At 45.2% G+C, this 60,948-nt stretch overlaps 3 protein-coding genes and 1 non-coding gene across 4 annotated transcripts; 3 read left to right on the forward strand and 1 right to left on the reverse strand.

Annotated features, from left to right (window-relative positions):
- The first annotated feature begins 5,818 nt into the window (after window positions 1–5,818).
- Window positions 5,819–31,665, forward strand: LOC144723259 (cytoplasmic dynein 1 light intermediate chain 1-like). Its single transcript, XM_078601850.1, has 12 exons — window positions 5,819–5,973; window positions 6,385–6,458; window positions 11,718–11,834; window positions 12,804–13,034; window positions 18,908–19,155; window positions 20,720–20,813; window positions 21,609–21,744; window positions 23,687–23,798; window positions 24,539–24,643; window positions 25,485–25,608; window positions 25,990–26,121; window positions 29,294–31,665. Exons 1-12 carry the CDS (start codon window positions 5,864–5,866, stop codon window positions 29,401–29,403), a joined length of 1,593 nt encoding a protein of 530 aa, XP_078457976.1. The 5' UTR covers window positions 5,819–5,863; the 3' UTR covers window positions 29,404–31,665.
- Window positions 31,666–33,340: 1,675 nt separating this feature from the next.
- LOC144723260 (microtubule-associated protein 1 light chain 3 alpha-like) lies at window positions 33,341–43,267 on the reverse strand. The gene is made up of 4 exons (XM_078601851.1): window positions 43,049–43,267; window positions 39,280–39,335; window positions 37,289–37,395; window positions 33,341–34,472 (listed from the first exon to the last, which is right to left on the reverse strand). The coding sequence occupies exons 1-4, from the start codon at window positions 43,086–43,088 to the stop codon at window positions 34,313–34,315; spliced, it is 363 nt and encodes a 120-aa protein (XP_078457977.1). The 5' UTR covers window positions 43,089–43,267; the 3' UTR covers window positions 33,341–34,312.
- Window positions 43,268–44,655: 1,388 nt separating this feature from the next.
- TRNAM-CAU (transfer RNA methionine (anticodon CAU)) lies at window positions 44,656–44,728 on the forward strand. Its single transcript has one exon. It is a non-coding gene; the product is annotated as a tRNA-Met (tRNA).
- Window positions 44,729–48,261: 3,533 nt separating this feature from the next.
- On the forward strand, window positions 48,262–60,069 carry DERL1 (derlin 1). Its single transcript, XM_078601852.1, has 8 exons — window positions 48,262–48,574; window positions 52,891–53,002; window positions 53,988–54,052; window positions 54,589–54,615; window positions 55,892–55,987; window positions 56,571–56,623; window positions 56,993–57,103; window positions 57,906–60,069. Exons 1-8 carry the CDS (start codon window positions 48,413–48,415, stop codon window positions 58,063–58,065), a joined length of 786 nt encoding a protein of 261 aa, XP_078457978.1. The 5' UTR covers window positions 48,262–48,412; the 3' UTR covers window positions 58,066–60,069.
- Window positions 60,070–60,948: the final 879 nt, after the last annotated feature.

Raw genomic sequence — 60,948 nt, forward strand, 5'->3', positions numbered from 1 at the left:
AACAACGGTTTCCCGCGAGATCGAACGCATTTGGCAGATTAAACAACAGCCCAGCGAGTCTGAGAGGCCTCTCGCGCAGACCCGAAATTAAAACTGCAAAATTAAAACAGCAAAAATTACTGACGACCGTAGGCTCGCTATCTCTATCTCGGCAAATAAGAAAATCCCTACAAAAAAAAACTCAGCACACATTCGTCGATAAGACTGCCCGAAAGCGAAAAACAATCATATAATGGGCGACGTTTCGGGCAATGGCTCTCATTCACGGCGTTTTGATATATCAGCTACTTATGGCCCATCCCATTGATATCTCTGCTATGCATAAAGGTCATTGGCCAGAAACATGTCCTATTACGTATGTCCTCTTTTGGCCGGATTTATAAACGAATGTGTTCATTTTTGTTGTTTGCCTTATGTGCCTGCGCACCACTGTCAGTGCGGTATCACAAAAAAATACATTGCATATTAATTGAGCGCGTACACAGCGCAAATAAATAATCAAGGCCCGTTTTATTATTATTATTATACGCTCAGGACCTTTCCGCTCCTCACGGGGATTCGATTTCTCCCCACGTGCTGACCGGGTCAGATAATCGACGGGACGCACTCCCGTGTGAATGAGGGAGCCCTTTATCCTCCCGTGAAGCCGTTGGCCATGGCACTAGTGGTGGGATTTCCCCCGTAGGCTGCTGCTGACTGCCATGTTAAGTTAACAGTGTAACAACAAAAATACACCAGTAGATCCTCGCTCGTCGTCGTAGCAGTCGTGGTAATGCGAACGCAGATGCACTTTCCCCCGTGCTGCTGTGCTGAGCATTGCCAGATGGAATTAGGTCACCTAGGGGAGTCGTGAAGCCCCCTTGCGATAATCACCGCGGCAGAGAATTTCCTGGAATTCGTGAGTTTTGCCCAACGACGCCACATCGCCCCCTAATGAGCTCGCTCGGAACTTTCGAGCTGAAAATTTGTATTTGTCACTTTTATATTTGTGCGCGCGCGCGGTTTTATTTGACCGTTGACAATGTGACCTTTATGCTCAACGGGCTAGAGTGGTTCAGTTTTGCTGAAACGTTAATATTGTGTCCGTTATTGTCGGGAACGACGGTTTCCTGATTCGTTCCTGATTGTTGTCCATTGCTCTTCCTTCCTAGGCACCTGACTAATGAAGTAGTTTATGGTAATTACACTCAGGGTGGCCTCGTTACGATACGTACACGAGGCTTGATTAAGCAATCTAAGTGTTTCTTAACAAACTTCGGAAACGACAACAGTCGCAGTACCTTTCAGTAGCCAATCCACTGCTGGATGATTGCTTCCCCATACCTTTCCGGTAGCGGGGGTCGATTTACCATACATCATAACCACGCTAGCGAGCTATCGATCCATCTATTAGGGGGTAAGGGTAACGCAGTGGTTAGCGCGCTGCTCTGTACGAACTTCGTAGTCACTGAGTTGGATCCCAGGCCATGGCTAGCATCGTTGGCAAGTGATATATTATCACGTCGCCTAAATGTGACGATATAAAGTCAGAAAATAGTCTGACAATCGCGTATGATTGAACCCAAATGAGTAACACAATTTCATCAAATATCAATCGGCCTGTGTGTCTCGAGAGACAATTATTTTGCTGCTTACGAGGTTAGCTGTGGGTTTTGCAGCACCTAAAATTACTTTAGTAGGCCAATCCTTGAGTGGAAATCCTTGCCACGGCAATTGTAAGCGAATGCTCCACAATTGAGGACGATCGGTGGTGTTTTACGTTGACTCTTACACTTCAATGTACAGGTAGTCCTCTACTTACGACGGAGATGCGTTACGACGACCCCCAACATCATAAGTGAAAAATATCGTAAGTCGAAGATGGCCTCGCCTACCCAGGAGTCTTAAAGAATGGTGATAATTTAGCAAAACAGAGAAATTTACAGTACCGTACTGTATAAACTATTTACCGTGTGTATTTATGAATTACAATACTGAATTGCACAGTAAAATGTAAAGTACAAAAAAAACAAGGTAAATGATTTGCCTACCTATATGAACTGCAATTTAAGAGAAAAAAATTTCAGGGAACATGTTTTCCATACCTTCATACAGAGCTCACAGCAACCCAATGGCTCCCTCTCCTCTCCAAGTGTAACTCCACCCCAACTGCCCTTCAACCAACTCACTTCGTTCCCTTAACCGACAGTCTCGTGGCTGACCGCCGATTTAACTCCGCACGTGAGAGGCGCGAGCCGTATCGGGCTGGGGGGGGGGGGAGTCCACGTACAAATTTCAGCACCACGAGTTCCCGGAGAGCTTCATCTCCGCAGTTGCGGTGCCACTCCCTTCAACGTACAGCCTCTCAACTCCATTATACACGAGGCAATAGCTTCGTAAGGATCGTGTTTCATACTCTTAGGTTTTTCGGTAAAGTCACGTAGGTAAAAAATAAATAATACATTTTTATAGAAATAATAATAGAAATAAAATAGTAAATCACATGTGCTATCGATTGTAAACTTGGTAGTTTGCAGTCGATAGCACATGTTGTTTATTTCAATTATTATTTCTATCATGTTTAATTTTTTACCTACGTGACTTTACCGAAAAACCTAAGAGTATGAATCCTTGCAGTCACGAAAGCTTCAAATCTAGAATAGTGTTTCATGTTGCGGTGAAGGGCGGGGAAACACCCCCCCCCCAAACACACACACGATTCAATCTAAATAAAAGCCATTGTTTCCTTTCTATGGCACTGCCTCGTCAGCCCACACGGAGTGGCCATGCTCTCTCTAACACCGCGAATTAATTCCTCGAATACACAATCTTGATACGTCTGGGGAGAGAGGGGGGGGCGAAACGCAATACCGTAGGATTATCTGATGTGTATAATCGCTGTCAGCAATTTTTTTTTGTTCAGGGGAATGTAACCACTGTATTGACACCATTACGATCCTGAGTATGAATTTGGCTTTCATCTGCCAGCCGTTAAATCGGTGGGGGGGGGGGGGGGGAAATGATGATGATTTTTGTTTTATGTTATTTTGTTTTATTTTATTTCTAACTACGTGACTTTACCGTCACGAAAGCTTCAAATCAAGATGATGATTTGTTTCCGATAGAACCGCCCTCGTCGGCACAAAATGACTCGACACCTGCACTGAAAACCCGCATTAGTCTGCCAGTATGGGGTGATGATTGCTGCTATGTAGAATAATGATAATACTAATCCCAATTGAGTAATACGAGGATAAATTTCAAAGCTCTCTGGTGCCCGCACACAAATATCCCGCTCTTGCGAAGAATGATCGCCACTGTGAAGCAGATAACGGTTCACAAAACCCGCAGTATTAATCAGGGGCGGGCTATATGTTTAGAACCGTGAACCTTTGCAACGAGGGGCGAACCCGATTCCACCCCGGTGCAGTGTTAGCGAGTTATACATGTGTGTGTGTACGCCGAACTTCTTTCGCACCGTACGTAGCCAACCGTGCTAATCGGAGGTGCGGGGAAGCACAAGTTCAAGTTCATTTATTAGGTGTAGCCCTGTGAGCCATTCGGCTCTTGAATCGGGTGCAACCGCAACAAACAAAAAACTAAAACATGAATAAAAAACATCTTAAAGTGACTATGTGACTAAGTGCAAACAGAAAATCCAAGAAAAGACAGCAAAATATTGCAGGAAAAAACACCGTACACCAACGCTCTGTGCAAAAATCCCAGTGGGATGCAAATCAAACAACAATAACCACAAGACAACTTAGATTAGAAAACTAAACAACAAGCCCGGTCAATGCACAGTAACGGAGACATGCAACGTTGGGCCAAGACGTTTGGACCGAGTGAGCTGTTCTGCCAGCAGTGGCGTGAGCAAGCACTTGCAGGGCTGCGCTTTTACCTCTTTTACACCCCACGCCCAAACCAGGCTCCCGTAAATTCTCCAACCGGTTCATCATTTGAGGTGGAACGGCACATCATTCAAAAGGGTGTCAGATGACAACATGCATAGCAAGCACGACTCATATACAACACGGTCAGTTTACGTTTATACGACGTTAATACCGTACATGCTAAAGGTCTATTATCAAGAGCAGAAACGTCAAGTCAGTATTACGTCACACCCCCATCCGTGAACATGAATTACGTCAGCTGATGTGCGTGTGACGTCAAGGACGTGGCACCGTTACATTCACTTCCAGATGACGTCACAAGGTCCATCATCGAACGTGATGTCACGGTAGCCGATACAGACGTGACGTTGCATATGGCGTTACTCCTATCGTGAGGCAGAAACGTTGACACAAACGCTATGTTATATGTTTAAAGTCTTACATCATCGTCGTTAATGTAGATCCACGGCTTTATGTGAAAACATCTGGTAACATGACGTCATAATAACTCTACTTCCCCCTCTATTGTTCAAGCTGTGGGTGGTGTGACGTCACCTCACTTATTGCGCCGGTGACGAACATGACATCATACCTATCAACCCCTTATCAGTGCCCTATCTTATTACAGACCAATTCAGACCGTATTGGGTCACCCCGTGCCCTGATAAATCTCAACGTTCATCCTACAATGACGCAAGGTAATGCGAGCTCCAAGCGGTCACCCTTGGCTGTAGATGACCCATGACAACAGTGCTATTGTCAACACTGTTACGCACAATACTATCAAGTCACTGCAAAACTGCTTCATTGCTATAAAGACTTCAATGAACATCCTTTATTTTATCATGTGGGAGCACAGCGAGATTCATTGTCATAATGGAGACCTGGGAAACTATCGAAAGAAAACCATATTTTATCTTCATTTCACTTTCAAATGAGCTCAGCATCCGACTTTGTTCTCACCAGATTATAGAGTAATGCAAATACATAATCATTTTATATGGCACCACACCCAAACAAGCAGTGATGAACATCCGTGAACACAACATGTTATTAAGACAAACATGCATAGAATTATGCAATTTTCTCCCTGTTTTCATATTATTTGCATGACAGTAAAAGCTCAATGTAACATTTTTTTATGGGAAGTAGTGATATTTTAAATTAAAGATGTGGGACAGTGTTAGTCAGGAAACAATGGGTGTAATAAAGTCAATAAGGGACGTTAGATATGGGGAAATGCACAGAGGGGGAACAATGACATGAGTGTATAGTAGTGTATAGTGTAGTGTATAGTAGTGTATAGTGTAGTGTATAGTGTAGTGTATAGTAGTGTATAGTGTAGTGTATAGTGTAGTGTATAGTGTAGTGTATAGTTTAGTGTATAGTGTAGTATTCTCAGGTTTTTTCGGTAAAGTCACGTAGGTAAAACATTAAAAGTAATGAATGTTTTACCTACGTGACTTTACCGAAAAAACCTGAGAATATGAATCATTGCAGTCACGAAAGCTTCAAATCTAGAATATAGTGTAGTATACTACTTCAGCCCACCGGTGTGTCGGAGAGTAAATCCACGACATTTACAATTTTAATAATTGGCTGTGCCGGGTGGTGGCTGGTCTAACGACACATTTATATTTACGCAATCTAACACCCCCCCCCCCCCCCCGTGTTAAAATGACGTGAATGGGGGGGGGGTTAATCTTAACTTAAATCTTTCGTGACTGCAATAATAAATACTCTTTAATTATTTCGGTAAAGTCACTTAGGTAGAAAAAATAATCGATCACGACGTTTCGATCGCCACACAAGCAATCGGAGGACGATTGCAATCTGGGGGGGGGGGCGGCTTGCGTGACGTCACGCCGGCAACAGATAACATGACGTCACGCCGGCAACAGATAACATGACGTCATCGCACCGCACCACCTCCCTCAACCATTCTTCGACTCCCCCCCCCGCCGCCGCCCCGCCCGCTCCTCCCATCCAAGATGTCGGCGCCAGGCGAGGCGTTGCCCCGGGCTGGGCCGGCGTCTCTGTGCGAGATGAACGGAGGCGGTCGAGACGAGGATGAGGAGGAGGAGGGCGGACACAATCTGTGGTGAGACAAAGAAGAGCGGTGGTTGTTGTTGTTGATGATGATTATGTTGGCGGCGGTGTGAGAAAATGGTTGTGTGTGCTACTGTGCAGTGGTGGGTGGGTGGGTGAGGTTGTTGTTATTAGTGGTGAGGGTGGTGATGGTCGTGGTCGTGGTGATGCTGGCCTGCATCTGTGCAGTCTACCCCAGCAAGCATCTTGACAAAAAATGGTAATGGTGAAGGTGATGAGGGTGATGATGATGATGGTGCTGGCATTCTATGGTGTTCACTTAAACAGCATCATACCCTACATGACTGTCATGGGTAATTATTTGGTGGTGTGAGGGTGAATGCGGTGATGATGATGGGATGTGTTGATGGTGAGGGCCTGTGGCTGACTTGGGCTGGGTGGTATGGCTCTCGTTTGCCCGCAGGCTCTCCATCCTCAGCGAGGTGTCCAGCCGCTCCCGATCCAAGCTGCCCACGGGCAGAAACGTGGTGGTGCTGGGTGAGGAATAATTCCCTAGTGATTTTATCTTCGTACGATGTTCTCCGTGATTACAATTGCTGTGAAATGGCCAGATAACGGAACATTTGGTTACACGCACAAGCCGTGCGAACAGCGATCTCGGACTGCGCGCATGTTCTGCAGCGGTGGGCGTTTTGACGATTAATGTTTCATGTCACATTTACATTATTATTATTGAATGACTTAAGTTATACAGTGAACGATGAAACTCTTAACTCGTCATTAAGCGGCTTTAGCTTGAGGGATTGTTGGACCTCACGATAACAAATCGATTGTTTAATATCAGAATTATCGAGGATTTTTTTTTATTAAGCGTTAAAGGAACAATTTTTGCGTTCGATGGTATCGGCGATTTTTTTGTTACATTTTCAGTGAGCATCATGGTGTAGCGTGATGCCATTGACACTTTACGACTAATGTTATGCTCCTTTAATGCTGCATATTATATTCGACAAAAGTTTTGCTGGCTGGCTGGCTGACTGGCGCGCAGGTGACGTAACCAGGCACATTTGCGTGATAAAGTCATCCACGCCGATGAGCCTCCAACAACACCGGCCGTTTAGCTCCCGCAAATGCTGGACAGTTCTGGTTGCACTTGTTAAAAGAGAAGTAATATAAAACTCTCCATCATCCCACACAACCAACCAATACATCATTCAGTGTTGGATATGTATACGTACTCCGTTTGTCAATCCACTGCTGGATTAAGTGCCGTGCAGGTCGTGGGGGAGTCCTTTGACTATACTTCACACTGGTAAGTGTGGGTTGGTGATGGCGGTGATCATAGATGTGGGACCGGATATTACAAGAATAGTTTTACAGCACTGCTCTCAGCTGCTCAACATCAGACACTGCACCGAAAATCGACATTAAAATTTGTATTAAATCATTCAACATACAGTTAAACGAAAATGCCATATAAATAATTTACATATTAAACTACTTATTTATCTTAGTTTGTCCAGCAAAGGCTCAATGAGTCTGAATACTCTTTCAGGGTGTTCCTGCATTAGGATGTTTGTTTAGTTCAGGGATTGGAAAATAGAATAACAAGAAGAGCCAATTTTTTTTCGTCGAATTCCGTAAAAAAAAACACCCTCAATATTTTAAGAGCAGCAATGCGTGGTAAATACGAGAGACGGTGATCCTTGATTAATAACGAGTCACGAAGCAGTCCTTAAAGAGCCGCATGCGGCTCCAGGCCTGCAGATTGCTGACCTGGTCTAGTTGATTTAATGAGGACTGTGCAATTGATGGGATATTGCCATGATTACGTGTGGATAACATTCAAAGCTCCTCGCAGAATCCATAGCCATGCTGCCATCTCCTGGCAACCTCGCAGCTCCCCATAGACAAGAGCATGATGGTGCTTGGCGAGATGACTTTGTGATTCACCAACATTAGCGTTGCACTAATTAACCCATTTTGTAACATTATTCATACCACCAGAAAATAGTGTAAAAGACAAGCAATTAACATCACAACACAAATCATTAAACTTTCAAGTAACGAGCTGCCTGAAGGCAAGCGTGGTAGCATTAAGTTAGAGCATTAACGTATTTACATTGCAATTGTTAAGCCATTAAATAAGCCATTAAACCAACTTTGTATCATTACACTTAAATGGAATAGCATACCATCAAGCTGCAGACTGACTAAAGAGTGGTGTGCGGGTTAGAGCATTTCCTGCATCACCAACAGTACTAGAATATCAAACTTATTAAACAAACAATATAACAAATAAATTAAGCTCATAAATAACAGCAAACAAACCATTTAACCATGACAGAATAATATAACGCATAAAACAATTAATACTTAGCAATGAACCCAGTTACAACTAGCTTCATCAGGCGACAGTCTGATGGCTGGAAGCAAATCTTGCTGTCGCCTGATGAAGCTAGTTGTAATTACTGGCGAAACGTCGTACTCAGATTGTAAATGTTGTGGCTTGGCTCTCCAACACACCGGTGTGCTGTACTAGTGACGAATTGGCCACGTTCTGTTTACGTGACAACCCTCACTAGTTGGCTGTGTCGGGTGGTGGCGGGTTTTAACGACACATTTATATATTTGCGTGATCTAACCCAAAAAAACCTCTTATGGATGTTGAAAATTGTCTTCATTTTAGTTGTTTCCACTGGAGCACTGTCATGTTTTCATTTGAAATATTTATGTCGGGAGCCGATTGATTCACAGTCAGTCTCTTCCAAGGGAGACCTGAGTTATAGGCTGTGTGAATTATACTCGCAGTACGCTGATATCATGTGCCATGCAAGGCATGATGGGAGGGGCCTTAGTTATGGTCAGAATCGTTTTGCGCATATCATTGCTCATTTGCTTCCAGCCATCGGACTCTTTTCTGTCCTTGTTTCTCACCATTTACTGAATGTGTTGTTAGACTTGGTACAGTGAAACCTCATGTCATTGTTCCCCCTCTGTGCATTTCCCCATATCTAACGTCCCTTATTGACTTTATTACACCCTTGTTTCCTGACTAACACTGTCCCACATCTTTAATTTAAAATGTCACTACTTCCCATAAAAAATGTTACATTGAGCTTTTACTGTCATGCAAATAATAGGAAAACATGGAGAAAATTGCATAATTCTATGCATATTTGTCTTAATAACATGTTGTGTTCACGGATGTTCATCACTGCTTGTTTGGGTGTGGTGCCATATAAAATGATTATGTATTTGCATTACTCTATAATCTGGTGAGAACAAAGTCGGATGCTGAGCTCATTTGAAAGTGAAATGAAGATAAAATATGGTTTTCTTTCGATAGTTTCCCAGGTCTCCATTATGACAATGAATCTCGCTGTGCTCCCACATGATAAAATAAAGGATGTTCATTGAAGTATTTATAGCAATGAAGCAGTTTTGCAGTGACTTGATAGTATTGTGCGTAACAGTGTTGACAATAGCACTGTTGTCATGGGACATCTACAGCCAAGGGTGACCGCTTGGAGCTCGCATTACCTTGCGTCATTGTAATTATAATTTAGTTTGATGGCTGTTTTGTGGAATTCAGCAGTTTTCTGCGGTTGTGTTTGACAGGCAGCCCCTCTCGACGCACGTGCCAATTATTGCACAAGCAGCTGTCGTATTTAACATAGGTTGACCCGTTTGCTGTCAGGTCCCTTGAAAGACAGTGTTTTATGAAAACGACTTGACCCCAGTGCGCCGTGTCAGGGCTACGAATGCAAGTGTGTGCGGTGTGCTGTGGACACACGTCAGCCAGCCCATTTGTTTCTGGAATATCAGGCGTGGCCCCTGGTCTGCGGGAAAAAAAAAACTGTTCCCGGCATGCAAAGTGATCAATCAGTTCATATGCCGCACGGTCGCGCACAGTGGGAGAGTACGTTTATTATAAGCTGGTTTCGTTGCCTTCCCGAAAGTGCAGCTTTATAAACACTCACACACGTAGTATACCAGCCTGACCATATTACCTGGAATACGCCTGATCCCATCAGACCTCGAAAGCTAGGTCTAATTGAGGCTGAATAGTGCCTGGATAGTGCTTGTAGTCATAGGTGACTGCGGGGCTGTGCTAACGTGGTCGTCGGCACTGCAGCAAAATCCGTTGTGCTCTACTTCTATGCTGCCCACCTCTACCGGCTCGCTCTGACCAGCGCAGTGAAACATATTCTAATAATCCCCAGAAATCCACTTCTGGATGAGGAGGAGGCCCTCATCCAGAAGTGGATTAACAATGTGCTGTATCTTGCAATGTACTGTACTGTATATATCTGCACTGCTCTAAGATTGGTCAACGTAATTCAATGATAGCCTTGAGCTCAGACGGCCGCAGATTTAGTAATCGCTCTTCTCGCATTGATCCTGATCACATTCTTCGTCATGAGTGCGGCGCGCACTCCCTACTCTCTTAACCTGGTTTCCAGGCAAGGGCTTTTGTTATCACCGGGTGTCTTAATGTAAGATACGGGTTTCCATTATAATGTTTGTTACATGTTACAAAAGCAGAGGTGTGCCAAGTCATTACATTTCTTAGACAGCTGGTGAGGGGCTTTCCTTGATTGCATTTGACATTTTTGCCAGGCAGGTTCCTTTCATAACCCCATCATCTGCTTATGTATTTGGCCAAGTTTTAATCTTGGACGGCTGCCTGTGAATCCGATGAAAACAATCGTAATGTGCGTGAACTAATGTAAAGGATGCGTTCTGCAATTATAGACGATTTATGTCCTGACAATACCAGATATTCTTTAATGTGGACAAAAATACAATAAAAACTGCTATAGTGGAAATTATTATCATGCTTTGCCTTGTTACAGTTTTGTTGAGAGATGTTATCAGCATGATTGTAATCGACCCATTGTGTTCATGGGAGGTCTCTGCTAATAGTCCTGTAATGTAAAAACAATTCTGACCTGCATGTCACCAAGTGGGTTAGGCCATAGCCAATTTAGGTTAGCCTGAAATGAACTTTTAGTGTATAGCTGCCATTCCCTCTGGCCATTTGCTATAAATCAGAAATAATTGTCATTGACCACAAAACGTTAAGCGTTGCCATATAATAGCAGATATCAACAGTGATGTGCCTTGTGTGTGCTATGCTTACCTTCGAGGACGTAGCCGACATGATTATATGACTGGGCAAGTAATGATGCATCGATTGATTTATTAAATCGATTATTATGCTCGCAGTACGTGCAGTGAATCGTGCATTTCAGAGTCGATTATTTAGCGTGTGTGGAAATGTATGCTGAAGTAGCAAACACAACTGTGCAATCAAGAACAGGAAACATCGTGAGACAAATGAGCTAGAAAAAAATGTGACCTTGTCGACCGGAGTCACACCGCTCCCATTACAGTCTTCTGTAGTTTCTCCCCTGCTGCCATTCTGGTTCATTGTTCACTCTTGTCAACCTAACATTAGCACGTCATTTATATGTATAATATTACCAGAATAATTGACAATCGAAGTATATATTTTTTCTGATTCTATTGTCCATGCCCCCCCTACCTTGTCTCGGTTCCCCCATGTACCCTCGTCTTTTTGTCCCCGTATTTCTTGTACCTCTCCCATGTCCCTTTGTCCCCGTGTCCGTACCCCATTGCCTCATGTCCCTGTGAGTCCGTGTGCCCATTTCCCCTTGTCCAACATCTCCGTGTTCTCGTGCCTCCGCATCTCACTTGTTCCCCGTGTCCCTGCGATTGCACATCCACGAATCCCCCCGTCCTCCCTGCCCGTGTCTCCTGTGTCTGCAGGAGAGGATGGCTCTGGGAAGACGTCTCTGGTGGCCAAGCTGCAGGGCGTGGAGGAGGCTCGCAAGGGCCGTGGCCTCGAGTACCTTTACCTGAGCGTGCACGACGAGGACCGTGATGGTAGCGCATCCCCCACCACCGATCCACGCACCGCTACTTTGCCTGCTGATGAAAACTAAATAAAGGAAAAAATATTTTTTTTCAGCAGGTAAGGCCCCACTGAGCTATTTCGCTCTTTTTCAAAAGAGACCTGGCTATCACAAATGATAGCTCAACGAAGTGGCTTATCATGTGGAAATTTATAGCAGCGCCAAATAATCTGAAAGCACGTTGATTCTAAATGTGAAGGCAAAAGCCGGAGGACCCGGAGGAAAGTCCACACGACCACGGGCAGAGAGACATGCAAACTCCAGATATACAGACGTCAGGGTTTGGATCGAACCCACGACCTCCTGTATATCAGGCGAAGTAATTAACATCCCGCCGCCGTGGCACGAAAGATGGACGGAACCCCGAGTCTAAAGGACCTGGCGAATGGCTGGCCGGCACAAACACGGGCCAGGCTTTTAATTCTGTTGTCCCTGTGCGGGTGGAACGGTTGCACTGGTAAGCGCACTGCTCCACTAATCTGGTGATATGGGTTTGATTTTCATCCACGGCTAACATCAGGGGCGAGTCGTATCTGATCCGGTCCTGGGTGCTCTTCACCAACCCATACTGGCCAGTATGATGAAATATGGTCAAAACATCCCCCATGGCTGAGATGGTGTTGGGAGGCCTTCATCCAGCAGTGTACATTGTTATTGTTACACCAGCAATAATCCAAATCATTTCACGATCGGCTCTTGCCCCAACAGTATGTACGCTATAGAACTACACGCTCAAAACAGAAATACCTCCTGAATTTACCTTCAAGACAAGGTGTTTGGCTATTGGTGTTGGCAAGCACCGGCTATGATCTGCACATGAAGAATTGGTTGGGCCAGCACCACAACCGCCCCAGGTTTGATTACACAGCCACGCCGTTTACTGGCGCAGGGCCCAAACGAGCGTCGCTTCCTCATGGCCGTTGTCGTGGCCTCCCTGTAGACCACGCGCGCTGCAACGTGTGGGTGTTGGACGGCGATGAGTACCACAGCGGCCTGCTGCGTTTCGCGATGACGCGGGAGAGCGCGCGCGACTCGCTCACGCTGCTCGTGGCCGACCTGGCGCGGCCGTGGCTCATCGTGGACGCGCTGCACAAGTGGAGCGGCGTGCTGAGGCGGCACCTCGACAGCCTCAAGATCCCGGTGGATGAGCGCAGGGACATGGACAATAAGCGTGAGTGTCCCGCGCATGTGCCTACGTGCGAGTTCAGCGTCTGCATGTGTGTCTTTGTGTAGCCTTAAATGAGTACCTGGTGCGATATGTAAACATCGGTACTAGGGGACAAAGGTGGCCGGGTGCGGTGCTGGCCACCCACCGCCTCGTGTGCAGTGCCGGCCTTCACAGATGCTCTCTAACAGCACTTGCTCCAAAAGTCTGTTGAGGCTATACAGGAGATCTGTGTCTTTGTCATTGTCGGGGAAGCAATGGCGTAGTGGTTAACATGCCGCGCTACGAACCTGGTGACCTGAATTTGATTCCTGGCCATGCCGAACTTCAGTGATGTATATCTCAATGAGTCCTCAACCTCTCCTAGGTCGACTAAGCTTTGATGAATAGTCACGATTATGGAGTAACAACCTAATCGAAGAATCGATGCATTTTTGTTGAGCACTGTTTTGTTTGTATTGTCCGCCTTTTACGTTGTCTTCTACGCTATTGAGTATGCCAATTAAAAACTTACCATTATTACGATTTATTCTTATTATACATGCTATGATGATGGAAAATGTGGTATATAATCATTTGAAAGACTCGTGATTCGATGCTTGCATCTTGAGTGTAAAGAACGATTCATTTATCGTAGCTTAATGAATCGTTTAATTGTTATGTGCCCATGCCTGCTGTGATGTGTTGGGCAATCTGATGTGTGGGGGTGCTGTGGGGTTGGCAGCATTATCTCCCCACAGTGTTTGCGTCTGCAGTCTAAAGGTGGTGGACTTTTGCCAATATTGGACAAAGGGCTTTTTTTGCAAAAATGGGAGTAAGATGCCAAGGCAGTCATGAGCCATCACGAGTGATTAAATACCCTTGGTGTATTCTTTACAGATTTGGGCTGCAAATTCAAAGCCGTTGGCCACATTATCACATGGGCGCTCAGAGCTAAATTTGCAATTGACATTGAGAATACGAAGCACTGGAATATGGTTTTGTCAACCGGGAGCTGCTCATGGAAATTAGGAAAATGTATTGCTATTTTTTTATAAATTCAATCTACACATCTTAAAATATCGGCATTCACCATAATAAATGTCTTGGTGCCCTGAGCACGAACGAGTGTGAGTTGCTTTTCTTCATGCATCAGCAATTCTAGTTTTAAGTCTTCTGTTGTCTTCCCAAATTCATTGCTGGCATGTCGTCCCTTTAGGGTGCTGTTGTTTGGCAGCTTTTCATTTCCGCCAAATTATTAAAATGCGTAGAGGGTTGTGCCCACGATGGTACTTGCTTTTCTAGTTTGAAAGCCAAAGTAATTATATCAGCGAGGTTTTTTTTTGCATTAAACTTTTAGTTCAGGTATGTATGTTGAACTTCTTTCACACCGTACTTAGCCAACCGTGATAATCGGACGTTTATAACTATGCATGCAGTGCTGCATTAGTTGATAAAAAAAAAATTATACTCATGCTACACACGGAATCAGGCATGTGAGAATTGAATGTTATCTTTTTGAAAATTACCCACAAGTCATATGCTCTTGTTACATTTATGCTCATGTCAGGGAACAAATCTACCAGCGAGTGCGAGAAGGAGAATGCAAATAAGACGATAAACACGAGATAAAAAAAAAGTATTGAATCTTGAATCAAAGCACCCACCACTCCAAATCACGAAAAGTAAATTCCATCGCTTGGCCAGTGAATTGTTGGTTTCCAACTCTTGCCAACAGTACCATGTTGCTTTCGGGGAGTGGTTAGCTTATTGTTCAATGAATCCGGCCACTCAGAGTTTCAATTCACAGCCATGACTTACATCACCAACGAGTTTATATCTGAAAATGGTTCTGCCATCTCCCCCCTCCCCCTCCTTCACCAACTTTCATTTCCTGGCATGGTAAAGTATGGTCAAGTAACCCCCTGACCATCACGGTCTGATTAGACATTGATCCAGAAGTTGATTGACGAAAGGCTATAAAAGAAGTTGGTGACATTGTAGCAGATTTTCACATCCAAGTCGCTCTATTTTAAGAATGTGTGCTATGCAGGATGTACTGGTGTGTGTGTGTGTGCGTGCTTGTGGAGAGATGTTGGGGTTTGTCACGCTGATGTAAAGGTTGTTGTGTGATAAGCATTGTTGTCGCCTTGACTTGTCCTCGTCTTATTCAGGTGCTATTTGAGTCTCGTTTTGTATAGCACACATTGGAAATTTACCACGGTGTTACAGGAGTCCCATATGGAATCCCATATATGGTTTCAAAGTGTGCCTCTGCGAACCGTATGTGGTATCCCATATATGGTTCCCAGAGGCAGGCTTAGAAGCAGTCAGAATTGGTGACTTAACTGTTCTAAAGGGTCCTAATTGTGATATAAAAAATAGTCACTGCATCACTGCTGCTGTTGTCTGGTCACGTTTAATCCAGTTTAATTTGATGTTGATCTAAGACAAGAGGACCACTATACACCTCTTTGAGGGATGCCGACTGGTTTTGTTGTTGTTGCATACGCGCAAAGGGCTGTGCGGTTTTACACACTTCTGCATCTTGTGTGAAAAGTATGCTTTCCTGGCCTGCCTTTCTTTTCTGGTTATGATAGGTGATTGTTAAATTACAGACTCGAGATTCTCTCACAGCCTCGACATTTTTCGTTTGGCACCCTTGTTACATGCGTACGTCACAAATATATATGCGACGTAGGTGGATATACGGCGTCCCGCACATAACGTGCAATTTGGGGGTGGGAGGGTCCTCTATAATTGTAAGAAGTGGGGGTATATTTTCAGAATCGTAGATAACAAAGCCGGTTGTTATCTGCATCTCTACGAGGAGGAGAAACGTCACGCTTGAGAGCAATCCCAGCTTAATACTGTACTGTGCAATAACTGCTGGAGTTTGTGCGTTCTAGAATCAATGTGTGATTTTCTGTGGGTTTCAGTGGAAATTTATTTTCTTTTTGTAGATTATAAAAACATAAAAAGTATGTGTTCGGCATGTCATAGTTCGTGAATTTAAATTGAGTCTTAAACTCATGGTGCATATATTGAACCATGTGTGTGAGAATCCGTTGTTTATATTGTATGCAAAATGCAGGAAAATGTTAGTTCTTAACATTCCAAGTTGTTGGACGAAAGTTGGTTTCAATAGAAATCACGGGGTTTTGTTTGGATAACTAATATATTGGGGGCACTCCCAGCCATGAATTAGCCCAGTTATTTCGAGGTTCCACTGTTTTGCATTCAACTACAGTCATCAGGTAAACATCATTGAGTCAGGGCGTAGTACAACAGCAGCTCTGTGTTTAGGATCCCAAGTCCCCCAACGGGTGCGCATTCCTGGATGCCAAGTCCGCAAGCAAGGACAATGGACTGATGGGAATGTGTGCTTTCTATTCATACTCTTAGGTTTTTTCCGGTAAAGTCACGTAGGTAAAAAAAAAAGAAATAAAATAATAATAAATCAATTAAATCACGACGTTTCGGAGGCAACGCAAGTCTCCGTCTTCAGGTGGGACCGTCACAGCTAAATTTACTGTATCAAGTGAGGAAAAATCCAAGAGACAAGCTCTTAAATACAAGTTAAGGGGGGGGGGGGGGGGCTTATCTGAACGTGGTAGCCAGGGAATGGAACGGTGGGGGGACGGGGCTAAAAGGGAACAATTGGTGCACCTCAGCCCGGGGTCACGGCCAATGTTGGCTGCTTTCTATTCCATGCATTTTTATTTGTTTAAAACGAAAACCGTTGGCTTAACAAAACCAAACTGGAGCTGTCGCCAAGAACGGGCTCCTTTCTCCGGTTCCTTTCAGAATGCACGCTGCACGCTGCTGCTGTGGGTCCATTTCTTGTTTTTTTTTTCTCGTATTGTGCTTTCTATCGGCATCATGCCACGAGACGAACGCATTTCTTTGCGAAACGGCCGCATCTTAGCAGTGCTCCACCTTCATGGAAGAGAAATGGTCTCGGAAGAAGAATACATTTTTTTTTATATCTTTATCCGGGAATGCATGTCTCGGTTGAAAGACGCGCAGACAGACAGACGTGACATACAGAGAGGGAGAAGTGGAATTATTATTTTAAGGAGATATCAGGAATGGAAACGGTCATGCCCTGATAGCCAAAATGACCGAGATAATATAAGAGTGAAGCCTCCCTGAGCCTCTAGAATATTTTTCAGGAGGGTTCCAGCACTGTAATGTTTTGGCCTGTAACCGTTAATGCTCTTTTTGCATATGGGAGGAAACCAGAGTCTGGAAAAAGCCTGCTAAGGATATGAAGGGGGCTGACACACAAATCTCTGCATGGATGGATTTAAGAATCCATTGACACGCAAGCCTACAACACCTTGTGTTCTCGTGTCACACTCGTGGCACACCTTTTATACGACCTGCAAAGAATGCTCATCACATGTGAATAAAACTGACATTTTTATCCATGGAACCAGCATTTTCTGAAATAGAAAACTAAATTTCATTTCGTGTGCCGATATTGCTGCCTGCTTATTTACCTCCCTGCGTGCGCCAGTGCAAATGCATTTGGTCTCGCTCTCACACGGGTACACCTAATCTCAATGCCTAGGTCCAGGAGCTGCACAGTTAACAATCAAATATTGGCATAGTTTTTTATTATTAAAGTGTTATGGGTGCCGGAGGTGTAGTGCCCACTATTTACACAAAGCATCACCTGCCTGGTGTGCTGTGTTGTGTCATTAAAACTGTTGTTAGCGTAAGCCGCGAGTTCGTCACAAACTGAAAATGAGCAGGCCCTGCTGTTGTACTGTATGAAACAGCGTTTTAGGGGAAGCCGAGTGAAAAGTACGTGTTTGGCATGTCATAGTTCGTGAATTTAAATTGAGCCTTAAACTCATGGTGCATAAATTGAACCGGATGTGTGTGTGAGAATCCGTTGTTTACATTGTATGCAAAATGCAGGAAAATGTTAGTTCTTGGCTTGTGCAGCATTAACCAAAACTCTCCAATGGACTATATGAGTTTTTTTTATAAAACTAAATGGTAAAAAATGGAATCGATTCTTGGGTCGAATCTTGACCTGAATAAGGACAATTAATTTAATATTCACGGTTGGGGGAGTGACTGAATTGATAACATTCCTATCACCTGTGAATGTACAGGTGCAGACATTTAATTTACATGTGCATTTACCTGTGCATTCATGTGTATTTTGTGGGGCAGAAATTAGCACACTGCCCTATGAACCCAGCCACCTGAGTTCCATTCCTGACCATGGCTCACATTCTCATATCAACAGCGAGTGATATGAAAGGCATTTTGTGCCTTTCCGAGACCAACTTGGCTTTAAGTGAGTACCTGTTTCGATGTGTTAACATCAGTAACTGGAAAAGCAAATGTGGCTTGGCGTGGTTACGCGTCTGCATTGTGGTGGATTTAATAGGTGCTCGCTAACAACACTTGTCACGGGAGCCTATGTATGCTCTGTCTGGGATATTTACGTTTGTTATTCGAGTGCTTGTGTGGATGTGAGTTATATTGTGTGTGAGTGTATACTCCCCAATGGAGAGGACAGCTGGTGGATCTACAAGTTAGCTCAGTCAGTCAAGCCATAACACCTGGGTCTGTCCCTTGACCTCCTTGCCAGTGAGCCATCGCCACTTGACCGGAAAGTCTCAGAGTGCATCTAGCCTGGTGGCATGCACTATGGTGTTGTCACCGGCACTTAGCGGCCAATAGCGGCCGTTGTTGTTGTGTGTGTTTGGTGGTAGTGTGCGCGCGTGCCTTTGCTCTGTATGATTTATGGGTGCAATGGCACAGCGCTTAGCCCTGTCGCACTGTGCGACAGTTTATCAGGCTTAAACTGGGGATCTTTGTTTGTGCGTGCGTTGGACCGTGTCTCGCGTGTGCGCGCGCGCGCGAAACTCGCGCAGTCGTCCGAGAATTCCAGAGTTACGTCGAGCCGGAGACGGAGGAGAGCTCGCCGCTCCGGAAATCCGGTTCGGGGGCACTGCAGGCGTCAACACCGCCCAGCGCAGCAACGCTGCTAAGCCAAGGCTCCGGGACGAGCCCCGCGGGACTGTCGGGCGACGAGGAGGCGGACGAGTGCGTGGTGCTGCCCCTCGGGGAGAACACCTTCACGCACAACCTCGGCGTGCCCGTGATCGTCGTCTGCACCAAGGTGAGGCCCTGCGCGGCTGAGTAATTAAAACATGAAAGAAAAAAACAGCTGTTTTATATTTTTGGCAGGTAAAGCTACGTAGCTCTTTTTTTCAGAAGCGATCTGGCCACAAATGATCGCTCAACGAAGTGGCTTATCGCCGTGTGGAGATGTATAGTAACGAAATTAATGCACGTAAGATTCTAAATGTGGAGGCAAAAACCGGAGGTCCTGGAGAAAAATCCACACGACCACGGAGAGAGAGACGTGCACGCTCCAAATTTACAACAGGCAGCTGGGTCGGGATTGAACGCACGACCTCCTGCATACCAAGCAAGGGAGTTAACATCTCGTCACCGTAGCGCGCCTGATTGCACGAAGGCTCAACATCAGCTTTTCGATGTAATGCGAATTGATACAGAGAATTGCCTTTACTGTAAAATTGTAGATAAAAACTCTTCACTCTTCACTTATTTCATGCATTTGTATTCTTATGCGATTCATTGCCCTCGGTCGCACTTTTATTTAGCGCGCGGTTGCAAATTAACTCTACTCGGTCGGTGGTAGCCACTGAGGGCTTGACGCGGTTCTTTTTGTCCATCCTGTTGGGTGTATGCCCCCTGGAACCGTTGCCATTCCGTGGTAACGTGCACTGATGTCTACTTTATTGAGGGCGATATTGGCTTCTAAAATAAAGATTGAGTGCTGCCTGGGTTGGAATGGTTATCGTCCTGGATATTGCAATGCAGAGGTCACCGGTTTGATTCCATTTCCCGGCGTGGCTTGGGCAAGTTTTTCCAGGGCAAAATCGCCCGATGATGCTGGATATAATTACCAGCGAAACGTCACGGTACTACTCAAATTGTAAATGTTGTGTATTTACTCTCCAACACACCGGTGGGCTGAAGTAGTAACTAATTGGCACGTTTTGTTTACGTGATAAACCTTACTGGTTGGCGGTGTCAGGTGCTGACGGGTTAACGACACATTGAAACTTATGTGGTCTAACTCAATAAACCTTTATTATGAAGTTTTTTCCAATCCCTCCTGCATCTGTCCACTCGGCAGTGTTAATGGGTACAGCATAGGTAATCGTTTGGCAGGTCGTGTGTGGTGGGGTAAAGTGTGGGTATTCTTCCCACCTCTTCCAAGACCTCTGGAGAGCTGTATGTATGTATGTTGAACATCTTTCTCACCGTACGTAGCCAACAGTACGAATCGGAGGTGCGGGAAAGACTAAGCCAAATACCCTGTAGAGGAGCTCTCTTAAATTTCCTCTGTCGCTGGCCCTTCCGCCAGCAGTAGCGTGAGCAAACAATTGCAGGGCTGCACCTTTACCTCTATATACACGATGTCTTTGTTGTGCACAGTACGGGCTTTTCCATGACAAAACATGTTTCATCTTATTCCACGAAGGGGTTAAAAAGTGATCTTGTGTGAGCAACTAATCATTATTGCTTGTCCAGATCCCACCACTGGAACAATGTAGAATATCTTGAGGATTGCATTCCCAGGGTTGGATTGCAGCGATCCCACAGGGGATTCTGTCTCGTTGCTAAATGAATTGTCTTGTGTGCTGTGGCAGAGCGACGCGGTGAGCACGTTAGAGAAGGAGTACGACTACAGGGAAGAGCACTTTGACTTCATCCAGTCGCACGTGCGACGCTTCTGCCTGCGGTGTATCCTTTCGGTCGAGGTTAGGAGGGCATCGGCCAGGAATCTACGACTCTTGATTGAAGGCCTCCTCAAGCTGTCGCCATTCTCTCAGTCTTGCATTGCAACAATCTGGAAGCTGCACACGAGCCGATACCGTTGCTCCGTTGCTCCGGTGCACGTCCTCTCCTTTTCGCTGCCACTCGTTTGTTATTGTCGACCACCAGCCGTCACCTCTTCCCGTGACGCGTTCTGCCCTCCAGACATGGGGTCACTTATAAATGAAATTACTGCACCATTGCCAGCTGAAATGACAATTATATGCCATTGAACATCATTACAATTGTTGCAAGTACAATTGCAATTTATCGCAGCCCACTTTTTTTCAGCGGTCAATGTGATTTCTCGGGCTTGCCTATTTTTTCTAAATCCGTAAATTTGTCTTTCTGTCTCCCGGTGTGATTCCAAGCGATGCTTGTGGTATGGGGGACATGTGGTGTATGCAGCCATGTGTGTCGCTCCTGATACTTTTATTTGATCATGTTTAGTCGTTAATTGATAACCTTGTCGCTGGCTTTAAATATACATCTTGTGTACTCTTGCTCTTTATTTTCAGCGTGAAATGTCACCGATGTGAATTTGGCTACAGTGACCTTGCTATTGATGTCTTTTGTAATCTTACGGTTAGGCCACGTTCAGGATAAAAGGAATTTCAGGTGGGCTGCAGTGGCTCAATTTGGTTGAAGCACAATCTGTGTTGATGGAGAGAGCAGAGAGGGAGCTGCGTGCGTTTGATCCTTGACTCGTGAGCTTCGTACCAGACGGAGCAGCACTGGTCTACACGTCACTCAAGGAGGACAAGAACGTTGATCTGCTGCACAAGTACCTCCTGCACAGGCTGTACGGCGCGCCGTTCTGCACGCCTGCTCTCGTGCTGGAGAGGGACGCTGTGTTCATGTGAGCGACCGCACAGGAGAGCAACTCGATTCGCATCATGTCCCACATTGGATAATTTGCGGCCAACCTCATCGACTTGCTAGTTTTCGTGAGGGTCCTGCACTGGGTTTTTATTTTAAGATGTTTTCAACCAATTAAAAATTGTGAGGAAACCAGAGCGCCTAGAGAAATCCCACACGTGCAAGGGGGCAACACTGTATCCCCGTGCAGGTGGAAAGAGGTGACCATTAGTCTACTTGATGTGTACCGTCTTCTCCTGGCGAGCCAGCGTATAGCACCTCGACGCCCACTGGGAAGGGATTTTCACGACGTTTGTGCGATCCACCCAACCTCACCTCAACAGCCTCCACAGCGCTGGTATAAAGGCGTGCGCCACCATCACCCGCCTATAGCGGCGAGGCTATCACGAAGGCTTTTCTGCCGTGGTGTCCCAGGAATAAAGAAACTAAAATCTAAATCCGACCTTGGCTACCACCTCAACCCTCCTCCACCCATCGAAATCTTTTGTGTGCTCTTGCCTGAGGCTATGAGCATGTCTGCTTGCTTGTCCAATGCCATATATGTCAAAATTGCTTTGTCTGTCACGTGTTTTACTTTGTCGGTTTTTTTAAGAAGAAAATATTTGTTGTTGGCAATATTTCACCTGCCGTGCCGGTCGTCATAGGTGCTTGCTGACAGCGCTTGCCCCAACAGTCTGTTGAGTGGTAGTGTTGTGCTTAGTGCAATACACTGAACCCGGCAACCTGCTGTCGATTTCTGCTCACAACCAACATTGTTGACTAATATCTAAACCGGTTCTGGACCTCCCATATATCGACTCGGCCTTACATGAGTGAGTCCCTGATGTGGTGTGTAAACATCGGTACTTGGGAGACAAAGGCGGCCTGGCTACCCACCTCTCATGTCCCGTGCCGGCCTTCATAGGCACTCGCTAATAGCACTTGCCCCAGCAGTCTCTTAAACGCTATACAAGAGGACTTTGTGATTGTTAGCACAGTTGGTGAACACAGGTGGTGCATCTGCTTGTCATCTCAGTCAACCCATAACACCTGCCAGCCTTCCACGCTTCACATGGCCTCAAAGTGCATCTAGCCTGGTGGCATGCACTGTGGTGATATCAGCGCCACTTAGTAGTGAAGAGGGTCTATTGTAAGGACAGTGTCTCCTCTGCTGTCCTGGGAACATACCCGAATCTGACCCTGGACGCCACCTTAAACATCCTCCACCCATCCCAATCTTAGTCTGCCTTTGCCTGGAGGTTTGAGAGTTTCTGCTTGCTTGTCTCATGCCATATCTGTCACATTTGCTTTGTTTGCCCTGTTTTATGTGCATTGTCGGTCTTTTTGTCTCCGTGTTTGGCTCTTTGTTTACGGTGTCTTATGTTGCTCACACTGTGTGCGCGTGTTGTATGTGTAAATGTAGGCAGTGGCAGTGCATTGGTTCATGCGCTGCACTATGAATATGGCACCCTGGGTTTGATTCAAAGCCAGGGCTAACATCAGTGCCGAGTGATATCAGAACCTTTTTGGGCAGCCTCTAGATCAACTTGACCTTAAATACATCCCCGGTTCGGTGTGCAAACGACGGCACTGGAGAAAAAGAGAGGCTGCCTGGTGTGGTGCGTTCCACTTCACACAACCCCATCGTGTACCCTACCAGCCATGGTCTATAAAACTAAACGGAGGATATTTGTGCAAAATTATTTAAGGAATGACACACGACGCATAGTGGTGCCATTTAGTTTTTGATTTGCTAAGTAGTGGGGTTTTGTTTTGTAATATCTGTGTAAAAGACTGGCTAATTGATGTGCAGTGTTGTTGGGATGCAATTGCATGAATAACGCTATATAGAATGTGATTATTATTGAGTCGTTAAATAGTTGTGGTGATTCGGCTGAATGTCACAGAACTCTACCCCCCCCCCCCCCCACGTGTCCACGCAGCCCAGCGGGCTGGGACAACGACAAGAAGATCGGCATCCTTCACGAAAACTTCACGTCCGTTCGGCCCGAGGACTTGTACGAGGACATTATCATCAAGCCGCCCGTCAGGAAGGCAAGGGCACGAGCAGTAGCTGTGGCGGAGCTATGGAGCATGCGGGCAGTGCAACTGCACCGGGACCCAAGGGGCCGGAGGATTGGCCGAGGCGTCAGGCAACGTTGGACTACGAAGAGAGGGGGAAATTGGACGGGAGACGCCATTTTATTTCTTGCACTAGGGCCCATGCTATTTAAAAACTATTTTGTACACGCTTTAAACTATTCAAACGATTAAAACGAAACTTGATTTAAAGCTGTCGTGACTGCAGGGATTCATATTCTTGGTTCTTTCGGTAAAAAACTATTTAAAATTTCATTTCTGTGGATTTCACACCTGATGATGATTGCTTGTGTTGCAGTCGAAACGTGAGAATTTTTATTGTTTTATATTAATTTATTATTTCCCTTCTACGTGACTTTACCGAAAGAACCAAGAATATAAAACGAAACTATTTAAATTAATACCCTTTTTTTCTTTTTTCTGGTAAGGCTCACTGAGCTATTTAGCTATTTTTTCAGAAGCGACCTGGCTATCAAAGATAATAGCTCAACGAAGTGGCTTATATGGAAATGAAGAGCAGCAGCCACAAAACTACCAACTGTGATGCCCCACTGGCCTCGGGCAAAATGCTTTGCATGCTGCATCTTGTGAATTCTGGGTGATTTGGGCGACAGCCTGGATGCTACGCAGACTTATAATTGCTCAACTCGTCTGCCCTTTGTGCGTTGCATGCTTGCGTGTGTGCGCCACTGCAGTGGGTACAGGAGAAGGAGGTGTGTGCGGAGGATGAGCAGGTGTTCCTCATGAAGCAGCAGTCGCTTCTCATCAAGCAGTCGCCCTCTCCCTCCGGGAGGCCAGCAGTGCGTGAACCTCTACACCTCTCTCAATGCATTCTATCGCGCCGTGTAGTTGATGAGAAACTCTTCACAAGCAACGAATTACGTGAAGGCTGCAAACAAATATGGTCAACTTTTGATCATCTCTGATATGAAGCAAAACACATCGATAATGCAAAATCTGTGTAAGTTAGGTTATAACAACCCACGTAGTTTACATTCATAGAATGATGGTGAAAACGTGCAATGTGTCTCCATTTTATTGTTTCTTAAAGTCATTGGTTTACTTGCCGACATGATTGTGATCGTGTGCGTACCGAGTCATTGACCCTCGACAGTAAGAAGCAGCTAGGAATGAAACCAGCGCTCGTAAAGTAATTTTTACCTATTTTTTCACGAGCACGGTTTATCCGAAACTCGGATAATCGACCCACGGATAATTTGAGAGGCAACTGTAAGAGAAAAATAATATGCAGAATTTCATTTTTTTATGGCAAAAGATGCATTTGTGACCATGCCTTGCATTGTATTTGACGGCACAACACCATGTATAATGCACACTACCTTGTTTTTGGCTACGAAGAGTCAAACTTGTGGCCATATTTGGACAACGGCAGGACAATAAGATGATTCTACACCTGTTTCATAATTGTTAGGAATCATCAGTATAGTAGCCATTGCTGCCTTGTGCCTCATGGCACATGTGGACAAGGAAGCAGTTGTGGCTTTATGTGGACCAGCATGTCTGACGACTGGGGACAGTGATAATTTTTGTCGGTGACGCAACGGATGTGCGCTTTGGAAAGCGTTGCAGCAGAATCCACGCAAGTGCAGGAGTTTTATTTCCTTGTCACTGTGCGTGCAGGACGCTGGGCAGAGGGTACCCGGTGGTTCCCCCCGAGCCTCCACTAGGCCCGTGGCTTCCAACGTGGCGAGCGTGTCGCCCATCTCTGTGGGAAACAAGAAGCTGGACCCCGCCAACGTTAAAGGTCCGGGCTGACATCCCAACCACTCTGGTGGGGGAAGCAGTATGCGAGGTGGTAGCTGTGACACACTCCAACTTTCGTCTGCTCCACAAAGAACTATAGCTCACCTGGAATACACCCAGGTGTATAGAATTCATACTTCATCACACTGGGTGGTGCGAGTTAATGAAGGTGGGAGGCAATAGATGTAGGAGCATAGAAGTATGGTACAAGCATGGACTTTGCTGAACTGCCCTCTGCTGTCCCCACAACAATTCCGCACAGTAGTCGCCCATACAAGCGCCGTGCAGGAATTTTAACAAGCTTGGGGAGAAAATTATTACTCGGCGGCGAGTCACCTGCCTTGTAGGCCTCACGCTTTGTGTTTTCTGTTCTCTCCCGCAGGAGGTGGGACAAGCGAGGGGGTGTTGGCGAACTTCTTCAACAGCCTGCTGACCAAGAAAGCCGGCTCGCCAGTTGGAGCTGGCGGGGGGAGCGGCGGACCGGGAAGTTCACCAGGGACCACAAAAAAGCACGGTATGGATGGATGCCTGCTCGTTCGGCACGTGCCTTCATTTATGTGGCACCACGGTGGCGAGATGTTAACTACCTCACCTGGTATGCAAGAGGTTCGTGGGTTCGATCCCGACCCTGATGCTTGTATTTTCGGGTTGCATGTTCTCCCCGTGGTCGTGTGGATTTTTCTCTGGGTCCTCCGGTTTTCCCCCCCACATTTAAAAACGTGCGTTTTAGAGTATTCAGCTGCTATACATTTCCACGTGACAAGCCACTTCGTTGAGGTTTCATTTGTTGCCATTTCGCTTCTGGAAATTAGCTCTTTCGCTCAGTTGGCCTTACCTGGTCAAATAAAAATGGTTTAATAGTTGAGTTTATTCGGAAACGGCACCCAACAACGGGTGCCAAGTGCATGCAGCATCCGTTGCATGCACGATATGAACTAGAGAGAAAAGAGAGCCTTGGGAGAAAACAAAAACTCAGATTCTTGGTGTGAGCATTTTTCACATTTCACAGCATTTCTATGTTGTTTTACTTCTGCTTCACATTGCTGTTGAGTAGGTTTGATTGTTGATAACTGGATGGCAGCGCAACAATGCATTGCTGTACTGTACTGGAATGTTCCCACCTTTGCAAACCTACACGGACCAGCGTGGTGAAGTATGGCCAAATAAATCCCATAACCTGCATTCTGTGGGGGGAGGCAGTCATCCAGCAAATCTGCTCAAACCAAAAATGCCAATATCGAGGTCTGCTTGCCACGAGAGGTTTCAGGAGCAAGTTTGTCGTGCTGCTATAACTCCATTGAAGGAGCGCAGACTAAAGTTGTTCACTCTCTGGTCCATAGTTTGGGTCCAGTAGCGGCGGCACAGAACATTGCAACAACAATAAAAAAAAACATGATAGCAGTGGAAAGTATAGGAAAGGTAAGCTAATAATTATATTCTTGGTTCTTTCGGTAAAGTATAATAGAGCATTTTATCTTATGTTTTATTTTATTACTTTATTATTTCCCTTCTACGTGACTTTACCGAAAGAACCAAGAATATTAATCCATGAAGTCACGAAAGCTTTAAATCCAAATAATTATAATAAACGAATAGAACAAAACTTTTATTTCACCAGGTAAAACCACTGAGAATGGCATGACATTTTCATGCGCGCACTGGAATGACACGTACGTGTGAACGCGCTGACATGGTTCTGCGTTGTGGTGGTCATCGTGGTGTATCTTCTTGTCGTTGAGCTTCGTTCTTGAATCGGTATTTCACCTTGAACGCTTTCGCTGTACATCCGCGTTGTTTGTGTGCTGTGTCTTGCACCGCGCTGCCGTGTGCTGTACTGTCGGGCGTACACGTCCCCTTTTTCCTTTGGGTTTTCGTGCTGTCACAATCTCCGCTTTCTCTGCCCACTTCCCCATCCACTCCACTCCCACCCCCCACCCACCACAAGGCAAAGGCTCGAAACGGGTTTGTAACGGAGCCCTTTGGCCTGCATGTCTGACAGCTTTCGCAAACACTTGTAGACGGATGTTTACAAAAAGCATTATGAAGCTTCATTTCTTACGTTTACCCTCGAAGCTGTTGGGTTTTTTTTACCCCTCTTTAAAATACTATTTTTTTTTAGTTATCAGAAGATTGAGAATGAAGAAAGAGCTCAACGATTTGGCAGGTGGTGGGGTAAAGTTGTGGGTAATTCCCACCTCTTCCGAGACATCTGGCCAGTATGGAATAGAAGGTCTAAGTGCCCTCTAGATCAGAGATCGGCAACCAAAACAACAACAAGAGACATTTTTTTCGAATTTGGTAAAAAAAACTATTTCAAGAGCCGCAATGCGTGTGAATACGAGGCAGTCCTTTGTAAATAACGTCACGAAACAGTCCTTAATGAGCGGAATGCGACTCTGGAGCTGCAGATTGCCGACCCCTGCCCATGGTAAACAAGACTTCCATGGTAAACTGGGCTTCCATGGTAATTTGGACTCCCGTGGTAATTTGGACTCCCGTGGTAAACTGGACTTCCATGGTAAACTGGACTTCCATGGTAAACTGGACTCCCATGGTAATCTGGACTTCCATGGTAAACTGGACTCCCATGGTAATCTGGACTCCCATGGTAAACTGGACTTCCATGGTAAACTGGACTCCCATGGTAATCTGGACTTCCATGGTAAACTGGACTCCCATGGTAAACTGGACTCCCATGGTAATCTGGACTCCCATGATAATCTGGACTTCCATGATCAGGGGTCGGCAACCAAAATAACACGAAGAGCCTTTTTTTATTTCAAGAGCCGCACAGCAGTCCTTAAAGAGCCGCCTCGTGCAGCTCCAGAGCCGCAGGTTGCCCCGACAACTGCTCTGAATGGACTCCAGAACTTCCTAAAGTGGAGGCCCTTCTGCCGGCAGTGGCATGAGCAAGCAAATGCAGAGCTGCACCTTTTAGCAGAGGAACGGCCTTTGCCATGATGTTTAAAATGAATGCAGAGGAAAGAAGTCCTGTGGCACGCCCTGTGATCCAGCGCTTTTGGAGATGAGGATTGGTGGCTCACACAGACATTTGTAACCTTCTCACACCCCCACTGGGCTACCTGCAATGCATCTTGTAGAGAGCGATAAACAATCGCGTTTCGTAAATCCATTAGTGTGCGCTGTTGTGCGTAGTACCCTCATGTACATGTGTAAAACATCTCTTAAACAGTAATTAGTAAAACGTTCCAACACAGGGCCCTTCTAAAATCTTGAGACTCAGTGAGACTTTCCTTGATAGTTATTATCATCGTATATGGAACACTTCCACCAAGTGTACATGGATAGCCATTGGTGTCAATCCACTGCTGGATGAGGGCCTCCACCACACCGTGGGGGTCATCGGCCGTTATATGGCCACACTTTACCTGGGAGCATAGAACTACAGTTCGATGGATTTTCAGTTTTGACTCCTTTTGCTGATGACGACGGAACCCCATGCATCGTTTTCCGTTTGTATGCTACCTGCATCATTATCATTGCATGATTTGGCTGTTTTGGTAAAGCGCAGGGATGTTCCTCTCCGCTTGGTACGCGCGCGAGCCTCTTGCATGCCGCTGATAGGACGTGCATTAAGTCCAGGGCTTGCGTCGTCATTAGCACATTAACCTGACGTACTGTGTCGCTCCGTGTCTCTTTGCGTCACGCCCTGGAACGGTACGCAGGACCGAAGCCAGCGTTGACCGACGTCCAGGCCGAGTTGGACCGCATGGCGCGCAAGTCGGAATCTACGTCCGTCCTCGCAGCGACCAACTTCGATGACACCGCCTCCTGAAAAGCAATCCCCTCTCTTGCCGTGCGCACGCTCCTCCAGACCTCTGAACCGTAACCATTGCCTCTCCCCCACCTCGCGTCCTTCCCCGCGACCTGATCTTCGAGCCTTTCCCGAATTTGCTGTCTTAACTTGGTTACTAGGACAACCACTTTTCTCAGAAGACGAAAATAACCTACCTTTGCAACCATGGCGACGTGCCTCTATCATAATGCCTCCTTGCTCCGTCGAAGCCCTCCCCGCTAATTAAAGCGGTCCAGTGTGGCGGGTGTCACTGTATGGGTGTGTGTGTGCGCGAGTCACCGTGCTTTATCGGCTAAGAATTTCAGTGGGGTAAGGGGGGGGGCTCAAGTGATGACGTGAAAGCGGAGGTTCGTTTGTGCTGGTTGATTAAGCTGCGTGTGCAAAGCAGGTCACTTAATTGCACGTTGACACGAGTGGGGGGGGAGGGCATGAGTTTACTACCACCTAGATGTGTGTGTTCGCGTGTATATTCTAACAAACTTGCGTTACGCTTGTCTGTGTTATCGGCTTGTATCATCAAGTTACGCACACGTACGTACGAGCATTTGTACACGAGCATACGAACTCCGAAAATGTTGTTTGCACACACGCAGCGCAATTCCTTGCAACCGACGACACTGGAGGCGTTTAACTGGTTCTGCGCGCGTGCAAACAACCGCTCGAGTGGAAAAGCGTTTGCCTCACGCTTGTGAAGGGACCCCTCCGTCGGTTTGTAGAGGCTTGGTGTGCCCAGGGTAGCCATTCCAAGCCATTGCTGTAGCACCAAGTTAGCCGTTGAGCTTGCAGAGTCGCCGCAAGACCCGTGGTCCAGAAAGCACGTGCGCTCACTCACACGGTTGTCCGTCGAGCGAGCGCCCTTGCAGGGCCTCGCCGGGGGAGGGAGTCAACGTTTCAAGGGCGTCTCCCCGTTGCGGACTCGTTGGGCACTGTGTATAAATACATTCAGGGGGCCTTAGAAGGCAGTCCACTCCATTGACTTGAGAAACGTTTCCAAAACGTGAGAGATTTAAATACGGTGTATTGGTTTTTTTCATCTGGTAATAAATTCGGAGAGAATAATAGAGGTTGTTGTTAGTCTGCTGAAGTGGCCTAATTTGTAGATTAATCAGCGCTAACAGTGGTATTGTTCACATTTGTGAAGTGAGCACACACTGAAAACTCTAGACCGGACTGAATAAATTCCATCGTCAATATTAATGTAAGGCAAGTAATTTGCGACCTAGGTTGTCACCAGTATGGTCAAGATACACATTTCAGGATGTCTGCGAAATGTACGTGGGCATATTTCGATTGCCATTGACCCTTGTAATAGCACCAAAAGAGAACAGTCCAGCAGTTGATGGAAAATGGCCACTCATCACGTTATTGTAATCAAAAGGTAAATTACGAAAACAAAAAACATTGCATATGACGATGCGAAGTTGAAAAGTCCCTTTGTCTCAAATATTGAAAGGCTGAATAAAAATCAATCTCTGAGCCTCCTCCAAAACAACTGTCCATGTTCCCCTTGTCAGTCAGCCAATGAGGAAGAGTGCTTCGGCACACAGTGAGCGGTGCAAATATTCCATCTTGAGTCAATAAAACAGGGGCAAGTGAAATGCGTTTAATTAATGGAGTGGCTGCCTTTGAAAATGTTTTAAAACTCTAAAATATTTGAAAACGTCAAGCACGTGAGTGCTGCGATGTGCATGTCACGAAACTCATGCTGCGAATTTAACTGCGATAAAAACGTGTTTGTGTTTTTTTATTTGTGCTTTTTTCTTGTAAGATTTCTTTTTTTGGGGGGGGGGGGGGGAATTCCTGTCTTGCCCACTTTTAACCCTGAGTCTCCCACCCCGCCACCCCAATACACTTGACCCTCTCCCCTACTGCGTGCTCGGCCGTGTATATAGTGAAGCACAAGTTTTATTTAAGTACATCACGTGTGAAGGCGTGTGTAGAGTCTCGGTGCAGAGCACATAGATGCGCAAAGGCTTGTCCTCATAACCCCCCCAACTCCTCCCCGCAGCTCTCTGTGCTTTCTAAACCCTCTCCACTACCACTCCCCTCCACCAACCCTCGCGACACTCCTTCCAGCACTTTGTCTGCATCGCTGTGTGTGCAGAACTCCCACATGTAAAGTACACAAGCAGGCTGCTCCATCGACTGGGACGTGAAGAAGGAAACACCCCAGCAGTATAAGAGCATGGAGAATGGGCTCGCAGAATACAGACGTACAAATAAATAAAGCATTACGACAAACGTCTTCTCGTTGCGCTGCCTTTGCTTTGGTGGGTGTCGGATAGATATTTATCATCGTCAAATGCACTTCATTGTTACGATTCGGACCATCGCCCGACTGTGCCAACAACAGCGTCACCACTGGGAGAGTTTATTGTCGTGAAAGTGAGAAGCGCCAATTGCACCGCCGAGATTTTAGGTTCGAATCCATACCGTGATTAAACCGGGTTCGCAAGTGTAGTAAGTTGATGGGACATAGCCCGGTCACCGAAGACTGAAAGAAATCGTGCGATTAAATTAAGTTGCACTTAATTTGGGCAAATGCTAGCTGTGAGAATTGAAATGATTGGTTTGTCACGTGATTAACATTGCTCTTGAATGGCAGGACAGGTAGGAAAGTGCTGCCCCCGACTTAATGGAGCAGGCCACTTAAAGGAATCGCAAGTAGTTATGTGAAATCTACTTCCACGGACCATTCTCTAACGTGGAGGGTTGCCCTTGTTTGCGAGAGATGCGAATAGCTGCTTCAAATTATATGACATGAGCTAATAACACAATTTGGATGAAAAGTATCAATTGGAAATTAGTGCTTGGTACAAAGCTTAGTTTCAACGTTTCTTCTTTACACCAAAGCAGCAGTGAATAACCTTTTCCTTCCCGAGGGCCACATAGGACTTTCAAAACTCTTTGGCAGGCCACACAAGTTGACAAACCGTTGGTCATGCTATGATTGCATGCATTATTGATCGTGGTGTTTTAACGACTTTAAAAGCAATAGGTGTTTGAGTGCCTGTATGAAACCGTGTTGCCAGGTCAAAAACGTTCCATGTTAAGTCACCCTGTCAAGAAGGGCCGTATTATGCCAATAGGCACTGCCTAGGGCCTACGAAAACTTAACGGCCTACGAAAAAAAACTTGACCATGTTTTTTTTTTGTATGAAAAAAATGTAACCAAGATATCTTCTTGAATGCATATATTTACAGAGCCAAGATAGGCACAGGGTTTCAAATTAAATCTGCTTATCTGTGGCACACAGCGCACTCCCATCGAATTAAGGCGCAGACTAAATAATGAACATCAGTAGCGACATCTGTCCAGCGGCTGGACAAAGTACCGCGTGAAACAAGCAGAGTGACCGCGGCGGTACTAGTGACATGGGGCAGCAGTATTAACTGCAGAGAGTTGTCACTGGAGGCCTGTGAAACAGAAGTGCCTAGTGCCGACAAGAACATTAATGCGGGCCTGGCCATCGGTGCGCCTAAGATGCGCGCCGCGTACGTTTAAATGTGGTCCTGTGTGGACATGGGCCGCGTGAAATCAGAAAGTTTATCCTGGAGAAATCCGATGAGCTATGAGGCTCTTCATTTAGATTTGAAGCTTTCGTGACTGCAGGGATCCATACTTTGGTTCTTTCGGTAAAGTCACGTAGGTATAAAATAAATGAAATCACTTTTCGATTGCAACACAAGCAATCATCATGAGGTGGGAAAACCACAGCAAGAAAAACATTTTTGCTGTGGTTTTCCCACCTGATGGTGATTGCTTGTGTTGCAATTGAAATGTCGTGATTTAATTTATTTTATACCTACGTGACTTTACCGAAAGAACCAAAGAGTATGAGGCTCTTCTTCACAGATGCCCAAATTAAGTTCATGGCCAGAGGTTCCCCCCCCACCAATGAAATGTACTCCCAAACAATTCCGAAAAAGGTTTATTGTTTTTACTTTATATTTACATGGCAAAAAAGATTATCGAGCGGATAAGATCACTCCCGCATTGTGTAATCCCAAGCTGAGTGTAGCAGCAATTCTCTGGACGCAGACATTGCCCACATTGCTTTCATCGGACAGCACTTTCCAAAAAGCTTTGTGAACCGATTACTAATTAATCATGCTTGGCATCAACATTATTTTAGGTTTCTCATTTAAAACATGAATATCCCTCGAGTTTATAAGCGTGTACTTTTCATCTTTCAATCTACAACCCTTGACAGCCCAGTTGTGTATGTTTCATACCACCCTCCCATGGATAACAAGCAGTAGTGTATACTTATCTCTACGTACAGCTATTACCTATTGCTAGATGGATTTAAACACAACCACTTAGAGCGAATTACTATTTGGCCCTACTGTGCAACATTGTGCACTGCAAACAAAACGGTGACTGTGAGTTTCAATTGCGTTATGGATTTGTCAGCCTCTTGATACAATTTCCCAGAGTGTGCCCGATGTCGCAAGTAAGGCAGAGTGGAGCCAGGATGGTGCCAGAACGTTGCGGGCTGTGTGTGGGACTGCACTGCGGGTAGTGGGCAATGCAGCAAAATCACACATTGTTGAATCTTGATTTGAAGCTTTCGTGACTGCAGGAATCCATTCTCTTTGGTTCTTTCGGTAAAGTCACGTAGGTATAAAATTAATAGATCACGACGTTTCGATCGCAACACAAGCAACCGTCATCAGGTGAGACAGACAGACAGACAGGAGAACTGCTCCTGCGTCAGAACCAAAGAGTACACAATATTGGTTTGACGACGTGACAAATCTGCATCATCCAGCAGCGGTTTTGCCCCCCCCGAAAAAAAAGGGGGGGTGGGGAGGGCTGTACATGGTATGGATATTGAATAGTAAAATTCATAAAAAGATAACGTGGTGGGGGTGCCTCTCGGAGTCAGCCGAAGGTCTCCTGCGATGCGTAGACAATGTAGAGAAACCCGTCGTCGTCACGCTGCTGCTCGTACAGCTGCGACAGGGGCACGCTGGCGCTCGCGATGCTGCGCTGGTTCACCAGCAGGAAGAACGCCTTGCCCGGGTCCAGCTCAAGACGGCGCCTGGGAACGCAATGGGTGGAGGGGGTAAAAGGGTGAGCGGAGAGAGAGAGAGAGACCGTCGCAATCTACTGGACGTCTGTGGGAAAGAGCTTTATAGCTCGTCGGATTCCTCCAGTGTAAATTAGCATTCTGAATCCCCGTGTCACTGTTGGGAGACACTGTTGATAGGAAGCGAGCTCTGACTTAGGCCTCGGCAAGGTAAGGTAAAAGTGTAAAAACAACGAGCCTACCTTTACCCTACCTTTCACCTTACCACAATACAATCACTCTACCCTACCTTTTACCCTTTAGCAGGTAAGGTAAAAGGTAAAAAGCAACGAGCCTACCTTTTACCCTACTCTTTACCCTTACCCCTTGGCATGTCGACACCTTTACCCTTTTACCCGGTAAAAAGGGTACAATTACCTTACCTTGCCGAGGCCTACTCTGACTGATGTGGTCCTAAGAGTTCAAATTACTTGAATTGCACCATTGGAACCTCCTTTGCCAGTAACAAAATATGATAATTGTTTTTTTTACCCTTTTTATCTGGCAACAAAACTGACACTTTTTTTAATCAGAGTTGTGTTTTTTGTATTCATTCCGACCGCAGGTATTATGGTCAATGCAAACATGACTCCTTGTAAAAAAGGTGTCAGTTTTGTTGCCAGATAAAAGGGTAAAAAAACGATTATCATACTTGAATTGCAATTGGGATCATTACCTATTGGCAGACAAACCCCATGTGCACGCATGTGCCATTTTTATCAATCTCCTGTTGGATGGGAGACTCCCCAGCACGCGGGTAGTTATTTTATCAAACTTCACGCTGGTTAGTGCGGGCTGGTGAAGGCGGGCAGCGTAGATGTGAAAGCATAGAAGTACAGTACAACAGACTTTGCGACACTGCTGTCCGCCGCAGCCCCAAAGTCTCTAAAAATCCCGTTACACACGGTGATCACTGATCCAAGCATCTCAAGAAATCAGGCACATTCCAGGTGCTTCGGGCAAAACTATTATATTTTTCAGCTGAATGTGTTGTATTACATTGATTAATCACTTGATTTAAAAGGGAGCGCATCCCCCCCTCTCCTTCCATACCCCTCCCCCACCCAACAAATACAAGAACCAATTTGTCTTCAAAAAGAGCCTATGCCATTATGTAGTAACGATGGTTCATCAAATTAAATTGGGGCTGTAATCAAGACTCGTTAGATGGACATTGGTGGATATATTGTCTCCGTGTGATAAAATTGCTCATTGTGTGTCAACACTGCTGGCTGAATGGCATCCCATTGGGCCCTCTATGCAAACAATGAATTTGCACGTGAACACTGACTCTGTTCAAATTAAAAGTAGACTGGGCACGCGCTTGGCAGCCGAGGTAAGAGAGTAACAATCAATTGGCTTCAGCAGCCATCAGCCGTGCACTGTGTTTAAATTTTAGAGACATAATCGCTGCGCTGGGTTGGCTTTGCATTTGCTTGCATTCGCATTAATGCATTGCTGATTGGGCACTTCAGACCAAACGTTTGAAGCCCGTCAAACCAAAGTATGATCAATGCTGTGGAGTTGCGTTTGGTGAAATGATAGGCGGCAGTACGTTACGACTCCTTGCATGCTGTGCGTATCGACGCTGATTGGGAAGCTGCGACTGATTTCAAACAAGCGCTTTACTGCGTATTGTACGTGCGGTGTCACTTAAACTGAAAAACTCGTTTTTTTATAAATCTTCATGTTTATCATCTCCCCCGTGTGATTTCAGGTTCACGCCTATCCAAGAGGCATGAACCACCACACCCGGACAACGTTCGTGTGCAATTTTTTATTTCAATATATTTTTGTTGTAATTTCCTCCCCCCCCCCCCCCCCCAATTTCATCTCAACCGCGATATTGACATCGTCTCACGAGATGAAAAACTAATTTGAGATCTCTCGCTAGAGCAGTGACGCTAGAATGGTGGGCCGACGAGTCATTCTGTCGAGCTCCCCTGCCCCAACACGAACGATAGAAATGAATCAATTAAATCAGTAAATATGTATTCGACCATTTATTTTTGCTAATCGAGCCCTCCCCTTTAAAAATGGGAGTCTCCCAAAGGCAGGAACCCCCCCCCCCCAACTATTGTTGTGTTATCCGATTAGCTGAGTAATAAAACTGATCATCAGTAATGAATCACTCAATCGTATAGCTCAGCTGCGGAGATCCGTCCACAAAATATCCGAGCTACAACAAAGATCACATCCAGTAGGGGGCAGCACTTTCCCACCTGATCTTGTCATGTTTGTCACGTGACAGTAAACCAAATCCTGTTAATTTGAAAGCTGGAATTCAGTCAGATTAAATTTAGAACCAAATTTAACATGACCTTTTTTGTGTGTGCAGTCGTTTGGTGATCAGGCCGAGACGATAAACTTACCACACATGACAACCCAGTTATAATCACTGAATTCGAACCCATGATCTCAGCTGCTCCAGCTCAGTACTCTCTGAGCCACCTGGCAAACTCGAAATCAAGTGGCTTTCCAGCAGCAGACACGTGAACCAATGTGCAACACAGCATACATTTATTCTATAATGCCTCTCATCTATAAAGCCTTGATTCATAGATTCAAGTCCAGAACCCACATTTAATGTGATGCGGTCATTGCTGACTGAGACCCAGCATCTCTGAGACGATGCTCGTGCGAGTCTGTGACTGTGTGCTGGATTGTTGAATACCGTGCTAGAACGCCGTGCGACTGATTCCTAGGGGTGGTGGTGGTGGTGGTGAACAGCTGCAAGGGTAAGAGGCAGCGAGGGCTGCGCACGCCGCGATGAGAAGATGGATACCAACCGGAGGATCTTAACCAGCTCGCTCATGTTGACGTGATCCGGCACCAGGAACTTGGTCTTGTCCAGCTTGGGCAGATGCTTCTCACCCTTGCAACGCTCGATGATGACCTGCGACCGCGCACGGAGAGGGTTCGTCAGCCTCGGTGCGTCATACGCGAGCGACCACGCCGTGTGAATATATACACCAGCGTGTACAGACTGTAATTGAAGATAATGACTTGACTTAATGCCTTGGCGATGCTGACGAGTCTGCACTCGCTGGAAGTCCACTCGTGGCGAATCTCCAAGTGGTGATGGTTTCTGGCCAAGTCTGTCAGCGTCTGGTACTGTGAGGCCCAGATCCAAGTAATCTTCCATTATGTTAATACATTTCTCCCTTGGGCGACTGCTAGTCTTTGACCCTCTGATATTGCTGTGGAGAACCTTCAGAAATCTTTGTGCCCATCCTTGATCACGTGTCTGAAATAAGATAGCCACCTCTGCTGAACCATGAATAACGAGGCATGAATAACTAGGATGTAAATATTTTAAGAAAGAAAAAGAAATGGTTGATGTTCCCATAAGCTTCATTAAATGTATTCCTCCACCCATGCTGAAGGATTCAGTCTTGGTCAAGACTCAGATCAAAACACTTCAATGTACAGGTAGTCCTCTACTTACGATGAAAATGCGTTACGACGACCCCATTGATAAGTAAAAAATATCGTAAGTCAAAGATGGCCTAGCCTACCCAGGAGTCTTAAAGAATGGTGATAATTTAGCAAAACAGAGCAATTTACAGTACCGTACTGTATACACGATATACTCTATGTATTTATTAATTACAATTCTGTATTGCACAGTAAAATGTAAAGTAAAAAACAAGGTAAATTCTGAGCCTACCTATATGAACTGCAATTTAATAGAAAGTTAACACCGAGGCAACTTGGTGGTGAGAGTGAGGCATCACCACACAAGGCGGGAGATGCGCACATCCCGGCAGCGTCCCAACGTACAATATCGCATCTCGTACGCTGCTGCGGTTGCCTGCCGCGCGAAATTTAAAACATGTATTTTACAATTTTGTCGTATTGCTATCGCCATCGTAAAATCGAAATATCGTAAGTCGGAGCATCGTAACTCGGGGACTATCTGTATGCATCTGTCCTCACACAGCTCGTCTCTGGAATTCCCTCCCGCCCATGACTTTTTCCAATTTCGAACTCTTATCTGTTACAGATTAACTCTCATCTAAAACTCTTTCTGTGATGCTGTTTGTTGCTGACCACTCGGCATGATGAGCTTAGCAACCGTGATAAAAAAACTCAATGTTTCTAAATAATTGTAATAAGAAATGTTTCAAATGAAACGTTTGTGTAAATAAGTAAAAAATAAATGCACCTTCATCACCATCTGACACCGCAGCATTTTCTGGTTCCTCTCTTACCAAGCTTGTGTGGTCGAAATGCTATTTCTAATCTGAATTTCCATCCTAAGTGGTTGGCATACGTTGCTCAAGTCAAAAGCCGCTTCATAATTATACTAATAATTACCCATTATATTTAAAGTGTCTGAAATGTACGTCTAAAATCGCGGAACTGTTCTCTTACAAGAGAGACAAGGCCTCATGTTTATCTCTCATCGCATGTTTGCTTTGAATCGTGCAAGTAAGAGCTGGTTATATACAGTTCATGCAAATTATATATAAATGATAGTACGCATTATAAATTCAGGCCAATCCAATGAAGAGACAAGAGAAAATTAATATTTTAAAAAGGGGTTGAGAAAAAGATGCATAACGAGGCAACTGGCAGCCCGGTGAGTGAGCAAAGTTGGTGAATCAGTTGATTGCCGGATCAACAATCAACTTTGACAGCTTTACATTGAAACCCCAATTAGGTTCCAAAATGTAGGTGCCCGGTAGTGTAAATCAGTAGGCGTACGCGTTTGTGGAGGCTACGCGGAGATGAAACGAGCATTCCAAAACGCTCTCTTGACGAGAAAATCACTCACGGGTATCTTGTTGGTGTGCAGAGCGCGGATCTGAGTTGAGTCTGCGATGCGCTCCTCTGAAAGACAACCGTGGCCCATGCAACAGTTATTTTCATAACCTCGGTCAATTCAAGAAATGTTATTTGTTGCAAGTCGCTCGGCATGTTTGAGCCTTTGGGGCCAATAACAGCACACGTCAGCATGACAAGAATGGGAAGTGAAAACATTTGTGAATTTAAAAACAACAAAATAGGCGCATGGCTCAGCCTCACAATGCTCACCCCGACTTCATGAAGCTCATTGTCATGGTCAAATGGTCATTCGGACAAAGCCACTGATGCCACCACGTGAACCTTCAGCTAGATCCCAATCTGATCTCCAAGGTCTCCTCTTACGTCTCATCGTCATCATCGAGATTTACAGTTTTTCCTTTGTTACACTGGTCGACATGTCTGTCAAGGTTCGCTCTTGCAGACTCGTCATCACCGTCACCACCACCACCACCACGATCTGCCTTGAGGTCTCCTTGACACATTTGACAGGTCCCTCAAGGACCGCTCTTACAGTGGCCTACGTCTCATTCCCATCACCGTCACCACCACCACCACCACAATCTGCCTTGAGGTCTGCTTGTCACACATTTGACACGTCCTTCAAGGACCACTCTCACAGTGGCCTACGTCTCATCCTCATCAACGTCACCGCCACCACCACAATCTGGCTTGAGGTCTGCTTGACACACATTTGACACGTCCTTCAAGGACCGCTATCACAGTGGCCTACGTCTCATTCCCATCACCACCACCACAATCTGCCTTGAGGTCTGCTTGACACACATTTGACACGTCCTTCAAAGACCGCTCTCACAGTGGCCTACGTCTCATTCCCATCACCACCACCACAATCTGGCTTGAGGTCTGCTTGACACACATTTGACACGTCCTTCAAGGACCGCTATCACAGTGGCCTACGTCTCATTCCCATCACCACCACCACAATCTGGCTTGAGGTCTGCTTGACACACATTTGACACGTCCTTCAAGGACCGCTCTCACAGTGGCCTACGTCTCATCCTCATCACCGTCACCACCACCACCACAATCTGGCTTGAGGTCTGCTTGACACACATTTGACACGTCCTTCAAGGACCGCTATCACAGTGGCCTACGTCTCATTCCCATCACCACCACCACAATCTGCCTTGAGGTCTGCTTGACACACATTTGACACGTCCTTCAAGGACCGCTCTCACAGTGGCCTACGTCTCATTCCCATCACCACCACCACAATCTGGCTTGAGGTCTGCTTGACACACATTTGACACGTCCTTCAAGGACCGCTATCACAGTGGCCTACGTCTCATTCCCATCACCACCACCACAATCTGGCTTGAGGTCTGCTTGACACACATTTGACACGTCCTTCAAGGACCGCTCTCACAGTGGCCTACGTCTCATCCTCATCACCGTCATCACCACCACCACAATCTGGCTTGAGGTCTGCTTGACACACATTTGACACGTCCTTCAAGGACCGCTCTCACAGTGGCTTCTCCTCTGGGTCGATACTTCTGTAGGTTGATTTGCAATTGCAGGAAACCGTAATTGTTAATAATAATTAAAATCCAGTTTGCCGCACGTATAGAAGAGTCTGACAATAACCACGAATATTGATCTTTTTTTCATCTGAAATTTTAAGGCAAACGAGCCACGCGGTGACGTTGGCAACGTGTCGACTCGGCGCATCAAAATTATGAAAGTTCCACTAGGAGACGGTTACCGGTTTCTGACTTTCGTAACCGGTCGTGTGCATGATACACACACACACTTGTGTAGTGTATCACACACACGTGTGTAGTGTAGTGTGTGTTACACTTGTGTAGTGTGTGTGTGTGTGATACACTTGTGTAGTATTTGTGTGTGATACACTTGTGTAGTGTGTGTGTGTAGTGTGTGTAGTGTGTGTGTGTAGTGTGTGTGTGATACACTTGTGTAGTGTGTGTGTGTAGTGTGTGTGTGTGATACACTTGTGTAGTATGTGTGTGTGATACACTTGTGTAGTGTGTGTGTGATACACTTGTGTAGTGTGTGTGTGTAGTGTGTGTGTGTGATACACTTGTGTAGTGTGTGTGTGTAGTGTGTGTAGTTTGTGTGTAGTGTGTAGGGTGTGTAGTGTGTGTGTGTGATACACTTGTGTAGTGTGTGTGTAGTGTGTGTGTGATACACTTGTGTAGTGTAGCGAGTGTGTGTGATACACTTGTGTAGTGTGTGTGTGTAGTGTGTGTAGTTTGTGTGTAGTGTGTAGGGTGTGTAGTGTGTGTGTGTGATACACTTGTGTAGTGTGTGTGTAGTGTGTGTGTGATACACTTGTGTAGTGTAGCGAGTGTGTGTGATACACTTGTGTAGTGTGTGTGTGTAGTGTGTGTGATAAAACTTGTGTGGTGTGTGTGTGTAGCGTGTGTGTAGTGTGTGTGTCACACATGTGTGTAGTGTGTGTGTAGTGTGTGTGTGTTACACTTGTGTAGTGTGTATGTAGTGTATGTGTGTAGTGTGTGTGTGATACACTTGTGTAGTGTGTGTGTGTGATACACATTGTGTAGTGTGTAGTGTGATACACATTGTGTAGTGTGATACACATTGTGTAGTGTGATACACAGTGTGTAGTGTGTAGTGTGTGATACACTTGTGTAGAGACAAGAGACATAAGACAGAGACCTAACCCAGTAGCAGATGCCAAACTAAATATTGATTTCGCATCGCACCTCGTGACCTTGGTTGGGAACGTGACACACCAACCCCCCCTCCCCCCCGTGTGCACGACTAAGGCAACATGCGTGTGTGCCTACATGTGTCACTCCACTGCTGGATTGGGGTCACTTCACCATACTTCACCAAGCTGGTGGGAACGGATTCGTGAACCTCGGAGTAGGATTGATTGTGTCTACACTGCTGCTGCTACAACAACAACAACAAAGCACGCAGCACCCATAACGCCGCGCTCCGGGTCTTTAACAACAAAAACAAACTCGGACTTAAAACTCGCGTGGCGATTTGAACCGCGTGGCAATGATGGAGAGGCAACCGATGTGGAACTACGGCTCCCTGGTCTGCACTCAAGCTGAGCACCATCCAGCCGACAGCGACAGCTGTGGGTGGTGATGGAGGTGATGATGAGAGACAAGCATGGCCTGTGGGTGGAGGTGGTGGAGATGATGATGGTGATGATGATGATCATGGCGTGTGGGTGGAGGTGATGATGATGATGATCATGGCCTGTGGGTGATGATGATGATGGTGATGATGATGATCATGATGATCATGGCCTGTGGGTGGAGGTGATGATGATGGTGATGATGATGATCATGATGATCATGGCGTGTGGGTGGAGGTGATGATGGTGGTGATGATGATGATCATGGCGTGTGGGTGGAGGTGATGATGATGGTGATGATGATGATCATGATGATCATGGCGTGTGGGTGGAGGTGATGATGATGGTGATGATGATGATCATGGCGTGTGGGTGGAGGTGATGATGGTGGTGATGATGATGATCATGGCGTGTGGGTGGAGGTGATGATGGTGGTGATGGTGATGATGATGAGCATGGCCTGTGGGTGATGATGGTGGTGATGGTGATGATGATGATCATGGCGTGTGGGTGGTGGTGATGATGATGATCATGGCGTGTGGGTGGTGGAGGTGATGATGATGATGGTGGAGGTGATGATGAGCATGCCGTGTGGGTGACAAGACGAGAGTGCGTGAGACGCGACGCGCCACAATCTCACCGAGGCTCCGCGTCTCCTTGAACGAGAGCGATCCGGCCATCGCTGTCTTCCTCCCTCCCTCCTCCTCCTCTTCCTGCGGGGCCCGACAACAACGAACAACGAAACGAGGGGAAATTCCGAGACCCCCAAGAGGAGGGAGGGCAGGAGGAGACGTGACGACACCCCACGCACAACACAAAGACCCCAGGGTCGTGGAATGTCACCGCATGTGGTTGTGACGGGCGCGATTTCACAATCAACCACAACAACAACAACAAGGCAGACGACAGACACACACCACACCACCACACAACCACCACCACCACACACCACCACACACACCACCACCACACACACCACCACCACACACCACACACACCACCACACACACCACACCACCACACACACCACCACACACACCACACACCACCACACACCACCACACACACCACCACCACCACACACACACACCACCACCACCACACCACCAAACACCACCACCCCAGCTCCTTATCGCCTTTAACATTCTGTTGTTGGTGTGTGGAGGCCACTACGGTGAGACCAGAGGGTGGAACGGGTGGCCAGCACCACGCACGCCTCCCCGCCCGGCCGCCTTTGTCTCCCTACTAGCGGCGATGTTTACACACCGAACCGGGTACTCATTAGAGGCTGAGTCGACCTAGGGGCAGGCACAGGACCGGTTCGGATAATCCGTCACGGGTGTTGGCCTTTTGAGCGGCAGTCGACGTCGGGCCATAATAATAATAGAAATGAAATAATTATATTATTATTTTATTTATACAAATTATAATAGAAATAAAATACTTATAATTTTTATTTTATTTATAATAATAACAGAAATAAAATAATTACAATATTATTTTATTTTTTTATTCTTATTATTTATTTTTTTCCTACGTGACTTTACTGAACAAACCTAAGAGTGTGAATGCTTGCAGTCACGAAAGCTTCAAATCTAGAAGTGTTTAGATTTGACTAACTCGTAATGCCTCGTCTGTATCGTATACTACACTGTAGAGTTTACCGTCTCTCGTATGCAGTCTTGTTTGTACTCTCTAGCACACTTTATATACCAGTGTCCCCACACTCCAGTTGTACTGCACATATATGCTCTCCACCTGCAGGCTGCATTGACCAACGTGGTGAAGTATGGTCACATGAACCGCCGCTATTCAAATAGCGTGGCAGGAGAAGGCCTTCATCCAAAGGGTTATTCATATATGCAGTACATGAATGAATTAGCGCGGTTATCTATGTATATCATCCCACAAAAAGCAACAGTACAGCATATAATTATACACCAGCTACCCGTCAATCAAACGTGATTTTCACGTCCTGTAATTAATTTTAATTGCATGAAGTAGTAACGGTACGGGGTTCAAAATTGCCTTCTTTGCTCGAACGGGAATTAATGTTTACGTGCTTGGAGGTGGGTGGTGGGGGAGGTGTGTGTGTGTGGCGGGGGAGGTGTGTGTGTGGCGAGGGATGGAGACCTTCATCCAGCAGTGGATAGGACATGGTTAATGATGATGTTGACATCGTGAACGAAGCGCCACGTGGCCGCGCTGCGATGCTTATAAGCGCCGCGTCCCCGAGGGCGTCCGTGTGCCTCGTTAGCGCAGTAGGTAGCGCGTCAGTCTCATAATCTGAAGGTCGTGAGTTCGATCCTCACACGGGGCATCGGATTTTTATTTTATTTTTGCGTTAGTCACAATGGACATGGTGATGCAGATGTCTTGTAACCCGGCCACCCAATTAATTGGCCCCAAACATATTTTTTTTGCATATTGATGTCTGCTTTAAATAAAGCGTACTTGAAACATTAAGTTTTTGATCATTAAATGGGGGGTCACAGGTCACCTGGACCACCCTTTATAGCCGCCAATTATCTGTCAGCGAATTTTTCAATGCTAAAACCATCTTCGTTTAACTATTGTAATGGTGTTGACCTTCATGATCAAATCATCCCGGAATGCTAATGTGGATTGGATCTAGATCAGTGCTCGAATTAATGAATGGACTACTGGCATGCATAAAAGGTGGTATAGGCTCCCAGGGCTGTCTTGCACAGCGGAGGGTCTTAACGTCCATTGTCCAGTACTTCTATGTTCACTCGTATTCGCTTTCCGCCTTCAGCAACGTGCAATGACCAGCGTGGTGAAGTATGGCTCAAACGACCTACACGGTGTGCAGGAGGCCCTCATCCAGCAGTGGATTTGACAAATGGACTGTTCGAGGACATACCTGTCAACCCCTTATCAGTGCCCCTACCTTATTACAGACCAATTCAGACCTTATTGGTCACCCCGTGTTCCTTATAAATCGCAACGTTCATCCCACAAAGTCCCATGACAATGGAGAAACACAAAGACAAAAACACATTTTGGTTTGCTGGTATTGAAACATATGGTCCTGAAAACTACATTTCCCTGTACAAGAATACGGGGTAAACAGTATGGGTTGAAAGGCATGCGAGTATGATACTTTATTGTTGTTAGACATATAATCTTTAATTAAACGAGGAATCTTGATTCGCTTTGTAGCTTCTTTTTAACAGATGTCCAGTTAGGTGCGGCTCAGCAAGTTATAATGGTGTCAGATTCTCACGGTTGTACGGTGTATAAAGTGTTGGACATTACACCTTGTGTTGAGAGGGCATTTGGAGAACTCAAATACCATAGAACATACTGTATACACCGCTGGCCAGAACTTGTCAAACCAGATTTTTGTTGTCATGTATCTTGTGTCCACAGGGTTATGTGCAAAATTATGCACATTTCCCCATCAACATTACACCACAGCTCACTGCGTGTGAGCAATTGTTTATATTTTATGCTGGGGGTGGTGTTGCTGCAAATGTTAAATATTATTCTCATGAATTCGTCAATAATCCCATAATTAACAACCAAGCGACTTATCATAACAGCCTCATTCGCAAGGGAGACTTACACAAAATACAGTGAAAACGAGTCGAGGGCTCTCATCACAAGGACTTGATCCACACTGACACCTAGTGTTTGAGAACGTCACATACAACAATGCGGGTTTGTTTTTATATCTGCGAATTCAAGAGTTGTTTTGGCGTTGTTTTCTGGTCCCACACTGGTGAGACTAGGCCCTCTGGTGTAGGCCAATCAGTTAATTCTGATTTTGTTTAAGCCAACGGAGATAAAAAGGTAATACATATTAAAGATAATACAACCACGTACTGTATAAAGTAATGACATAATTGCTTGCATTTTTTTTCACTTACATTTTTTGTAAGAATGAGTGTAACCAGGGAATGTGTAACCAGGGAACACATTAATTTTTATGCTGCTAAATTAATCGATACCGCAATTTGGACAAGTCTCTATCACAAAGGTGGTGTGAGGTAATAGATTAAAAATTGATACTTTATTACGTTATCGAATACGTATTGTATATGTGTAATAAGATTTTAAAAAAGTTTGTGAGCGTTACAGACATAGCAGAAATTCCTCGTCGACCAACAATGATAAACCATTGCATTCAATTCCTTTCAAACGCTGATTAAAATTGTAGATTTTTAAGCTTGACTTAAAGCTTTCGTAACTGCAGGAATTCATAATTCTTTGGGTCTTTCGGTAAAGTCACGTAGATAGGTTCAAAGAAAATAGCAAAAAAACTACGACGTTTCGATCGCAACACAAGCGGTCGTCATCAGGAAAAGGGGGGCTAGCTTCGAAAGACAAACTGTTTGTAAATGTTTAAAACTTTCGTGACTGCAGGGATTCATATTCTTGGTTATTTCGGTAAAGTCACGTAGAAGGGAAATAATAAAATAATACAAATATAAAAAAGCAAATTATAATTAAAAAATGTTTTGTAATTTTTATTATTTCCCTTCTACGTGACTTTACCGAAAGAACCAAGAATATGTTTATAAAGGTTTAACACGTAGGCTTTCGCGACCAATATTATTCATAATAAAAGATTTTTGGGTTAGATCGCGTTATTTATAAATGTGTCGTAACCCTCCACCACCCGACACGGCCAAAGGTTTTAAATGGGTGTAGCCCAAATGTCAGCAGCCAATGGGAATGTCAGTGGTGGGCAGCGGCTGTGACGTTGGTGGGTTTTCCACCAATCAAAGGGCTGCCAGGTAAAAATTAGCATCTTCTTCTTGGTTCTTTCGGTAAAGTCACGTAGAAGGGAAATAATAAAATAATAAAAATTAAACATAATAAAATAATTCTCACGACGTTTCGGCCACAATGCAAGCAGCCGTCCTCAGGTGAATAAAAATTAGCATGTCAATGTAAGAGCATGCCAAGTTGGCTATGTTAATGTGAGAGATTAGCATGTTAAAAGCGGTAGGATTAATCGATTCTGAGGTCAAACTATAAACAAATACATTTAAATTAAGGGGCCGTCCATAAATGACGTCATGCACCTAGGGGGGGGGGGGTTCAGACATTTGTGACGATGTGTGACGAGGAGGGGGGGGGGTGAGAAATGTGACGTCACATCAAAATCCGCAACTTTAAATAAATATAGACAACACGTTCTACTTAATTAAATATACTTTTCAATAAATGTTTTCTCCTACAACAACAGAGTGCAGCGCCACATTAAATACGCACTACAATGACAATAGTTTAAAGCGATTTGAAGCATGTTTTATTTGGGGGGGGGGCAGAGCTTTGTGACGTCATATTTGAGGGGGGTCTGACTTTTTGTGACGATGGGTGGGAGGGGTCAAAAAATCGTCAAAAATCTCGTGACGTCATTTATGGACGGCCCCTAAGTCATCCCGGAGTTATTTAGACTCGATTCTCACACAGTCGAATGAATCGAAATCGAATCTGGAATCACATCGGGTAGATGGAAACCATTCTCGCGTCCGATGCGGAATCGACACTGTGTAGTGAGAATAGCCGTTGAATCGATACTAAAGCGATAACAGTTGGATGGAATCGAATGCGAGTTGTTTAAAATGGAATCGATTCCGGAGCAGGCGCACCAAGAACACCCGGAAGTGAACGGAGCTCGCGCCACGTCACCCGAGCGCGCCCAGCCCCCCCCCCGCCACCCACGCGCGCTCGCGCCATTGGCGGGAAAAGTCTCGGCCGCCGCCCCCGCGCGTCACGTGCCCCGCGCCTTCTCCAATCACAGACCGGGAAATCCGGTTCCGGATGTGTTGTGAAGGGCGGTGAGTGTGGGTGGGGGGCGGGGCGAGAGAAAACGGAAGTGGCGTGACGTCAACCGGATGTGCGCTCAGTCATTGAGCAGACGACAGCGTGGGGGGAGGGTTGATGGCTGTTCGCGTTCGTCAGCGTTAAGTGACATTAATTAAAGCGCCAACAATTATACAAGTTCGTAGTTGGTGACGCGCACTTCGCCATGGCCGAGACGACGGACATCGCGGAGTGGTTCCGCGGCATCCCCGTGGTGACGCGCTACTGGTTCGCGGGCTCCGTGCTCTTTCCACTGCTGGGCAGGTTCGGGCTGCTCGACCCGGCCAACTTGGTGCTGGACGCGACGCGCCTGTTCAGCCGCTTCCAGGTGAACCTCGCCTAACCCTCAACCCGCCAAACGCCCTAGAACGTCACCCAGCCGACTCGGATCTCGAATGACAGACACACTGTCCTGATGTTCAATTGAAAAAACTAGGGTTAGATCGCGTTATTTATAAATGTGTCGTAACCCTCCACCACCCGACACGGCCGATCAGCAAAAAAGTGTCACGTTGACAAAGGACAAATAGTTCACTGTTTAGCCCACCCGGTGTGTTGAAGCGTGAAACCACAACATTTACAATTTTTTAAGTAGTACGACGTTTCGCTGGTAATTGCATCCAGCATCATCGAGCAATTCGCCAGAATGGTGAGGCTCTGCTCTGGCTCCCGGTCTTAAATAGAGCAGCAGCGTGGTGACGTCATCGTTTAACTCATCAGGTGCAACGATTTAAGGCGGAGGGGGGGGTATTGTAATGATATACTAGACGTTGAATCAATGGATGCCGACAGTGCTTGTTGCGTTAAGATTCCTGAAACACCGCTCGCTGGACGGTGTGGTGAAGTATGGTCAAAGTGTGGGCGAAGAGCCCCCCCCACCACCACCTTATTAGGACCAGCACTTGCGTGGCAAGATCGCACTCATCCAACAGTGGAGTGACAGAAATGGTGCCTGTTGTTTATAAGTCTTGAGTGTGGCATCAAGATGACGTCTGGCATGTTCTGTCGTGTTCAGGCAATTTAGTTACATCCTAAGCATTGCCATCTACAGCCATTAACACAGTGCGGGGGACCCTACAGCTGGAGTGGGTTATAGTGTCACAAGCCTGTAGAACAGACTTGCTTATAGAACAGACTTAGCGATAGACAAGTTGCACAGTATTCTTGGTTCTTTCGGTAAAGTCACATAGAAGGGAAATTAAATAATAATAAAATAAACATATAAAACAATAAAATGCTCACGACGTTTCGACTGCAACACAAGCAATCATCATCAGGTGTGAAATCTTGCTGTGTTATTCCCTACAGCCTGAAGTACAGCGGAAAGTACAGTAGAAGCACGCTGTTGCCCAGAATGAGGATGCTCTTGCATAATAATTGGAGCACTTTGCCATACCTGTCAACCCCTTATCGGTGCCTTGCCTTATTACAGACCAATTCAGACCTTTTTGGTAACCAAGTGACCATATACATCTCAAAGTTCATTCTGCAAAGTCCCATCACAAGGGAGATACCATCAAATATACAAAAACATTGTTTTGCCCGTATTGAAACGGCTATACGCCGCGTGGACGTGAAAACTCAATTTCCCTGTACAAAAATACGGGGTAAACCGCATGGGTTGACATGTATGCTTTGGCTCCATTTACACACTCTGCATGCGATATAATTTACAGTCTAAGCGCATCCTGAGCATCCTACTAACTACAAAAACCCAGAAGCGAGGTGTTCACTACAACGGGAGCATCCCTGTTGCCCATATAATGTGCGTGTACAATGTGCTGGCGTTACGTCGTCATCACGGTTGTTTTGAGCCCCTAACGTGATTTTGTCTGTTCCTTACAGCCTAAGGAAGCTGTTTCCCGTCACCAGAGGACAACGTGTGTTGCCACAACTATTGCTTGGCGAACCCTGTTCGCTGAACAGTTTATTGTTAACAGTCTTGAGCACCGTGGTATCTACATCCTGGACATAATGATCATAATTTACACTTCTAAAATAACCTTTTGACCCTGGAGGTCGCAAGGTGCTGTATAAATCTAAAAACAATTAAATGTATTTAGGAAAAACACCGTAAAACCCCTAATAAAATCGCACTGCCTCGTAATAAAACACCTCACTAACTAAAACCCCGTAGATCATAAATATTAAGGAGGTGAAGAGAGAGGCCTTCGATAACCGAGGTGGGATTTGAATAAGCCGAGAGACTGGCGGAAAAGGGCCCCGGTCGCCCATCGAACGGAAGTTTTGATCTCGGCACACACCGCAGCAGGTCGAGACCGGAAGACGACCGTAGGACTCTTTCTGGAACGTAGGAGTGAGAGCCACGAATATATACGATGGAGTGCCATCATTGAAGGCCTTCTAAGCAAGGAGGACAGTGTTTCTTATATACGGCACTGAGCATGGGTTATTATTTTATTTACAGATTGGATTTGTTTCTGTGTTGCTGCACTTAACCTCATACCTGTGCCCGAGCTTATTACAGACCAATTCAGACCTTATTGGTCACTCCGTGCCCTTATACATCTCAACGTTCATCCTATAAAGTCCCATCACAAGGGAGAAACACAAACAAACGTATTGAAACGGCTGTATGCCGTATGAACACGAAGACTAAATTTCCCTGTACAAGAATACGGGGTGAAACCGTTTCCTATAACCTACATTTTTCCCTTTTTTAGTCTAAGCAGCTGACAATCTGATAATTATTTAGCCGACAAACTGAGTGTGCTGTTCCTGTAGTCTTGACGATGCTGTTCCATACAGGCTGATCATATTGTTGCATACATCTTGTCGTTGCCTATAGGGGTCGAACAGGGGCAAACTGTCCAGGAATTGCTTAGAGTCTACCATTGCCTGCAGGGATGGAGCAGTGGTGCAGTTGTTAGCACACTGCGCTGTGAATCCCGCAACTTTATATTGATTCCTGGCTATGGCTAACATCTGAACCGGTCTTGAGCTGCCCTTCTACTGCATCAACGTAAAATTGGCCAGTGTGGTTATTAAGTCTGGTCAAACAGCCGCCGTGACCAACACAGCATGGAGAGAGGCCTTCTTCATCAAGCAGTGGTTTGATTTAGGGCTGAATATATATGTGGAGCATTAACTAGAGTCTGTACGTGCTATAGTCTGAGGATGATGGTGCTGAACCAGAGCAGTCTGTTTTCTCCCAATCCTGGCCATGCTGTTCTCTGTAGTTTGAGTACCTTGTTCTCTACAACCAGAGGATGCCATTATCTCTACTTTTAAACGAATCCCCTTGTGTCTATATAATACTGTTATCTACAGCTTGAGCACTTGCTTCTGCAAAGCCTGAACATGCTTTTCTCCCCAGCCAGAGGCGCAGTGTTCCCTTCAGCCTGTTTTGTCAGCCGATTCTCTCTTATCGGGATACACTTTCGCCATTCCATCCACCCTGTATTTCATGCACCCGCTGTGTCCAGGGCCATATTAATCCTCTTGTAGGCCCTAGGCACTTCTGTTTCACAGGCCTCCAGTGACAACTCTCTGCAGTTGATACTGCTGCCCCATGTCACTAGTACCGCCGCGGTCACTCCGCTTGTTTCACGCGGTACTTTGTCCAGCTGCTGTACAGATGTCGCTACTGATATGTTCATTATTTAGTATGAGCCTTAATTCGATGGGAGTGCGCTGTGTGCTGCAGATAAGCAGATTTAATTTGAAATAATTTTAAAAAACAGGGTAAGCCTAAAAATATTTTAAGTGAAAATGTCTTCTATTTTAATATGATTATAGCGGATGATCTGACAGGACGACTGCATGGCGAGCTCCATATTACTTTACGTTCGTTTAAGCTTAAAGATTAGTTTGACAGTTATTTTAGGTGTAATGTGGCTCGCAACGAGTCCAACGACTTGTTACCACAGCAAAGAAATTGCAACTTGCGGCCATGAATATATTTATTAAAGAAGATATCTTTTTTACATTTTTTATCATACATACAAAAAAACACGTCAAATTTTGTTTTTGTAAGCCCTTCAGTTTTTGTAGGCCCGAGTCATAGTGCCTGTTGTGCCTATTGGATAATACGAACCTGGCTGTGTCACTCCTGGATTTTGTTCCCTATTGCTTGTCATCTTCACTCTGAGCCACATTAATCTTGTTCTACATGTTTTCCTCCTACTCCTGGTGCTCAGCAGAGGTCGCAAACGGGTTTTGATTCCTTACCCGTACCCGGCCGCACCAGGGTCGAAAACGGGTACCCGTACCCTACCCGATACCCGGCTACCCGTACCCGGCCGGGTATCGGGTAGGGTACGGGTACGGGTACCCGATTGCGACCTCTGGGATGAAGCCATGTTGCAGGCGCGGCTGGGTTGATTCTAGGAACTTGAATTGTGAGAAGAGACAAGACGTTGGGAAATGAGTGACAAACGGTTACTCACCAGTGACTCACGGCCTACCCGTACCCGGCCGCACCAGGGTCGCAAACGGGTAGCCGGGTATCGGGTAGGGTATGGGTATCGGGTACCCGGTTGCGACCTCTGGTGCTCAGGTTATCACTTGAAGTCACAGTGGAAGGGTTTGAGCAATTGAATGGCAAACACTGATTGAGTTGAATGTGTTTACCGAGGCTCAGCTGTAGAGGAGACTTGCGTGTGTGCCGCTCTTGTGTTTCAGATCTGGAGGCCCATCACGGCAACACTCTTCTTCCCACTGACACCGCAGACAGGATTCCACTTTCTCATTCACCTCTACTTCCTGTACTCCTATTCCACACGCCTCGAGACTGGTAAGGATCTTCGTTTAAGGGCAACTGGCTCGTGAATAATGTTACAGAACGCGGTACAAAATATGCCTGGCTGGGAAATGCATAATACAAGGTAAAGCTGGGTAGAAAATTCTGCAGATACGCTTGTCAACATCGAATGCTGATCATGTTTTTCCTAAAATATTACAATTCTGGGGAGCACACTTATGGATTGAACGAAGGGACTGTAAGTAAATTAATTCATAGTTACATGTGAAGTTGTAAACATGATAACTGAACTAAGGCATGATAGATTAAACTTTATGTAATTGTTTTAAACTGGTTCACGTATGTGTCTCTTGTAAAGCTACTTGATTTAGACATGACGGTATCTCAGAGGATCAGAGCACTGAGCCTGCACCTCTGAGATCCTGGATTCAAATTCAGGCAGCTATCTTAATTTAAACTGGTTCTCAAATGTAATGAGGTGATGTCTTAGGCTGGTCACCAATGACTTCACTAAAACCATCAACTTAAATTTGCTATATTCTAGCGCAGAGAATGATAAACAGTCGTTTGACTCTCAAACGTCAAACATTGCTCTCTGTAGCAGGGCTGGTGAAAAAGCAGTGCCCACTTATTTGTGGACCAGAGTTAACACGAAGGGATCTCGAGGTCGCTGGGATATCCACTTGTGTTGATGATTTTTTTAAATGAAGGATTGCCACACTGCGAGAGATTTAAATGAATGCTTTGTCTCATTCTATGATGCTGATATCACCATCCAGATAAACTATTCAGAAAAAGGTTAAACTAAATAAGTAATGCACAAATCGTACAGGACACGGTGCGCATGTTACTGAACAATTTATGAGCTCTGTGCCTGATAGTGGAGCGTGGATCAATTCATGTTTTAAGAGGTACATTTGAGCGTAGCTTTGAGTGAAACAATCATTGTGACGGTAACCTTTACTGGAGTGATCTTGTATACTTTTATGTTTAAAAATGTGTTTTTTTTTTTCCACAGGTGTTTTTGATGGACGGCCAGCAGACTACCTGTTTCTGGTTCTTTTCAACTGGATCTGTATCACTGTATCCTTCGTTGCGTGTTCGTCTATTTGAATCATGATTTTTGGGTGAATTTTTACCAATTAATAAGTTTCTGTTTGGTAGCTTAGTATGGGTGACTCCACAAAGGACTTGGCACTTTTTTGGTTCGTGAACATTTGAATGTTACCTATGGGAAAATTTCGCTGAATTGCTCAGCTCATCAACTTTCAGAAGCTACAATGAGTTGAGCGTTGTTCATACTTGGATGAGAGACTGTCTGGAAATGCCAGGTGTTCTTGACGAGCTGTGATGGCAAAGCGATGGATTCTTGAATCCCTTTGTGTGGCGCTTTGAGTGGTAACTGCTTGTATGGTGGAATTTGTTTTATAAGTACGCTGGTTTACTCCCACATGCATTATTCTCATAAATGGATTAGGTCGAACATCTTATTGTAGCAGGACCCTCAAAAAGAATATTAAGGAGATATGGCTTTATTGGATAAATAAAATAATGTCATAGTAATTGTTAAATTTCAGGAAGCACTCGGTTTGTTAATCACACCTTGACTATGTTGCCAGATTGTTGGGCTTATCGTCGACATGCCAGTAAGTATTTGTGCTCAATAAATGTGTTTCATATATTCTTGGTTCTTTCGGTAAAGTCACATACAAGGGAAATAATAATAAAATAATAAGAATTAAACAATAAAATTCTCGCAAAGAATTCTCACAAAGAATTGTATTGGATATGAATCCCTACAGTCACGAAAGCTTTAAATCTAAGTGTTTCATATAGTTAAAAGACAAACGAATTGAACAAAATGTGATAGTTTACCCCTAGGGAATATGTATTCCTCAGTTTACTTGTTTTCAGGAAAAGCAGATATCCGCTTCATTTCATTTTGAATTCACTCTGCATCAGTTTACAATGCGTTAATTTAGGTTTGTTTCAAACCACAAGCGGTAATTAACATGACGCATCCCTGCTGTGTTCTCATTTAGTAGAGTTTAATTTGAAATTGGGTAAAAATTACATCTTGTTAAGGTTCCTGACTCATGACACTTTGGAAGTGTTTGTTCGGCTTGCAGTGAATATTCTCACGTGAGCGTTAACAGCTTGGGAAAATGTTTTGCAATTGGTGCTTAAATGGAACTTCGTCACAAAGCACTTCTGATAATGCATATCAATTAAAACAGTTATCAAAAGGATGATGGTGAGAAATGTGAGATTTGACCAAAGAGCAATGGAGACTTCAAAGGGAACAACAACAACCTCGTGCACTATTCACAGAAGCGCTAGAACCACATGCGGCCAAAAACACCAAAGAATCCCCAGGAAAAGTCCAGTACACAATGGAGATCAAGAAGTCGGTCCCAGTCTACATCGCAAAGTAAACTGTCCCACCACCAGCCACAGTCAACCCAGTCATTCCACCCATCCCACTTCGTCTTGCAGATTTCAAAAAGCCCCCGCGCATCGTCATAGCACAGCCATGGTGGTTCGTAAATAAATCCAGGCGCCAACAAAGCATGGTCCCAGTGAGCATTAAGAAAGTCACGGCATCAATACCCTAGACCACAGAACGGTGGCAAGGAGGGGCAGAGAGGTGAAAGGGAACATCGGGCAGAGAGGGTAAGAGCCTAAGGCAAGGAAACAATAAAATAACAAAGGGGTAGAAGGGAAAGAATTTGGACTAAGCAATGGTGTATTTCAAGGATTCACAAACTTCCACTGCACAAAATGTAACAGGATCAAGACAGCAAGTGTGCCCACAAACCTGTCTTTCACATCTCAGGTTTATGGTTTATAGCTTTTGACAAATACTGTAATGGTGGGAATTTTGGGGCTGACTTTGTGTGCTGCTGCTCTCTGTGTGTGCAGCTGCTGATGATCCCGCTCATCATCTCAGTGCTCTACGTATGGGCCCAACTGAATCGTGACCAGATCGTCACCTTTTGGTTTGGCACCACCTTTAAAGTAAGCAACATCACGGAAGGCATTCTGTGTGTGCAAACTGCATTTTTAGCACCTTGTTGAAGGCAAGGGAACATTAGTTTGGGGGAGGGGGTGTGGGGTTTGCGCACAGGTACAGATATGGAGGCTTTATGTTCACGTTTTTATTTTAAAATATACAGGAATTCCTCATTTAACGCGGTAGATGTCTTCCAGAAAATTTCTGTGTGAAGTGAAAATAATTTCCCAATAATAAATAATTTTAAAGGTGGGGGTAATTACTTTTTTAAAATATGCGATGTGTGTGAGGGAGAGGGGGGGAGAGGGTGGATAGAGATATGTCACAATTATTACTCTTATGAAAATAAAAACTACGAATGAAAAAATGTCACTTACCCAGAAATCCCACATCGCTCGGCCGTGCAGTTCGGAAAGCAGCTTGTCATCGACCGCTCAGAAACTGCGGTTGAACGGGTGCGTTCCTCGTTCCGCGAATAGTGTTTCTGAATAGAAGAACGGTGTCCTAGCGAGAAAATGCATTGTGTGAAAGCGCGTGAAGCGAGGACTTACTGTTGTTGTCGCCCTGTTTCGTTTCCTAACTTTTCAGGCCTGCTACCTTCCCTGGGTCATCATGGGCTTCAACTTCATCCTGCGTGGATCGTGAGTACTTTCGGTCTTGGCGGAAAAAACAAATGCAAGCCTTACGTCTCGCAGCTGCTCGCAGAGCCAAAGCAGATCACGGACCACAGACTCCGTTGCAAAAATCAATGTCGGTAGCCTAATTCATTCGTCTGTACTTTGAAGATCGCATGCTGATAGCTGCCAACAAGATTAATAAATTAGTTAATTAACGGTTTAACCGCAGTTTATGTAAAAATTCAAGCCCGAAGTGTACATTCCAAAGCCAAGAAAGAAGGTTATAGATTATGGATGTTGTTTAATAAAGTAGGGTGGGTGCCGGTTGCTTCCAGATATATCTGCGGTGGTGCAGCCTTTCCCCACTGTTTGTGCCGCCCTCCTGTCCCCTAGGGTGATGAATGAGCTCATCGGGATCTTCGTGGGCCACCTCTACTTCTTCCTCATGTTCAAGTACCCCCAGGACTTTGGTGGGCGAACGCTCATCTCCACCCCATCCATACTGTAAGTGGCTTTGCACAACCTGTTTCACATTTTCTTGGTTCTTTCGGTAAAGTCACGTAGAAGGGAAATAATACAAATGAAACATAAAATAATTCTCACGACGTTTCGGCCACAACGCAAGCAGCCGTCCTCAGGTGAAGACCAGGTCTGTCGGGGAGACAGCGTCTGAATGAAACACCACTACGCTCCAAGCGTGGTGGTGTTTCATTCAGACGCTGCTTGCGTTGTGGCCGAAACGTCGTGAGAATAAGTTTATTATGTTTTATTTTTATTATTTTATTATTTCCCTTCTACGTGACTTTACCGAAAGAACCAAGAAGATGAATCCCTGCCGTCACGAAAGCTTTAAATCGAAATGTTTCACATTGTCTGTGACTTGAAATCTGTTCACTGTTATATTTTTTGTTATCAGTTTCTGAGCAGAGCCCCAAGATGCCAAATGTCCTGCAACAAACAGTACATCTGAGCTATAGTCTGACAGTCATTAGTTCTACCTCGAGGGGTAACATTTATTTCACTACACCGGTCAATGTCGGATGGTGAAGGTGGGAGCATAGATGTAGGAACACAGAAGTGCAGGATAACAATAGATTGTCTACACTGCCCATTGCTGAACACTGTATAGCCGAATGGCCTATAAGGTATGTTCGTCATGATGAACACCAATCCAAGCACTATTTTATGCTCAACCATGCTTAGCTTCTGAGCAGGGTTAGCTAATGGCAAAATGAAATCTCTGGCATACCTTAACGTTTCTTTAATCCACTTGGCCATGTGTGCGTATGTCGATGTGTACATTCAGGTACCGGCTCTTGCCGAGTCGCCGTGGCGGCATTGCCGGCTTTGGCGTTCCTCCGCCCAGCAGGAGACCACCAGACGACCAAGATGCCCCCCCGCAGGGAGGCTGGGGAGCATTTGGCCGTCACCGATGGGGGGATGGCCAGAGGCTGGGTGGGGACTAAAGGCTGGTACTGCTGCGTAGATGTTCGCAGTTGTGCTGTGTACAGCTCTTCGATGTGTATTCGGGTTGTTCCACGGTATTGTTCAGCGTGATGTTTGGACGTCACGATGATTGGGTTACAACCCGAAAACTCATCTGAGAGCCCAGGGCTGTTGTCGGCGACCGAGTGTACCCGTGTGCGCGTGCGTGTGTGCCTCCTCGGGCGTTTGCATGGCTGCACGAGCGTCTGGCCCCTGCTTGCACAGACAACAGCGACGCAAAAGAGAACTGGTCCATCCGGAGCACGTGACTTTAGCTGTCGCACCACTCGTGAACCTGTTCGGTTGTGCCACCTGTCATCACGGGATGTAAACTGTTGGGCCTTGTGCAAAACATGGGCTCTGTGCATATGCCTGCATCTGTGCGCGTGCATGAGGGCGCGTGCATGAGTGCAGGCATGGTAATTTGGCGAGCCTTCTCGTTCATGGCATAAGACACAATTTTTCTTCGTTTTTATTATTGTACATTAATGTAACGTTCATGAAAAAAAAAGTGATCCCAGTGTAAAAAGTAAAACGATATTTAAGTCTTACTTCCTGGATTTATTTTAAATAATGCTCATAATAAGCTGTGCAGTGACACATTGATACAAGAAACATGAACAAGGAACACCATACGGGCTTATTTCTATTGCTTTGAAATCGCCAATAAACACGTTGAGCTAAAAGCCTCCTTTTAATTGTGTAGTGCGTACGTGCAGCTTAGATTGGCAAGTTATTTCGGTTTGATCGTTGGGTTTAAAATACAATGCCTAGAAAGTTTTGTGATTTAACGGTGAAATTATCTGTGAAATGTCCAGTAGGTTTTTCAAAATAACTGAGAAGCAATTTGGTTGTTCCCTATGTTAAGGTTGACTTTTCGCTGAGAATATCTCCTTTAATGTCTTATCACAGTACTTGCGTGCTGTTTGGATGGCTTATATAAAAATAATGCTTTAATAAGCACCAAAATCATTTGCAAGAACACAAGAAAGTTGAATCTTTTTGGAAATTCATGTGGCTTTTATTTTCACGACTGTTCAGCGATGCTTTTATAGTCATGCATGTTATTACCGTTTCTTTTTGTTCAGCTTACTTACTGACAAGCATAAATTTGTGAAGGATGAAAAACATGAAATTGAAATTAATTGTATTAAGCTAGGTCAACCACATGGGTCTGTTTATTTATTTTAAGATTACAGATTACTGGACATCATGTTATTGGCCAATCTAGGTTCCCCTGGCACATGGGTTAGGATAGGATTTGTGGCATGAATTTATGTCATATCCACGTGTACCTTAATTGTCACAGTTACAATTTCTGGTGGTTGGCACTTGTGTGCACTTTGCCATGTTTTCACCAGGTCCTTGTCCGTCGGATGTCACTGCTAATTGAATGTTGCGGTTATCCTGGTAAATTAATTAGCATTAGCTCATGCATCTCATAACCATGATTCCATGAGAAAAAAGTTACATTTCGGGTCCAATCCGTAACACAGGGTATTCAAAGACTTGTGTTTTGAAATGGAACATTCTAACGACTTGACTGCACAATTGGAATATAATTTGGAGAAAGATTGGCAACATGCTCTAGAAAACATTCATAACTGACCCTATCACCTGCATTGTTAACACTGAGTAATGGCAGCCTGCCATATATTTTTTACACGTTACGGCAGTGTTAATGATGTACGCGTTAGTCCATCCGTCCATACTTCACATGTGTTTTTATGACTTGTGAAAAATGCACAGGTAATCCGAATCCTTTGATACTAGCCACACATGCCAAATACTATTTCTCAGTATGGTCTTAGTTTTTGGATAAAGTCCACATCAAAATCCTTTAAAAATTCGTTATTGTACAAAAAAAAGTTATTCTCATGTAACATGTGCAAAATACTACATACATTAGAACGTGTACGCATTAGGTGTGTAACGGTGCGTCAATTCGTCTATTAAAATCGATTCTTGGTCTCCTGATACACGCATTGAATTGTGTAAGAACCGATTATTATTTGTGTGTTTTATGTCATTTGTTAATGTAGCCCCCTGTGACTACTCGAGGCACCACATTCACCACTTTGATAACAATTTAAATAAAGTTTAACACGTAGGCTTTCGCGACCAATATCCATAGAGGTTTTTTAGGTTAGATTTAACAACAAAAAACCTCTGAATTTACATGAAGTCGAATTGAATTGCCAGGGAGTGAATTGTCACTTGTCTAGTATGCACGGGTATGAAATGTGTGCCTCACATCCCCGTGTGTGAATTTCCTTACGCAATTTTCTACTTTTGAATCTGTGAGAGAGAGAAAAGAACACAGGCTCTCAATGGACTGCTTGGCTTTGCTCGCTTTGGTAGAAGTAAAATGCTGATGAAGTCCCTGTTTTTTTAGGTCGCCCTTACAAAATACTTGAGTGGGCTGTCGGGTAGTTCAATAAAGGGGAGTGAAAGCACGGTTTTAAAAAAAAGTAGACGCAGAAATATCAAGGCAATGTTTATTTAATGTATTGTAGCTGTTGCCAGAAAACGGATAAATAAGTAATTTGGGGTGCAAGTACCTGCTTTTTCACATGCATTATTATGAAGTGGAGAACATCATTTATTTATCCATGAGAGCCCCAAGACCATTTCTGGAGCCATCCTGGTTTTGGGATGTTAGCCCATTTAATTTTTAAAGAGTATGTATATTTTACATGTGATAAACCAGAGTATGCAGACAAAGCCTACCATGCATACGTGGGGATGACACTAAGGGCTACACGGGTTTTATTCACGAACCCTGGATTTTGTACGAACCATCTGTCCGGTTTGCTTCGGGAGTTTCACAAATATGCATCCTCTTCCAAAATACTGCATCCACA

Source organism: Lampetra planeri, chromosome 17 (genome assembly GCF_965212315.1).
Source record: "Lampetra planeri chromosome 17, kcLamPlan1.2.h2, whole genome shotgun sequence".
Taxonomy (NCBI): domain Eukaryota; kingdom Metazoa; phylum Chordata; class Hyperoartia; order Petromyzontiformes; family Petromyzontidae; genus Lampetra; species Lampetra planeri.

Coding starts and splice junctions, on each gene's coding strand:
- LOC144723259 (XM_078601850.1), top strand. CDS start 5,864: ATGTCGGCGCCAGGCGAGGCGTTGCCCCGGGCTGGGCCGGCGTCTCTG. Junction 20,814..21,608: donor GCGACGCTTCTGCCTGCGGT/GTATCCTTTCGG, acceptor GCTTCGTACCAG/ACGGAGCAGCACTGGTCTAC. Junction 21,745..23,686: donor GAGAGGGACGCTGTGTTCAT/GTGAGCGACCGC, acceptor GTGTCCACGCAG/CCCAGCGGGCTGGGACAACG.
- LOC144723260 (XM_078601851.1), bottom strand. CDS start 43,088: ATGGCCGGATCGCTCTCGTTCAAGGAGACGCGGAGCCTCG. Junction 37,396..39,279: donor TGCACACCAACAAGATACCC/GTGAGTGATTTT, acceptor GCGCGGTCGCAG/GTCATCATCGAGCGTTGCAA. Junction 34,473..37,288: donor GAGCTGGTTAAGATCCTCCG/GTTGGTATCCAT, acceptor TTGCGTTCCCAG/GCGCCGTCTTGAGCTGGACC.
- DERL1 (XM_078601852.1), top strand. CDS start 48,413: ATGGCCGAGACGACGGACATCGCGGAGTGGTTCCGCGGCATCCCCGTG. Junction 54,053..54,588: donor TCAACTGGATCTGTATCACT/GTATCCTTCGTT, acceptor CTATGTTGCCAG/ATTGTTGGGCTTATCGTCGA. Junction 54,616..55,891: donor GGCTTATCGTCGACATGCCA/GTAAGTATTTGT, acceptor CTGTGTGTGCAG/CTGCTGATGATCCCGCTCAT.